Source organism: Prunus persica, chromosome G8, assembly GCF_000346465.2.
Source record: "Prunus persica cultivar Lovell chromosome G8, Prunus_persica_NCBIv2, whole genome shotgun sequence".
Taxonomy (NCBI): Eukaryota; Viridiplantae; Streptophyta; class Magnoliopsida; order Rosales; family Rosaceae; genus Prunus; species Prunus persica.
The window spans coordinates 5794114-5866202 of record NC_034016.1 but is presented as its reverse complement, the minus strand read 5'-3'; the positions used below and the strand labels follow the sequence as shown (position 1 = coordinate 5866202).

General features: G+C 37.0%; 5 protein-coding genes and 2 pseudogenes across 12 annotated transcripts; 1 reads left to right on the top strand and 6 right to left on the bottom strand.

Annotated features, from left to right (window-relative positions):
• Positions 2549 to 4081, bottom strand: LOC109950797. The gene has a single exon (XM_020570923.1). The coding sequence runs from the start codon at positions 4079 to 4081 to the stop codon at positions 2549 to 2551; it is 1533 nt and encodes a 510-aa protein (XP_020426512.1).
• Positions 7453 to 10553, bottom strand: LOC18767573 (annotated as a pseudogene).
• LOC18768426 (bifunctional riboflavin kinase/FMN phosphatase) lies at positions 9458 to 15642 on the top strand. 3 transcript variants are annotated; one of them, XM_020570640.1, is made up of 12 exons: positions 9459 to 9671; positions 9764 to 9900; positions 12129 to 12263; positions 12445 to 12631; positions 12988 to 13118; positions 13252 to 13321; positions 13444 to 13509; positions 14180 to 14334; positions 14430 to 14525; positions 14842 to 14993; positions 15068 to 15151; positions 15253 to 15642. In XM_020570640.1, exons 3-12 carry the CDS (start codon positions 12176 to 12178, stop codon positions 15379 to 15381), a joined length of 1158 nt encoding a protein of 385 aa, XP_020426229.1. In that variant the 5' UTR covers positions 9459 to 9671; positions 9764 to 9900; positions 12129 to 12175; the 3' UTR covers positions 15382 to 15642. The 3 variants fall into 3 exon arrangements, with proteins under 3 accessions (XP_007201087.1, XP_020426229.1, XP_020426228.1); XM_007201025.2 differs by having other exon boundaries at positions 9458 to 9933; XM_020570639.1 differs by having other exon boundaries at positions 9459 to 9900.
• LOC109946308 (BAHD acyltransferase At5g47980-like) lies at positions 32889 to 34560 on the bottom strand. The gene has a single exon (XM_020553831.1). It carries the CDS (start codon positions 34501 to 34503, stop codon positions 33136 to 33138), a length of 1368 nt encoding a protein of 455 aa, XP_020409420.1. The 5' UTR covers positions 34504 to 34560; the 3' UTR covers positions 32889 to 33135.
• LOC18766771 lies at positions 36095 to 40651 on the bottom strand (annotated as a pseudogene).
• LOC18768080 (sucrose transport protein) lies at positions 48033 to 51667 on the bottom strand. The gene is made up of 4 exons (XM_020569723.1): positions 50133 to 51667; positions 48699 to 48762; positions 48547 to 48590; positions 48033 to 48437 (listed from the first exon to the last, which is right to left on the bottom strand). The coding sequence occupies exons 1-4, from the start codon at positions 51372 to 51374 to the stop codon at positions 48252 to 48254; spliced, it is 1536 nt and encodes a 511-aa protein (XP_020425312.1). The 5' UTR covers positions 51375 to 51667; the 3' UTR covers positions 48033 to 48251.
• On the bottom strand, positions 59657 to 67771 carry LOC18766487. Of its 6 annotated transcripts, XM_020570444.1 has the most exons (14): positions 67360 to 67771; positions 67086 to 67148; positions 66774 to 66939; positions 65517 to 65839; positions 65279 to 65371; positions 65090 to 65180; positions 64636 to 64726; positions 64121 to 64218; positions 63878 to 63947; positions 63338 to 63438; positions 61310 to 61420; positions 61075 to 61151; positions 60724 to 60768; positions 59657 to 60646 (listed from the first exon to the last, which is right to left on the bottom strand). In XM_020570444.1, exons 3-14 carry the CDS (start codon positions 66936 to 66938, stop codon positions 60139 to 60141), a joined length of 1773 nt encoding a protein of 590 aa, XP_020426033.1. In that variant the 5' UTR covers position 66939; positions 67086 to 67148; positions 67360 to 67771; the 3' UTR covers positions 59657 to 60138. The 6 variants fall into 6 exon arrangements, with proteins under 6 accessions (XP_020426033.1, XP_020426034.1, XP_020426031.1 ...); XM_020570445.1 differs by lacking the exon at positions 67086 to 67148; XM_020570442.1 differs by having other exon boundaries at positions 66774 to 67148; positions 67360 to 67770.

Here is a 72089-nt window from a genome sequence, read left to right as displayed (position 1 = left end):
CTTTCTTGGCAGGTGCCGTTGGCATGGGGCCTACTAAGTCGATGGCCCATTGCATGAAAGGCCACGGACTGTTCTGCGGATGGTAGATTTCGGCAGGCAGACTAGGAACTGGTTTGTACCGTTGGCAGCGATCACATCTTTTGACATATTCAGTAGAGTCATGGCGCATAGTAGGCCAGAAATAGCCTACGTTTAGAGCCTTCTGGGCGAGTGACCTGCCCCCAGAGTGGTTGCCACACTCGCCGTCATGAATTTTGCAGAGGACCTCAAGTGTTTGAGGGTACTTTATGCAAGTGAGATGAGGGCCGGAGTATGATCTGCGAACGAGTTTGTCGCCTTGCATGTAATATCTCGCGGCTTTCTGTTGGACCTTCCTAGCTTCGGACTTATCCATTGGCAGATTTCCATTCACCAAGTAGTCGATGATGGGGTCTTGCCAGCTGGGGTCTTCATCGATCTGCATTGAGTCGATTGGCTTTATTTCATCGATGCTTGGTCGGTCAAGGTGTTCGACTGGGATGGAGCGTCTGAACTGGGTGTCCAGCGCTGATCCTAGGCTTGCCAACGCATCTGCATGAGTGTTCTCTGCCCGTGGAACTTGTTGGATGGTGAAAGCAGGAAATTCTTTCAAAAGTCCTTGGACTTTGTCGAGGTACTGAATCATTCTTGGATGTTTTGCCATGTACTCGCCTGAGGCTTGATTCGTGATCAGCTGGGAGTCTGAGTAGATGGCTAATCTCTTGATCGTCAGTTCTTTTGCTAGGCGCAGTCCTGCGAGCAATGCCTCATATTCTGCCTCGGTGTTTGACGCAGAAAAGCCTAGTGTGATGGCTTGTTCCAACAAGGTTCCGTCTGGGGTGATTATGACGACGCCTGCCCCTGATCCTTTATGATTTGATGCTCCGTCTACATGCAATTGCCACATGTCGTTAGGTAGGTTTGAATCGGCAGGGGAGGTGTCGTCTGCTTTTTCCTTGCTTTTCGTGACCATCTTCTCTTCTTCGGCTGTCGGAGTAAACTCTACAACAAAATCTGCTAAAGCTTGGGCTTTTATAGCAGTCTTCGGCCGGTAGAGGAGGTCGTATTGACTGAGTTCGATAGCCCATTTCATGAGTCGCTGAGAAGCGTCGGGGCTGTGGAGGATCGATCTCAAAGGAAATTCTGTTATGACAATTATCCGGTGTGCTTGGTAGTAGGGCCTTCATTTTCTCGCAGAAACTACAAGCGAAAAAATGAGCTTCTCCATTTTCGGATAGCGAGTCTCTGCATCAAGGAGAGCTTTTGAAGTGTAGAATACCGGATGTTGTGCCCCCAGCTCTTCTCGGATGAGAGCTGAGCTGACAGCTGAGTCGGACACCGCCAGGTAGATGTACAAGTCTTCGTCTAGTATCGGTTTTGAGAGTAAGGGAGGTGAAGTGAGGTAGGTTTTCAAGTTTTGAAAAGCTACTTCACACTCGTCATCCCACTTGTCCCTATGTCCTTTCTTCAAGGCTTTAAAAAATGGCCTACACTTGTCGGTAGATTTTGAGAGGAATCGGTTGAGGGTTGCCGCCCTACCCGTTAGACTTTGTATCTCCTTTGTTGTGGCAGGTGACTTCATGTTGAGTATAGCCTTGATTTGATTTGGATGTGCTTCAATTCCTCTTTGGGTGACTAAGTATCCCAGGAATCGGTCGGTCGAGACTCCAAACGTGCATTTGCTCGAGTTCAACTTCATGTTGTATTTTCGGAGTAGGCTGAATGCCTCGGTAAGGTTCTTGATGTGGTCTGCTCGCTCGGGAGCTTTGACTAGCATGTCGTCTACGTAGACCTCCATAGTCTTGCCGATTTGCTCCTTGAAAATTTTGTTCACCAGCCTTTGGTAGGTTGCTCCGGCGTTCTTCAGCCCAAAGGGCATGACTTTGTAGCAGTATGTACCTCTTTCGATGATGAAAGAGGTTTTAGCCTTGTCATCTTCATGCATCATGATTTGGTTGTAGCCGGAGTAGGCGTCCATGAAGCTTAGCAGTTGGTTGCCGGAAGTTGAATCGACGAGCTGATCAATTCTAGGCAGTGGAAAGTTGTCTTTAGGGCATGCCTTGTTGAGGTCGGTGTAGTCGACGCACACTCTCCACAGACCTTTATCTTTTTTTTTTGCCACTAGAACAATGTTCGCCAGCCATTCTGCGTAGGAGACTTCTTCGACGAAACCAGCAGCTAGAAACTTATCGATCTCGGTTTCAATGATGGCAACCCGCTCGGGGGCGAAGTTACGTCTCTTTTGCGCTACAGGTTTGATGGCTGGGTTGACGTGTAAGCAATGGCAGATGATCTGGGGATCGATGCCAGGCATGTCGGATGGCGACCATGCAAATACGTCTTTGTTGTTCCGGAGGAAGGCTGCAAGCTCTATCTTTTCCTCATGGCTTAGGCGCGAGCCGATCCGCGCTTTTCTCTCTGGCTTGTCAGGATCAAGGGGTACTAGCTCAACGTCCTCTTCGGGCTTCCATCCTTCTTCAGGAGAGACCTCCGGAAGGATTCCCTCAACTTGGTCCTGATTCTTTGATTGCTATTGGGGAGTAGCTATTCCCTTTCCTTTCTGGTCTGCTCGGCCGTCAGGAATGAGATCTGCTTTCTCCTCTGCTTGTTCTACTCCCTTTAGATCTGCCTGATTCACAGGGAGGAACTGTGTTTGCTTGCTTTTCTTCAGCCCTTGAGCTGAGCATTTTCTTGCCATTGCCTGATCACTGTTGATCTGGCCGATACCGCCCCCAGGGATTGGGTAGCGAATCTTCTGATGTGTGGCAGAGGTGATGGCGTTGATCTTGCCGATCCATGGTCTGCCTAGAATGCCATTGTAGGGTGAGATTTCATCAATGACCATGAACGTTTGCGAGCTGATTACAGGTGGAAAGTAGACGTCGAGATCTATCGTGCCAACGGTAACCGTCGTTGCGCCATTGAAACCAGTCAGGGACTTGGCTGATTTATTGATCTTTGCCTCTAAGCCCATCTGTTGGACGACTGCCAATTGTAGGATGTTGGCTGCACTGCCCTCATCTGCATGGACTCGGTCGACCATGGCCTGAGCGATTTGAATGCTGATGACAAGGGCGTCGTTGTGCGGTAGATCAAGGCCGATTAAGTCTTTCTTTTGAAAGCCGATCACGGGATCGTCTTCTGCCAGTGAGAAGCTAGTTGAGACTTGGGAGATCATAGTAGCCTGTTTGATCTTCCTCTTCTTTTCTTTGTTGGTCAGTCCGGACTTCTCAGAGTCGGCTAGGATTGTGTTAATCCTTATGACCTTCTGGGGTGGCTCCTTCGCGGTATCGTGGTCTTCTATCTGCTGGATGGCTTGCTTCGCGATGAACTCCGTGCAATGTCCTTCTCTTACGAGTTCTTCGAGATGCGCTTTCCAAGCAAAGCAATTATTCGTATTGTGCCCATGTGTCGCATGGAAGGCACAATATTTTCTGGTATCCCTCTTGTCCGGATCTCCTTTCAAGGGTGGCGGTCTTTTTACCCAAGGTTTGTTCTTCACTTGGGCTAGAATTTGATGTATGGGGATAGAGAACTTGGTGTAGTTCTCTTTCGTCGTGGCCTCTCTTTGTGGGCGTGACCTGCCTTTGTCTTTGTCCCTGTTGCCAAGCCTGTCGCCTCTTTGTTCTGCCCGTTTAGCCGGTCGATCTTCCTGCTCAGTGGACTTCTTCGCGGCGATTCGATCGTCATCCCAGAATGCGTAGCGTTCTGCGGTCGCAAAGACCTCTGCTAGAGTCTGGCTGGGAGTGATAGTCAGCTCGCGGTATAAGTCATGTTCTGCTGGAAGACCTTTCTTGAATGCAGAGGATGCGATTTGGTCATCGCACCCTACGATGTTGGCCTTTTCTGCTTTGAACCTCTTGATGTAATCTCGAAGGGATTCCTCGGGCTTCTTGCGCAGGTTAAACAGATGGTCAGGGTTCTTCTTGATCGTCCGATAAGAAGTGTATTCTTTAGTGAAGACGTAAGTAAGCTCCTTGAAGCTGTTGATCGACCCAGATGGCAGGGTATGGAACCAATCTTGAGCTGCTCCTCGCAAAGTCATTGCAAACACCTTGCACATTAGCGCGTCTTCGGCTTTGTAGAGGATCATAAGGCTCTTGAAATGCTTCAGATGACTTTCAGGGTCGGAATCGCCTTTGAAGCATGTGAAAGAGGGCGTTGAGAATCTTTTTGGGGGGGGGAGCCTGCTCGATTTTGGCGGTGAAAGGTGAGGAGTTTTCTTGGTCTACCTCAATGCGTAGTGCGTCTTCGAAATTTCCGCCAATCTTTAAGTCTCGAAGTCGGTTATTCACAAGCTTTTCAACGTCTTCTGCACGCATGGCTAGTCGGTCATGTTGATGACCTTCGCGATTTAGACGATGCTGATTGACTTCGTCATTGGCTTGCGAGGGTCGACCTTCTCGGTTGCGCTGTCTAGGCGGCGTGTTGGTGGACTGCGCTTGCGAAGGATTTCCAATAGCTTGGTGACGAGAGTTGGTTCTTCGAGAGCGAGTAGCGGAGCGCCTTTCTTCACGGTCCTCATTGTGATGATTGTCGAGTTGACCTCCCTGGGGGCCTATCCTTTCGTGAATATTTCTCTGTGAGTGAGCAGCAGAGCGCCTTTCTTCTCGATCCTCGTCTCGATGGCCGTCAAGTTGACCTCCCTGGGAGCCTAGCCTTTCATGAACGTCTTCATGCTGGCCTAGGCGAGCGTGGATGTCAGGTCTTGGGCCCAGCCTATCGCGCACGTTGGTCCTTAAATTCAATCTGGATGGGAAACTTCGTCTGCTCTGAGTGTGACTTGCGGATGCTTGCGACATGTCCGCGAGCTGATCTCGTTGTTGCGCATTTCCTTGTCTGCTTACTTCTGCTCGACCTACTTGGTTCCCACCGAACTGCCTATCGGCGCGTTCGTTTATCCTTCTCTCTTCGCCCTGTTGTCCAAGGCCAAGGTTTTGAGCCAAATTTATTTGATTGAGGAATTGCCTCATCAAATTGTTTTGGTCGTCCATTCTCTGAGTTAGCTGGTCAACTCTCAGATTAAGGTCTGCTTGACTTCGTGGATCGGGAGGAGAGAAATGTGTAGAGCCTAATTGCACACGGGCTAGGTTTTCGTTGGATGTATGCGTGGGAGCATGCGTCGAGCGTGGAGGCAATGGAGGGAATGGTTGAAGTTGCTCCAAGATTGGGCCAAAGTCGACGGTGGTAGTGAGCCCAACTGGATGTGAGGTTCCACCATGCTCAACGGTGGTGCTATGAAGGTGGCTAGGTCCGGCCATGGGGCCTTGAGACGGTACGACGGCGGCGGAGGCCGATACGGTGGTTCCAGTCACACGGGGTGGCTGTTGAGGGTTCATGGCGGCGAGAGGTGGTGGGGCCGCCATGTCGATCGAGGGATCGTGGGAGGAGTAGCTTTGGGCCGTCACAGATTGAGCCATAGCGGCGGTTTTGCTCCTCGTGCGCTTGCTTCCAACCATGGTTGTTTGGAAGGCTTCGGTGGATTGGAAAATAGGAGGAACGGATTCCTTGAGCACGCGTTGAGTATAACTCGCACTCTCAATGAAAGCACCAAATGTTTGTGCAAATAATCTCACGGGAGAATATTCGCTTCTAGATCCTTCAACCTTCGATCTTCCTTCTCTCTCTTTCTCGATTCCTGTAAAAAAGACTGGAGTAAATAGACCACACCCGGGGGGTGTTGGCCAAAGGCCCTCCGATGCCTAAGTTAGTTCGAGTGTTTGTAGGAAAACAATAGCTAAGCAAAGGGTACGGAGTTTTATGTAGGGTGTAAACCGGGTGGCCGGAGCCGTGTGTGGTGGCCGGAGCCGTGGGGAGAAAATATGGAGAGTGGAGAGGGAGAGAGAGCTTCGGGTATTTTTCTCTGGTATAAGGAGTAGGTTTAGATGTCCCTTGAATGATGAATGAGGTTGTCTATTTATAGGAGCCTCGGGGCTAGGGTTTCGTAGGAATCCAGTTGGGCCTGATAATATCTGAATTAAATATATATTATCTCTTAAGAAGATAATAGCTGAATTAAATGATATTATCTCTTAAAAAGATAATATCTGATTTAAATGATATTATCTTCTCTTTATTAGGATAATATCTTAATTAATGATATTATCTCTTTAAATAAAGATAATATCATATTAATTAAGATATTTATCCCAATTAATTAATTAGCCAGATAAACTGGTTTAATTAATTAATTAAAGAGATAATCTTCTTTTCCACGTGGCGTGCCCTGATTGGAGACGAAAATATATACTCCCACAACCTCTCCCACAGCTAGTATTGAACCGACCCATTAATGTTGAAGGGTAGTGGAGGAAATGGAAGACGTGGATGGATGCAGAAAGGGCTAGGATGGAGAGATGCAAACCCACCAATTGGTTATTTATGGTGGATATTTTTGGAGTGAGATTTTTTTTAATTAAAAAAAATTTGGATTTAATTACTGCCATTTTGTTTTGTTTTGATGGTGGAGTGTGTTGTGTGTTTTGGTGATTTGGTTGTTTTATCTTTCCCTTTTGAAATTAGTCGTTGTCTGCAGAGATAGAGGAGGTTGTTTTGATGGTTTCCACTGCTCATAATATCCATGAGCCAACATCGCCAACCGCCAACACCTCCCTCTTGTGCCACCACCAACGCATGCCTAAAAGTTACAGATTGTATCGTAAGGGTTGGGCCTCTAGGTGGGGTTCTCCATTTTTGTTTGTTATGTGTAATTTTGCTGCGATGGGATTGTTGCTAGGGTTGTATGGTCAGGGGTATGGTGGGTCGAGTTATGGTTTGGGTGTGACTGGGTGGGTTGTTGGTTATGTTCAATTGGAGCAAACGAGTGGGTAGACAGAAGAGGTTGAGAATAAGTTGAGGAAAGGGAGGGAGTGATGACCGATGATGGGTCGGCGTGGGGAATAGAGAAGGGGCTAGGTAGGTTTTTTTTCTTAATGCTTTTTTATTTTATATAAATTTTTTTTAGGAATTGGTTAGTGGGTGGGTCCCATATTGGTCTCTTTCTAACTATTGTTTGGTTATGAGGTGGGTGCCACGACTGCCGCGTCAGCATTTAACGTTTGACTTTGACAATCAATGTAACGGCAGGTGTAAATTGGTAATACTTTGAAATGTCGGTTATGAAATAGATTTAATTGAAACCTTACGGCCCATTTCGATATTGACACTAAACCTCCAGGAACTAAAGTGTAGTTTTTCTTACTTTAAAACCAAAAAAATCCCCCATTCCTCTCCTCCATCCTCATTATCTCTTCCCACTCCTCTCTCTTCCTCTCTCGCAGACCCAAAGGAAGCAAACACCAGTTGAAACCTAGGCAACTTGGAACCAAAACTAGTTGAATGATTAGCATAATGCACATATAATGTTATAAACATTACAAGATTAGCATGCTAATAATCAGGAATTAGAGAAAGATTGTTTTATCAATTGCTACAAAGCAGAAACATAAACTTCATTCCTTATTAAATTAAGCAATACTAAACTCAACAAACAAACAAACAACGACCCAAAAACATGATCTTTAATTAATTTTTTACACGTAAAAAAACTAAAACCCACCCACCCAAACACCGTCTTCCTTTTCCTCCCACACAACAAAGATTGTTTCATCACTTAGACCGATTAGCCAACCTCTCCACCTTCTCGTCCTTCAAATTCAACCCAACCATGGCCTCGCCCAACCCGCAAGTCACCTTACCTAGCACATCCGGGTCCCTGTAATGGGTCATAGCCTGCACAATTGCCCTCCCCCTCTTCACCAAGTCACCACTCTTGAACATGCCGAACTCGATAAACACCCCGTAGCAACCTAGCTACGTCGCCACGCTTCCCGCAGTGAAGTGCACCACATGCAGCCTCCTCAGTTGCTTCGTCTGCATCACCATATCGTACGGCGCAGCAATCTTCTTCGTGAAAGTAAACACCTCGTCGTCGTCCATGTTCCACAAAACCCTAATGTCCCATATCACGGACCACACATGCCTCACCGCTTCGATGATGTTCCCCGTGCCGGCATCGCCCTTGATCCAAATCATAGTTGCTCCTTCTCGGACTCGGCAGAGCGCCTCACCGAGATTCTGGCACCCACAGACGAACGACACCCGAAAATTGTGCTCGTTGATGTGGTGCTCTTAATTGGCGAGGGTTAGGACCCCGCTCTCATCGACTTAATCGACGCCGATGGCTTCAAGGATTTGGGCCTCAACGAAGTGGCCAATTCGGGCCTTGACCATGACGGGAATGGTCACGGCCTGCTTGACTTCTGTTGATGCTCTTTTTGGGAAGTCAACTTAGAAAAAAGGGTTTGTCTTCAGCAGTGGAGAAGGTGAGGACCTTCGGTAAGGAAAGAGTCTGCAGAAGACAAAGTAGGAGAAGTAATCGTTAAGCTTTGGACACCGGTGTGGTGCCAGCCGAAGGCTCTTCGATGCTTAAGTCAGCTAAGGGTGGTAAATTTAGCAGAGTAACAGTAAAAGTGAGAGAGAAGTTACCATTTTTACTTATGTACTGTTTCCTATTTATAGGGAGGTGAAAGTGGGAGGTCTGCACAAAGTTTCGATGTGGGACTTTGTGCAAGTCACTGTAGTGGTGACATGTGTCCTGGAGATTAGGTTCGGCAGTTTGGAGCTTCGGTAGTCGAGAGCTTCGGCATGTGTCTGGCACCTCGAAAGAGTGTCTTCCTTCGGCAGGGGAGAAGGCGTGTCTGCTTTGGTGCTAGTCGTTTTGAGGCTGGATATGCTCGGTTGATTATAGTGTAAACAACTTCTTTGATGAGTTGTGGGTTTTGGCTAGTGTTTGCTTCCTTTGCTCACCACTAACATCAGGGATGAGTGTTTTGGCCGTTTGGGCTTCATTCTTTCCAAAGTTTGGGATTTTTTTCTTTGTTTGGGTCGAGGTTGGAGAAGGGACTCTGGCTACTACGGAGACGACTGAGGGTTGGGGAATAGTGATGATGATTTGGGTTAGGAGGCTGTGGATTTGGGTTAGGAGGCTGTGGTTTTGGCTTAGGGAGGGGGCTGGATTTTGGGTCTGCAAGAGAGGAAGAGAGAGGAGTGGGAAGGGATTGGGGATTTTTTTGGTTTTAAAGTATTATTTATATTTATAATAATTAAATTAAGGTTTTTAAAAGACAATTTTTAGTTTTTAATTTTTTTTCTTCATACATGGCATTTAGTTTAGCAAAATAATGGGTCTAATTGGTGTCACGTCAGCATTTTTAACAGAATTTTTAATAGACTTAACGATGAGGGATAAATTAAAACATAAAATATCAATGAGAGGGTTAAAGTGAGTCGCTTTAACTCGGAGAAAGTTTAGTGGAATTGACCAAATGTTTCGGGGCGATTGTATCACTTAAGCCATAATAAATAAAAAACGAGCGGCAATCTGTTCGCCGACGACAGCGAAAAGGGTCCCTTTCAAATGAGGAAGGGACAACCTAAAGAAAAATTTCTGCTTTTCGCTTGGATTGGATTGTATCTATTGGGAATTAGATTCTTCGGAATACTTAAACCCGCATTCTATTTTCCTCCTCATTTCCTTTTCATATTTTCCTTTCTCAAAAACTCACACCCACTCTCGCTCACAGCCACTCTTCACAAAAATCAAACTCTTCATTTTGTCACAGAACGTTTCGGCTTCGTTCACCTCTGTCTGGGTAATCAAAGCAAGGGAAGGGACGTTGTTTTTGGATGGGTAATTGTCAAAAACGACTTGTGGAATCTGCATGCTTTTAATCAAATTTTTCAGACTGTCAATGGTCCACGGTCCACAGTTGACACCGAGAATGCCTCAGTCACTACTGCCATCACTCTCCATCTCTCAGTAGCTTGTTTCTTCATAAGACAAATCATTATCTCAAGCTCTTTTCAGGATTCTATCATCTGGTCAGTTGATTCAGTTCTCTTTTGAAAATTTAGGTGAAGTTTTAGACATAGTTGTTGCTCTAATTTTTCCTTTTGAATTATTGGTTAAAGTTTTTATCTTATTTATAATTTTGGAATCGATGAGATATCTAATCTGGGCTTTAGATTACCCTAATTTCTTTTTCTTTATTGTGATTGTGATTTTAGCTAAGGATTGGCTGATGGGTTTTTATTTTGGGTCATCTGATATGGTTTTGAGATTGGTTTCATATCTATGATTTTGGTTAGTCTTCAAGTGCAAGTCTGCCCCTATATATGTGTTTAACCGAAAAAGGATTGTAATGTATAAGTGGCATGTGTTGAATCTGTTTTGCTAAGTGTGGCATCTGTTGAATCTGTTTTGGTATTTATGCATCTCTTGGATCTGTTGAATCTGGTGTGGCATCTGTTGAACTGTTTTGGTATTTATGGCATCTCTTGAATCTGTTTTTGATGTTAGAGGTTTCATTTATTGTCTAAGTGGCAGATTCTTGCTCTATGCCCCACCTATTGCTTCAGGCTCATATTAGGGGTTTCATTTATTCTGTTGGCCTAATTTTGTACTTACTTATAGTGCTCCTGTATTCAGAAACATTTGACGGATTCTGTGTAGTTTTAGAGTATTTTAGTTCCATGGTCGATAATTTTCTACAATAAGTTCTGAAATAGATTAGCTGTAATGATTCTGCAGACGCTCAAATAAACAAGAATTGAACATTCTGTTTTTCATTGGATCATGGCCTAGTCCTGTTTTTCATTTTGAAACAAGCATATTCATATCATAATTATATCCATTAAATCTGTTTTTCAGGTTAGAGTAATACATAGGTACGTATTCATTTATAATCTGTTTTTTTTTATGTTAGAGTCACACATAGGATTGAATTTCAATTATATTGCTCCAATTATAGCCATTGAATCTGTTCCTGAATTCCAGTGAACACATAGGCTTCAACTTGGTGATTATAGAAGTTCGTTCACAAAGTCATACTATTAACACACCTCTCTCACCACTCCAAGTCCGAGTCCTACAAATGCACCACCAATTGTTGATGAGGGAGCAGCTGCAATCCCCACACTTCCTCCCTCTTCAGGAAAGAAACAACCAACTAGGGAAGCATAAGTGGTGTGGAAACATTTTGCTGGGGAAAAAGTTGAACTGGGGAGTGATTGCCCTAGGGCTTATTGAAACTGTTTGTCAAGCGGATTATGCATGTGATCCCATGAGAAATGGAACATCTGAGAGAAAAATGTACTGTGGGTTCTCCACTGAGAGAGGAAAACAAACAAAAACTCTTGTATTTGAGAAGAAGGGAGTCCTAGTTGCACATGCATATAACAAGAAGAGTAGACTAGCTTGTTTGGAAATGATAATACTTGACGAGCTTCCTTTTTGGCATGTGGAAGGGATAGGGTCTAGGTGGTTTATGAGAGAGGTCCAATCTAAATTTGATCCACCGTCTCGTAGGACCATTATATAGATGTGTGGAATTCCTTTCAAGATCAGAAGGCCAAAATCAAGACTGTTTTCTCTAAATTCGCAAAAAATGTCTCTTACTACTGACACTTGGACTTGGCATACTAGCCTCTTGGCATGCTCTTTCTAAGTGCTCAAGGCTTTTTCTATTGCTCATACATTTTGTTTTAACAATAAAAATTGAATTTTACAGGATTCAACTGTTTTGATTTTAAAATTGAAGCAGAAGTCATACAAATTATCTTATTTGTTATAACTGATGCTAAACACTCTTTAAATGGAAAGTTGCAGATTATGTGACTATGGAATATAAGATTCTGATCCCGTTCCATAAAATATGATTTGTATGACTTTTGCCTTAAGTTTAAAAACAAAAAAATTGAATCCTGTAAAATTCAATTTCTATTGTTAAAATAAAATGTATGTGCAATAGAAAAAGCCTTGAGCACGCAGAAAGGGCATGCCAAGAGGCTAGTATGAAGAATGGTATAAATGAATTTAGTTGGTACTTAATTTGATATCTTCAATAGTTACGAGCAGTAAGGTCTGTTTTAACATAGAGCATTGACAAATGGAGTTGTGTGTGTTTGGTTAAGATAAGGTGGGAAAAGGTCAAGTATTGTTATGAATAATTCATTGATCAATTTCTGTTTGACTTTGAGATTTTGGTAAATTGATTTGTAACAGTTATTAAATTTCATTCATTGGATTCATAAATCTGTCTTTGTTTCAGATACATTTTACCAGTGGGGGTGTAATTCTGAACTGTGAGATTTATGCATGATTAAGAAGATGTCAACTGCACAACCTTTGAAGAAAATAGTGTCCTGTGTTATCCTCGATTTGGATGGTACACTACTTAACACAGGTCTGATCTCTGAGTAGCATTTTCAATTTTGCTTTTAACTTCATGTTATTTGATTTGTGACAAGGGCTGATGCTTCCTTTTTTTTTTTCCAAAGTTGGATACAACTTTTATTCTTAGAAGTAGCTTTTGTTTTCTACTGGTGTTAGTGACTCCTTTTCTTCATTATTTTAATTAATTACAGATGGCATTGTAAATGATGTTTTAAGAGTTTATTTGGGCAAGTATGGAATGCAGTGGGATGGACGGGAAGTTCAAAAAATAGTTGGAAAAACACCACTTGAAGCTGCAAGTGCTGTTGTTGAAGCTTATGGGCTCTCTTGCACAACGAGTGAATTACTTTCAGAGATTACCCCCATGTTCTCTAATCAGTAATTAACTACTGTACTTGCTTGTGTCTGTTAAAAAATCATTTTGATACTAGTACCAAATGTTTGTTTTGGCTGTTTATTACTATTGGCTTTTAGGAGAGGAATATATAATGGATGTTAAGGTCAATATATAAAAGAATTTTGTTAAATGTGTCTCTTTTCTGCTTTTTCTAAATGTTAGTCATTTTGGATGTTGGATCGTTTTCTTTTTGGGCTAAATGGAGCTTGTTTTAGATCATATGTTTTTAAGCATGCTTCCATATGATAATGAGAACAAATCATTCACTCACTGTTATGTGTTCAGGCAGTACTTTAGTGGAAAACTGTTAATTGGCTATTGGCAATTGTCATTCTAGGTGGTGCAACATCAAAGCACTTCCAGGTGCCAATCGATTAATTAAACATTTGAGTGGTCATAGAGTGTCAATGGCAATGGCTTCAAACTCTCCAAGGGAAAACATAGAAACCAAAATTTCTTTTCATCAGGGTATACTTCTCCAGAAGCATATTTGCTTACATCGTACATGGAAAGTTATCTAGTATCGTGTGCATTCAGGATATTATGGGTCGTTCTTATCATACAAACAAGCACTTATTTGCTTATTGTATTTCATATGCAGGCTGGAAGGAATCCTTTTCTGTCATCATTGGTGGTGATGAAGCAAGATTGGGGAAGCCTTCTCCGGAAATGTGAGATGCGTAAACGTGTTTTTTGAGCTTCAATTTGAGTGTGTATTTTTATTTGAATTTTTTATATGAAGGATTAGATATATATGGTATTCTAAAACCTGAAATATGATTTTGCATTGTAGATTCCTTGAAGTTGCTAAAAGGCTTAATGTTGACCCTTCCAGCTGCCTTGTCATTGAAGATTCTCTGTAAGTATCTTACTCGGATTCTTTACAGGTTTGAATTTGTTCTTCTATTAAAGTAGCCAGAGCAAAAACTGTTGCAGGGAACATTCTCGTTTTAGTGTTATGGTTTTCGTTTATGTTCTCTTCAACTACCCTTGTTTACATTACATCTAAAACTTCTTCAATAAAAGAATGAACCTGATTGAAAACCTTGAGTTTTGCTACAGATACTATCCTCAAACAAGTTAGATTCAGACTAACTTTGATAAGGTTGGCACATGCTGTATTGGAATATAAGTCATATTACATTTTTGGCCAATAAAAAAAAAAGTCAGTTACGACTCTTTCACACTGAACAAGTTTGGTATTAAATTTAAAAACTAAAGTTAATAAATCAATTATACCTACTTAATACCCACTATTTTCTCTCCCACATTCTAAATTTTATTTCCTTAATGTACCTTCCATCACCAACACACATGCATTGCATGTGTGTGATGCTTCTAGTTACGATTAGTAATTTCATTTTAGATGGCAAATAGCTGCAAACGAATAATTGATGTGCCCTTCTTCACAAAAATTCTTCCTTCGATAATTTGATGCTGTGTTTCTTCCTTATGCTGTGTATATGGTCAAGTCATGTCACTTTTCTTTACATTTCTTCCTTGGAACATTTCTGTATTGGTTTTGTCAGACCAGGTGTTACAGCTGGAAAGGCTGCTGGTATGGAGGTGGTTGCTGTACCCTCCATCCCAAAGCAGTCCCATCTTTATACTTCAGCGGATGAGGTGATCAACTCACTACTTGATTTGCAACCTGAAAAGTGGGGCCTACCTCCTTTCCAAGATTGTATACCTCAGTACCTGTGTGTGTGTTACAACTACGCTTGAAGAGTTTCTTCTGCATAAGCCCTTTTCATTAGCACCATTGATTTGTTGTTGCAGGGATAAAAGATACTTTACCACTAGAACCTTGGCACATTGGTGGTCCTGTCGTTAAGGGATTCGGTCGGGGCTCAAAAGTACTTGGGATCCCTACAGGTGTGTTGCTGTCGGCCTATCCAGTTAGTCTTCATTCAACTGTACATGTCTTTGGATGAAACAATAATTGACTGCTGTTCTTAGTTTAGATAATATATATACAGGTTAGTTTTATCTCATATGTAGGCGATTTTTTGAATGCACCTGATATTGGCAATATACAAGTTACGTTCCTTAGGTCCGACTTTGCTTGACTGAGCTTGAAATTATTGGTTTGTTGCTGGTGATTTGTTGTTTCTCTCCCTGTCATGCTCAATTAATTTGTTTCATTTCCTCATTTCTTTGTACTTATAAGTGCACTACATCTTTTCTACAGCTAATTTATCCACAGAAGGATATGGATCTCTTCTTTCAGAACATCCCTCGGGAGTATATTTTGGTTGGGCTGGATTATCTAAACGAGGTGTCTTTAAAATGGTCATGAGTGTTGGTTGGAATCCTTATTTCAACAACACTGAAAAGACTATAGTGAGTTTTTCAAGACACATTAGGTGGCATTTGCAAGTATTTTTCTTCTCTGTTGAATTTAATTTGTAATGCAGGAGCCATGGTTGCTTCATGACTTTGATGAGGATTTCTATGGGGAGGAACTGCGTCTTATTATAGTCGGCTACATACGGCCAGAGGTATTAGTCAAAAGTAATCAATCTCTTCTGGAAAATACCAATTGCTCCTCCTCCCTGTCCTTCTATCTATGTTTCCTAATGTTCGTTTATGAAATAAACAGGCCAATTTCTCATCCCTCCAGAGCTTGATAGAGAAGATTCATCATGACAGAAAAGTTGCAGAGGAAGCTCTTGATCTTCCATTGTTCTCCAAATACAAGGACGACCCATATATTAAAAGTTCTACATAAGGGTGGCCCAGCAATTTCTTGGAGGCTAGTTGTCATCGGCTAAAACAATAAATCAAATTGTACACAATTTTGATGTTCATTCATTTTGAAGTGACTCTATGTCACTCTCATGAATGTAACGGATATAAAGTGCCTTAAATCACAAATCAAATTTACCGTTTCCTAAATTATCATGATGAAGTTGTGGTTAAAGGTAGACATCAGTTACAATTTATAAATCAGAAAAAAATGAGCAGAGAAAATCTCCAGGCCTTAGCACTAGTACAGTTGTGCAAGCTCTTGTTTGCAGATGGTTTGTTTTAGATTGCATGTTATTGGGGAAAACCGCTCCTCACAACCATGTTGATTTGCCTACGCCACAAATAAGCACTTACAACCCAAACCCCGTCAGTCGAATTTGAAAGCCGATAAGGGAGGGAGGTGGGGAAGCACTCCAAATCCGACAATCTTAGGCAGAATGACCGATGGAAGAACATCTGCAACAAAGTTTGCTTTCCTTAGAACATGATGAAACCTGGCTTCTTCAAAGAAATCAGCAAAAATGAATGTCTCAAATGATAGACCGAATCTGAAGTATCATGCAGCAGACAACCAATATCAATAACGAGAGCACCCCTCAGCCAAAATTTTGGTCCATAAGATTGAAGCTTCATGATAATCATAACTACTTCCTTCACATTCATAATACAACACAGAAAATTTGAACCCAAAAAAAAAAAAAAAAAAACACAGAATGTAGAGTTTTCATTCAAAAAATAACCAAGGAGTTCCATACATGTTAGAAAGATATATTCGTTGTCAAATTACACTTATCCAAATGGAAATAGAACATTGGTATATGTAGAGTATAATTACAATTATCCAACTGGAAATAGGATATTTTCTATGAAACTTCAGCACCTGAAAAGATCCAAGAACAAAAGCCACTACAATGTCAATGAAATTGCACGCTCAAAAGCATATTATAGCATGTTAATATCAATGAGTCTGGTTACAGTTCCTAGTGCTTGCCAGGTTACTAAGGGAATTAAATTTCATGTAAAATTCAGTGACTAAAAGGGTATTTAACCCAGTCACTCAACCCCACAAAATATCATGTAATTCGACTTACACATCATAGTGAAGTTCAAAATTCAAGTCAATACTTTATGGATAAAAAAAAAAAAACTTTCAGCAAAAAGATTATTATATCAGAATACCAAGTTTAATAGAGAATTCTAGACTTATAATACAAATGGTATAATATCAAAGGGGAAAATGAAAGTTAGCCAAGTCAGAGATAGAATGATAAAGGATGCAAGTTTCATGTAATTATTTGCAACCTTTTGCAACATTGACGCTTTAGCCTGTACCATATGACTAAGTTTGTAATGTTTGGAAGTAATTAAATGTAATTCTTTATTTATGTCGAAGTCTCTTCTAGGAATTTAAAAGGTCTGCTTCCGGCACAGAGTTTCAGTCACGATTTCTTTTAGTGATCACATTTTTTATTATATAAAGTACCATCAGCTAGTGAGTTTTTGGCTAATAATCTAAATGTATAGAGAGAGATAGAGAGCCACCCCTAACCACAGGGGAGGGGGTACTATTAGCATTAGACACCACCGACTGTATGGATGGTTTCCGAGTAAGAAGTTGGCTAGAATCAAATGTCATGTGATCCGTGTCACCTGATTCAATAATTCACGTGTGCTTTTGAGATGAGGTATTGAAAGCATAACTTTTAGTAGTGGCTATAGAAGCACGAGCCAATGTAGCCTGTTCAGCATGACTGACCGCATGCTTCTTGGGTCTTCAAGGAGGGAGAGAATCACAGTGGGGCCTAACATCGCAGTGGAAGTATAATTTGATCTGAGTTTGTGGGGTAGGAATTGTGGGAAAGGGTTTCGAGTCAGGGATTTTATAAAAGGTTTTGATTTGAGAATTTAGGATTTTGATTTTAGGAATTTGATTTAGGAATTTGATTTAGGGTTTGTATTTGAATTTAAGGATATGATTTAAGGGCTTCGAGATGATCTAGGATCGACTGCTTTGATACCATACTAAAATATGAATATGGTTTGAATACTTTAGGTTAACTGTATCTTCTCCATAAGGAGGTATATATAGGAGTTTACAAGTATGTTTTACAAGGAAATATACACAGTAATTAATTAGGAGAATATCTCATAATTATACAATGATTGTCAACTATATGAAACAAGGAAGTAAATCAACTAATTAACTTAGGAAATAAATCTCCTTGATTTGTTAGGTTAACTCACGTCAACAATCTTCACATGTTGTTATGGCTTCATTATGCTTCTAACATGTTGTTTATATTGTGTAGCTCTTCTTCTCATAAGCTATTACAGTATGAGTTGTCATTATCTTCTGCTTCAATTTGTTTTGCTATCTTGGTTATAGATTTCATAATGATTTCATAGAAAACTTGTGCCCCTATTTTGCTTATCCTCAATTCATATGTGTTATCTGGTCTCCTGGATGTAGTCTCAAAATAGATCTTGATAAAGTTGGATTGGTAAAGGAGGTTCAGATGATCATTAACAAATGTTGCTTAGCTATTGCTGCTCCTTTATATTTTTGAATATCTTGCTCGGTAGAGATTTCTGTATTTACTAATTCTGACAGACTAAGCAGTTCTGAAATTCCCTAGAATGGCCAACTAATCTGTTTCTTAATACTTAAACACCACGACAGGATTGAAATACTGTAACAATCCTGTAAGCAGAATCCCACAGAATATGCAGCAGCAATAAACTCAAGCCAAAACATAGACAATCGCATAAGGGACACAAGATATGTTGACGCAATAAAAAACCTCAATATGAGGAAAACAACTGCAAGCACTATGTCAGAAAATAAATCACTGTGAGAAAGAATACAAAAAGGTCTTACAAGTCTCAACTCACAAGACTAACGCTCACAAGGCAGACTTGCCTATTCGCCTTTGCTACTCAACCCAATCAGCGATCTTGTCTTCCTTGGTTAACAAGAGATGACACAACTCTATCCTCGGCTGCTCACACCTCAAGGCATGATTGCTGATCACCAACATGCATAATGCTCATGAACTCACACACATATGAAAAGATGATGATTTAATCACTCATGGAGGCTCACAAGGAATAGCCACATGAGTTTTCAATATAAACTCTCAAAAAACTCTCTATAAGAATATTTGTCGTTCATTTCTTTTCAACGTTGCAGCAAACAAAACGATTAAGTTCCTTTCTTATTTTACACGCTTAAAACTAGTCAGAGACCAAAAAAGGCTTTTAGCAAAAATGAGCTTTTTAACAAATAAATGATTTCTTTAAAACAAATAAGGCCACTTAACTAAAAACCCAGCTAAAAAGACAAAAGAACCCTTTTGCTTAAATAAACACCAAACTTAAGAGTATAAAACCATCATTAAAAACTCACTGATGTCTGGCACTAGATTATGTAAGACTAAAACCATATATCAGTCCTACACATCTGACAACTACTTTTGATGAACTTGCAAATATGCAAATATGAATGCATGGATGCAAAACATACCTTGGCATTGAAAGTGAAAGTGAAAGTCAAGCTACAGAAATTGAGAGTGACAGTGATTATGGGGATCTTGATTTTGTGGATGAAGGCTTTATTCAAGATGAGAAAGAACATAATTTGATCAATAACGATTATGCATTTTTTGATGGGTGTGTTGACCCAACCAAGGTTGATGGTGGCCCCAATGAAGGAGAAAAAGTTGAACATGAAGATTACAATACAAACTCACCAAGAATAAATGGGTCTCTTAATGCTTCCAGTGAAGAGGATGAAGAGGGGAGATCAAGCAAAAAGAGAAAGTGGCCTGAGTTTGATGATTTATCCATGACATTGATATGAAGAATCCACATTTCAGACTTGGTTTGAGGTTTGCAACTGCTGCCATGTTTAGAGAAGCTGTAAGGGTGTATTCTATCAATATTGCTAGGGAGCTGACATTTAAGAAGAATGATAGGGATGCTATAAGAGTTGTTTGTGAGAAGCCTTATCCCTTTGTGATATATGCTTCATCAATCAACAAAAGCAATAACCTCCAAGTCAAAACCTTGAATGGGGAACACACTTGTGGAAGCATGCCAAAACAAAACAAAAAAACAAAAAAAACAAAAAAAAAGGGACATGTCAATGCCAATTATTTGGCCAAGCATTTTACAACTAAGCTGACTAAGGCGAATTGGGATGCCATTTCATTTGCAGAGGAGGTTAATGAAGCTATTGGCTTACTCCTAGTAGGACAAAGGTATATAGGGCAAGAAAGAAGGCAATGCAAATGTTAGAGGGGAGTCATGTACAACAATATGCAGCTTTGTGGGATTATGATGAGGAATTGAATAGGGTGAATCCTGAAAGCACAGTTGTTATTAAATCAGATTTGGATGGTGATAGGCCAAGATTCCAGAGAATGTACACTTTCTTGGCAACTTGTAAACAAGGGTGGTTGGAAGGTTGTAGGCCTCTCATAAGGTTATATAGGTGCCATATTAAGGGCCCTCACCCTGGAAATTTTTAATTGTTGTTGCTGTAGATGCAACAATGGGATGTCTCATGTGGCCTATGCAATTGTTGAGGTGGACAATAACAACACTTGGAGATGATTTCTAGAATTTTTTAGTATTGATTTGAAGATTGAAAATAGCAATGGCTATATTTTTATGACTGATAAAGAAAAAGGTTTGATTGATGCTATGCATTAGCTTTTTCCATATGCCGAGCATAGATATTGTTTGAAGCACCTCATTGCCAATTTCATGACAGAGCACAAAGGTTTGACTCTTAGGTTATAAATGGAGTCCATTGGAAGAGCTACTACAAGGCCTTGGTTTGAAGATGAGATAAGAAGGATGTTGGATTTAGATATAAAAGCTCACGCATGGCTCACGCAGAGGGATGCAAGTCAATGGTGTAGATCACATTTCAATCCTCATTGTAAATGCGACATGCTGCTAAACAATATACGTGAGGTATTCAACATAAGCATTTTACTTGCGAGAATTAAGTCAGTCTTGGCAATGCTTGAGAGGATCAGAATGTACTGAGGAGAATGAGACAATTGGAAAAGGAGGCTGGACTTATGCGAGCAAGAAAGAGGAAGCTATGGGTTGCTTTGTTTATGTCATGGGTTGTACTAATTTTTGTAAAGTTTGGCAATTTGATGAAAAAAATAGATAAGGCAATGTTACTTAAAAAAAGGTTTAGGCAAAGTAGTGAAGTTGGTGTTTTTGGGCTATAAAATCAACTATGCAACGATATGTTTATTTCATGGCACTTTTGAGAATGACATTTGCTACTTCAAATCATTCATACCTAACATTACCTCACTTTGAACCTTATAATCAAATCTTAAACAAGTTGTTGTGATAATCAACAAATAAACTGTTGAGAATGACTTTGGCAATGATAATTAAGAAACTAGACAAAGCATTAATAATCAACAAATAAACTGTTGTTCAACAAACTGGCCAAAACATTGAGAACTTCATACATAATTAACAGACTGGCCTCAAGTTCAAAATACATCTTTTAGAGCAAAACAACATCAATACTAATAACATTTTGATATTACCAAAAGCCAATTGAATCCCAATGGCAATTCCGCACAATGCCAATTCTAATTAACCATTAACAAAAGCCATTTAACCCCAAATGAAGTTCAAAAGACATGTTCAAACTGTCATTGTCCAAAATACTAAGTCAACAAAATATTCGAAATCCTAACTTCCTTATAATCCCAATTATCTCAGAATATCCAAACTTAATACCGGTCCAACATTTTCCTCTTTTCCAAAAAAGATTTCCTTTTTGCTAGTGACTTGAACCTCCTTTGAGGCTCAGCTAGTGGTTGTGGTTGTGATTGAGAGCCTTGTTGAGACATAAGATGAGATTGAGAGCCTTGTTGAGACATAGATTGTGAGTGAGAAGCTTGCTGAGACATAGTCTGAGACTGAGGAGCTTGCTAAGAGTGAGATGCTTGCTGAGACATGGCTGAGACTGAGAGCCTTGTTGAGACATAGGCTGTGAGTGAGAAGCTTGATGAGACTAAGATGCTTGCTGAGACATAGGCTGAGACTGAGTTGTCTTCTTTTGGGTGTTTCCTTTGACCTGAAACAAGTATTGAAATAGGAAAGATTAGAAACCATGCATAAAGGAATTGAAATTGCAGACTTCAAATATGCTGACAGGTTCTTCCCCCTTGGTTGTCTAATAATCCTTTGAGTAGAAGTACTTAGCTGTGTCTTGTTTTTTTTTTTTTGGTAGATACGTAATAAACATATACATTGCACTCCATGAATCACACTTAATTTACATAAATAAAGTCAAAATCAATAAACAAGCATAGGTGAGATATACCTAACTGCTTGAGCTTCCTTGTCATGCCTTAGGACATTTCCTCTTATTATGTCCAGGTTGATTGCATATTGAACATTTAATTTCCAGATTATACCTTGGCAGTTTTCTTCCACTAGGATGAGAGGTTGAGGGTGGTATAGCTGCTAACCTTGTCCTGTTTTTCTTTGGCCTCCATGGTTAGGTGTGGTACTTAGGTGGCAGCAAAGGTGCCATGTTACACTTAGGCTACAAATCTTGGCTTGCCATGGGATCTACAATTTCTACATAAGCTCTTACAAAGACCTCCTTCTTGTAACAATCATTCACATACGCAAGATGATCTTCATTCAATTGGCCAATTGCAGCACAAGCATGCTTGTATGGGATCCGAGTGATATCTCATTGTATGCATGAACATGTGCATTTCTTCTCAAATCAACCACTACTTCAGTTCCACCAAATTTTTTGACTTCATATGTCTGATCCCCGGAAAGCTTTGGAATGCACTAGGTTGATTCCTTCTTATGCGTCTCAACTATAATGAAAATCCTTAGTCCTACATCATGGTGCCATTTCTCAAAAGCTGCCCTTCTACTTGCCATTAATAACATGATATAATACCTTACCCTCTCAAGACATGTCAAAATGAGCTTGTCTCTTGCATCAGTGATTGCACTGTTGAAGGCCTCACACATGTTGTTAAGAAAAATATCACATTTTGATGTAGTTCTAAAGTGAGATCTACACCATGATTGTGGATCTAATTTATCAAGTCAATCAAATGCAGCACCTGACACATCTTGGAGCTTTTGAATTTAGGTTGATACCAAGAAATTGTTGTGCTTCTTGCAATAGCCTCCATGTGATGTTTGAGCACAAGTCCTCTATGCCTAGCAAGTAAGAAGTTTGCATGAAGGTGTTTAAGATGGTGCCTATGCTCAGAATTTGGAAACATATCGGCTACTGCATTAATCAGCCCCTTCTGCCTATCAGTAATGAAAACATAGAAGTTGTTATTTTGAATACACAAATCTTCTGCCTATAGCTCCATAAACCACCTCCATGTTGCATAGTTTTCGATCTCCACCACAGCATATGCAATGTCGTATATCCCATTGTTTGGATCAACACTAACTGCACTGAGTAATTGGCCAGGGTGCCCTTTTATGTGACATGCATCTAACCCTATCAATGGTCTACAACCCTGGGGAAACCCCTTGTTTGTAGCTGCCAGACAAATGTACATTCTTTCAAATCTTGGTTTTTCACCCTTCAAACCAAACTTTATAATAATTGTGCTTCCTTCATTTGTCCTCTCTCAACTTATTAGCATAATCCCAAAGTGACTCAAACTGTGTTATATAGGTACCATCATTTATGGAAGTTGCCTTTTGTCTTGCTCTATAAATTTGTGACTTAGAAGCAATCACATAGAGGTATTCATTTACTTGGTCTTTAAAAGATCCCACATCCCAATTGTGGATTTTTGACAACTGCGTACCATAACTTTATGCTAACTATGATGAGTTAGCTGCACATTCCTCTCAATAGTCCCACACCCATGGGCAATGGCCTTTTTCCACCCTTTTACAAACTGCCCTCACTTTATTTACATCATTCTTGGCGAATCTAATCTTCTTCTTGTTAATGATTGAATAGTTCCTCACAGCTTTTTTACATATTGGAATAGTTGGAAACCTTAATCCAACCTTAAATATTGGGTTTCTCAAGTCTGTCTCGGGCCTAATGTCTTCAAACTTTGGTAATTCCTCATCCTTCTTTTCATAGGACCTCAACCTCCTCACCATCACTACTGTCCAAGTTGTTCACATCACTTATAGCTACATCAATTGACCTATTTGCTTCATATTCAAGGGCATTTAGGTCAATGTCACAATGTCAGTAGCATTGTGATGAACATAGTTGTCAAAAACTTTATCAACCTTCTCCAACAACCTTTCATCTACATCACTTTGCTCATAAGCACTGTCTATAAACTCAGAGTCAGATACTTCTTCCTCATCACTTTTCTCAACACTTTCCTCAACAGGTTCCTCAAAAGTTCCTCATCACTTGAGTCTTCAACATTTACTTCCTCATATGAAGTTTCTCCCTCCTCACATTGCTCATTTGCACTTGCCCCTTCCTCATTAAATTCCTTGGCAATGTTTCTTACACATGACTGCCAATGGAGTTATATTAGATTGTTCCAAGTACAACACCACCACTCTTGCATAACAGAGTGGCACCGAAGCACACCATTTTAATAGCTTATCATCTGTGTTTTATATCAATTACTTCACCATTCTTTATCCCAAACCAATAGACTGTGTCATTATATCCAAGCAATTCAGCCATCCCCCACATCTCTAACCTAGACATGTATTCCTCTACACACCAATCCAAGTATCCAACAAACCCCTCCCCCTCCCCCACATAATTCCACTTCTTTTGTTCAAACAATACTAGTGATTCTCCATGATGCACTCAAATGTGACAACCTCTTTATCATCTGCACAACCCAAGATAATAAAAACACTTTATTCATTTCTCACTTTTCAAATAGTACGCTTACCAACTTATTTAATTTCACCAATGGCAGCTCAACCTTACACAACAAAACAGAAAGACAAACCTACCAATTTTAATTCCAAACACATGCTCAACCTGACATAACAAAGCATAAAGATAAGATTTGCACCTAAATAAAGACAAGCTCCTCCTAAAGGAATCATCGATGGAAAAAGAAAAAAAGAGGGGCCACACTTATTGTAAAGGTATTGAACATCACCTGGTTCTCTAAGGGCTCTCATTGTCCCCTACACCTTTGCAAGATCCGTACGTTCTGACAAGCGTTCTGTGCTCAGTCTTCTACTCTGCAACCAAATGCCTCTTATGTGGATTGAATGTGGAAAACCTTAAATCCCCAGCTTTTATGATTTCTCTTTATATTTAGTTTTTCATGCGTTTTTTATTTATTTCAAATTGACGCGAAAGTGGGTTGGGCGAATAGGTTAGGGCTGGGCGGGGTCCACTATGCCACATTAGCTGACAATCTAATGGAAAAAGGTCTCACGTGGCATAAATTACCAAAAATCCCATGCCACGTCAGCGAATTTAACAGATTTTTGAACGAACTTAACGGCATGGAGCAAAGTGAGTCACGAAACCTCAGTCAATGGATGAAAATGGGCCATTTTGAGTTTGGGGGGTAAAGTGGGATATGACCAAAGTTCAAGGGGGCATTGGTATAATTAAGCCTTCTTATATTTGATTAGAACATGTAGTCCTATATCACACAATCTAATTGGAACCCGAAGTTCTTCAATTATCATATCTATGTAATTGCTATCAAATTGAGTTGGAAAGATCTTTGATTCATAATTTTGAACATATTGTTCTTAAAATCAATACTTTTATGTGATCTTTTTGAACATGATGTTCAAGATCAAATTCAGTCTATAGTCAGAAGTTTTATTTATATGACTCGCTAGAACCCGAAGTTCCATACTTTAAAACCTGAAGTTTGAAACTTTTTAAAGTTTCAGTTTATAATAGAAATTTACATATATCTTCATACTAGAACTTGTAGTTCTATAAATTAAATTTATCTTAGAACTTTTTTTTTTTTTGATCAAATAGAAAATTTTCATTCGTCACTTGCACCAAACAAACAATAAAGGTTTACAGACAAACGGAAGGCGTTAATGTGGCCTCATTAAAACCTTGCCATCAAAAATCCCCAATGGAAGAAAATCCAGTCAAGGAAAAAGAGTACCACCGCACCTCAAAAATGCAAACAAAAATCTACGCCATAGTTCTATCCTTATCTAACAAAATGCTTAGTCATGTGGGAGCACGATTTGTCCAGAAAAGTCGAGATCTCGCTCTCAATTCGTGCTGGGCTAGGCCATGTGCCACCCCATTGCCTTTTCAATGTTGATAAAACACTCCAGCCTCCTCTCAATCAACCATTAACCGACGAACATCCTCCACCACATTGCCAATATTACTTTACAATCCAAACCATCTTTGAGAATAGAAACAGCTCCCTGAGAATCAAGACCAATGGTAAATCGAGTAAAACCCATGTATCCCATCATCAATAAACCTTCTAGGACAGCTGCCAACTCAGTGACCAAAACATCCAGACCAGGTGGACCGCCAGAAGCAAACCCACATATAAAATTTCCGTCATGATCACGACAGCAGCCCCCTAGACCTCGACCACTTTGCTCACGACCCACAGCCCCATCAGAGTTAAGAATAAAAGTATTTACCCCTGGTTTCAACCAATGGACCTGTTGAGGTACAAAGGGGAGCTTGGACCGCTCCTCACAAGATTTGAACACCGCAGCATCTCCATCGTGTTTTCCACCATATTATCTAGCCGTGTAATCTGTTTCCCATGCAAAGAGTCGTTACGTTGTTTCCACACACTCCACACACAACAAGCAAAGCACTCTAAGTCAGCTTTCGACAACATTAAAGCCACAGCCTCAAAAATATAAGCAAAAGTGCCAACCGCCATAATAATTCGCCAGATAAAATAGGTACATTTGACTCATTTTACAAGACCACAGAGCATGGTAGGCATCTTCAGGATATTTCCCACACCTTGAGCACACTTGAGATGTAAGCACCCGTCTCTTAAATAAATTGACTGTCGTTGGTAGAATTTCAGAACTTGCCCTCCAAATTAGCATTTTAATTTTGTTGGGGGCTGCAAGCTTCCAAAACTTGATGTTCTATATATTCAATTTGTCATATAACCTTCTATTTTATATTTTATATTCTTGTCATTTTTATTTAGTTATTAGAACACAACACTATTATTATTATTGTAATTTTTTTTCTTTTTTTTTAAATTAGTACTACTATATTTTCTTTGTGAGTTATTTATTTATTATCTTATTTAGATCAGAAGTTCCATGTTAAGAAATTAGTTGAAACTAGACGCTTCATTATACATATTTGAAATACATAATTTAATTCGAGATTAAAAAAATATGAAATATTTACAATGATATACTTAATTCAAAACCTGAAGTTTTGATTAGACATTTTAATCAAAACATGAAGTTTTGGATATTTAATTTGTAATCCAACCCATAAGTTATGGATTATTTTTTTTTTAAGTATAATAAAAATGTTATAACTTTCTTCTATGAACCAGAAGTTCAATGAATATAAATTTCATGGATCCAAAAGTTCACAGGGATTTTAATGTCATTGCCTTATATATACAATTAAGAAAGAGAATAGAGATCCAAGTAAGATCGTAATATGGAAGAGCATAATGGGAATAAATTTATCGTTTCAAGTTTCAGGTGCTCCACCAGTAGCAATATGGAAAAAAAATATGTATTTCAATTGTTGGTAAATAAATTTTTTTTACTCGCGTTCACAAATTTCATATAATTGGATCCAAATTATTTCCTGAAAAAATATAAGCATTACATAATTCCCTGAAGTGAATGTAAGCTCCATATCATTTCTTGAAACAAATGTCACTTACATAGTATCACCATACATGAAATGTTTTTGAAGTTAAATAGTATAAAGGGAGGGTCTTGTATGATAAGGCCTTTAAGAATTATGATATTTATTGTTAGAGAAACAACGAACACAACTATTTGATGAGTTGAAAATTATTTTGGAGTTTAATTACCATTTATTTTGGTAAATCTCCTATTATGTTCTACAAACCTAACCAAAAGCTATTAATAGGTCAAATTATATAGTTACAATGTTTAATATTACTTTGTTCCAGAAGAAACTCACATAGCTTCATACATATACGCAATGAAGTTAATGTTGAAACTTTGAATAAACATGACTAATACTTATGGTCTTGTGCCACAAGCATATTAATCATAATTTACTTCATATATGAACCCCTTTTCCGATAAGAACCAGAAGTTCTTTGATCTGTAATAATTTATGACATCAAAATTTTATTTTTGATTGAATAGTTTTGGAGACCATGATATTTATGTTACATTATCTATATATTGAGCGAACCTGAAGATTTTGCTCCACTTTATCAATTTTTTTTTTCTTATTTACATTTGGTCCTGAAGGACAACACTTACCACTTTAACCAAAGGTTTATTTTGATGAGACCAATTTCCCATCGTTAGGGGAGAAAAGATTGTTCTTGAAGAATGATGTGAATTATTATGAAATGTATTCATTATTGTTTCATTAAAGTTTTGTGCCATATGTGAAAATAAGGTTAAAAAGAAATCGCAATCTAGAAGATTGCAAGTCAAATGCTAGAAGCAATTAAAAACACAGTTGAAGTAGCAAATCACATCAAAATGTTGATGCCCTAATTAGACAATCTAAGGTGGTGACAAATGATTTATCTAGTTGTGTGCCTAAGTCATCCACAATGTTGAAGTCGAGACTATATTAAAAGGTCACACATGTAATGTCCAGATTTCCTATATAATTAATTTTGGAAGAGATACCGTCTTATAAGAAGACATAAGTCCATTAGAAAACAATGAAAGTCCTTGAAGAGGCATGGGTACCCAGTGACTATGAAAATGTCTATATCTTATGCATACATAAAGAGAAATGTGGGTGTACAAATTGACGATTATCAATTATGTTGTTTATAGTACGTACTAAAGTTATCAAGGGCTATGATGATATTTATCCATGTTTTATTATGATTTTCGTCAATATAAACAAAGATTGGCCAAATTGGAAGAGGAAGTCGTAAAATTGAATATTTTTGGAGAATTGGTACAAACAAAAACAAAATGAACCAAAAAAAAAAAATGATTGAGACCAAATCAAAGACTATTGCAAAAAATAAAAAATAAATAAATAACATGCATGCAGGGAGAAACAAACCACTAAAAAACAAACCAGTTTTTTTTATATATTTAAAATAAGTTCTTTTTAAATTTTTATTTTATTTTATCCATTTCAGGCAAGGCAAACAGAACTTATCTCTTCAACAAGTTGTCTTCTTATTTTAACTCTAGCAGAAAGATTGCCAATGATGAGATCACTAGGATGATTCTTACTCACCCAAGGAGTAGGAATAGGTTCCACAGGTTCTGTGTGAACAACCTCATGAGTGATAAGCTCAATAGATTTAGGTGGAGGTGGTTCAGTGACAATTGACACAAGGTTTTCCTTTCCCACATCATACAGGATGATACCATTATCTTAGCCGAGACATCAGACCACCAAACAAAGAAGCTGTCCGAGCATTGACAGTTGGGTGCATCTTCCCAGAAGTTTTGGCTATATCTACCAGGCTAATCTTGGGGGTCTGAAGGAGCTCTCCAAATTCAAACCAGTGTAGAGATACTCTGGTATCACCTGTTGACAACCCAACTGCCTCCCACATAAACATATTGATGATATATACTGCCACCATAGGGCAAGTCTTTTAGGAGCAGGCATGCAAATGCCTTAGCAACAAACTCTTCCTTGGCTCTGCCTGCTTGGGGAGGTGTCTCACAAATCAGCATATCCCTAAACCAACGATACCTCCTCTGAACACTAGCCAACCATTGACTCTCTGTCCTCTGAGTACTGTGCCTAAAGACAGGCAAGCAAAAGGCTGTAGTTGGCTCAAAGAGTGCACTCTCAATCAAGGTTTGCTTAGGCACCACTTCATCCTTAAATCCAGGCATCCTCAATTCTGGGAAATACCACTGCAGTCACATCTGGACCATCCAAATTGGTCCATTGATGTTCATATTGACAAGGTCCACTGTCACATCAAGCAGACATCTGTAGATGGAGGCTAACACCCACTGATCGGTGGCCACATCCGAGTAGGTATGCAATGCCTCTACCAGATGTCACCACTCCACTTGAACATAGTTGGAGGCACTTGGGAAAATGAACCTATTAATCCAATACAATAAGAACGTCATGTGTTCTTATTCTATTTCCTTACTGTACTTAGCCCCGAAGTGCTCTCTGAGAAGGCTAAGTGGTCAGTTATTTCTTTGTTTGAAGTTGAACATTCCATCTTCAACTTCCCTCCTTGGCTAGGACTCCTCTGGTAGTCACCAATACAGTCAGGGACTCTTCCATGAGGTCTAAAGCCAAAAATGGCTGCCATATATAGCAGAGTTGGCGTCATGGGACCAACTCCAAAATCAAAGGTGTTGGAAGAGCTATTCCAGAACATCAGTGTAGAGGCTAGAAGGGACGACTCTAGTTTCAAGTCCTGAAGGCTAAATTATGAGGATACAACCACCTAAGGTTGGCATCCCAGTTCTCCCAGCATGGAGTATAAGGGCGCCTAAACAGGATATCGACTCTACCCTGGCTGAGTCGGCAGAAGAAATGGCAACTGGTTTACTAGTTACATACCTAAGCCCTAACACCATATTTCTATCAAGGAGGGATACAAAGTTCCAACATATTACCTCTCTTTGTTTGGTCTCAGCCAGGGCCTCCAACCGTGCTTTGTTTTGCTGTTATTCGAGAAGAGCCCCATCTCCAGTAAGAAAGGTGGCTGCTTGAATAATTTTTTCTTCCTCAATTTCCTTCCTCTTCATCATCTTCCTTGGTGCCATTTTTGTCCGATGAGTGTGGAAACTTGAGCAAAAAATGTCTGAATTTCTTTGTGAATCGAGGGTCTGTCTGAAAAACGTAGAATTAGAAGCGTTCGAAGAAAATGGGGCTATTGATGAATTTAGGTTTCGATTTTGCTTTTTCTACTAAGTGTAGAAGGTAGGAGAAGAAGAACAGTGTTCAGCCATTTTTGAAAGAAAAAGAATCAATTAAAAATTCAAAGGCATGGCGCGTACATTAAATACCCAAAGATTTATCACGCAAGTAACTACCAACACGTGGCCAGTTACGAAGCGTCACTTGAAAGGACATGGTTGTTAATTTTAATTGGTTTCATTCAAACTGATTAAAATTAGGGGGCAAATGTTCGGATCAAAATTAACACAGGTTAATTCCTACAGTTAAAAAGCCAGTCTTATGGTTAACAAAATGGGGCCCAAACCACCAAGAGTTTATTCAGCATATGTGAAGGCCCAATTAATGACTAACGCAGGCCAAAATCCCTTTGGACAAAAGTCAGCCTCAAACATTTCCCAGTACATGGTGAACCAACGCTTTGGACACAAGTGTCTGAAGCTACAGTCCCACTTCGGACACTTGTGTCCAAAGCTACAGTTCCACTTCGGACAAAGGAGATGTCCGATGCTACAGTTCCATTAAGGACAGAAAACGTATGAGGTTACAGTAAAAGGCAATTAAAGTGTATTAACAACCAATCTCAATGGTTTTTAATTACAGTTCATTTAAACAATCAATATGAGCTAATTGGATAGCAGTTTGCGCTTTGGGTCGAAAACAATTCAAACTTCTATGCTTGTACAGGTGGTACGCACTGATCTTCCCAGCGAAATAGTAAAGAAATCTACCTTGACAAAGAATATTCAGTCCCTGACAGCCTGACAGGTAAAGAATGGTAAAAAACCCAGAGTTGGCCAATTGCGGCACCCCCTGCAGAGTAGTCCCAAAGTTCAAAACTGGAAAGCACCTCCACTAATTAACTTGAAAGGCATGTGTGCGTTATCTTGTGAATTCTTTATGGCTTGAAGCAGCAACGCCCACCAATAGCCATCCTTTTTTCTGAAAATCTTGAAGCCTATAAATAGAGGAAGAAAGCTCAGTATAAGGATCCAACAACGAATCAATCAAACCTATTTTGAACAGCCTTCAAAATACACTTACTCTCGACAACCTCGAAGTAACCCAGACTCAAACTCTTGCAAAGCGTCTCATTGCAGACCAAAGCCAAGTCTTGAATCGAATCCTCTCCCTTTTCTTTGAGTTCCTAGTTGACAACTCCTGATTGGAATTTTATTCTTTTTCCAAACACGTACTCTGTCCAGTTCCCAGTTGACAACTCCTGATTGGAATTGCATTGCTATTGTTTGTAATCTATATGCTATGCCAACATCGATGGGTATGATTTGATAGTTGGTCTTGATTTCCAGCTCATTTAAATCAAAACTCCTATCTATAGTTTGGAGAAGTACTGACTACAAATACACCTGACAAACTCTTATAGGACATACCTTTTGCATTGTCTCAAGTAGATTGGAGTTTCTGTCTGATAGAATTTGTTTTTGTCCAATAAGGCTTTTAAATTTTTGTTGGACCTAACTTTACTTTTATTTGCATTCATCGTTAAGTCTCTATTGGGTACATAATTACTTTATGGTAATATGCTATCCATCGGACACTTCTCCGGCAAGGCTCATTATTGTACTCCCTGTCCAATAACAGTCTAAAATCATCATCCATCTTGCGTTTTATTCCATAACAAGTGAAATATTGAAGTCCTCTTCATTGAGGCATAAAAAACCTATCTAAAGCCATATTCCCCTCTTTAGAGCACAATGGCTTTGATTAGAAGATAAGAATACAAGGGTGCAATACTTTAACAAGCTTAATCTTCATCTCACCACTAGAAGAGTATCACTGGTAGTGGCATGCCTATTGCAATTCACCAGAGAGCAATTTTCTAGCCCACTTCAGGGTCCGAATCTCTCTCACTTCACTTACTTCACCAACAAGCCACCGCTAGCTACCAATGTACAGCCTGCTAGCGACCAGGGGCATCGCAATGTTCAAAACCTGATGAACAAAATCATATCAAAAGGACATGAAACTATAAATCGTTTTCAGCCTTGGAACATTCATCGAGAATATTTTAAGCAGTGGTGGTGTGGCATTGCGGTGGTGTGAGATTAGTGGGATGTGTCATTTGACACATCATTTGATATTCAAATTTAATGCTCCTAACATTAGTGTTTACCAATTATATTGTTACTAATAATTTATCATGAGTGCTGAAACCGCTTTCACACGTGTAGGAATTGGGAACAACTGAACTGGCTACATTAGATTGTAGAGTAGAAATTTGATCTTCTGTTTAGTTGGTGGACTAAAAAAATTTGAGCAAAAGTTGGGCGACCATTTCGGTCAAAAACCCTACTTTATTTATATTTTAGTTCATATGGATGGTTTTACCTTAATCAATAAATTGACACACTTTGGAGGTATGACCAATTTGATACTAAATGGAGAGTTGAAGGACTATTGAAATGAAAATTTTAGTTGATGGACCAAAATGAAACTCGAGCAAACATTGGGGGACCATTTCCGTTAAAAACCCATAATTACTTAGTACAATCACAGATCTCACAATACATTCCATCAATGGTAATACATAATTATTAATTCAAACATGTTAAATTCGGACATTTACCTTATTCCATGTTTCCAACAGTACAATATTAAGCTAGAAGATAAGCTAGCTATCAAAAGCTACCCTACCATTTTATTGATAACACAAGATGAAAGCTCTCTTATCCGTACTCAGTAGGGAACCCTAGGATTCAGAGAAGCATATGCAAGCAGTTCCTCGTTGCTTTCAAATAAGGCCATCTTTTCTGGGCTCAGATTCACCCACGCTTCTATTCCATTGCCATCTCTTGTGTCCATGAGAACAGTTATATTGTTAACTGCAACAGAAACGTAGGTCACCCATGATGGCTTTCCCCAACCAAAATCGGCTTCATAAAATGGAAACCGACACCAGCTTGAGCAGACATACTTGTCTATGTTATCATTTTTCATCAGGTTGATGCACTCTTTCTGTTTTTCCCATGCTTTGCTGGAATCGAATATCACTTCTGTAGCACAACGCTCTTTTACTTCTACAAGCGCTCCCCTGATTTTTGCAACCACGTCCTTCAAATCTATCACACTAGTACTCTGTCCAGAGTGAGGGTAGCGTGCTGTTGAAACATCCACTAGATTCCCAACCAAGTTTTCTGGCAAGGGCGGCACAGCGAGTTTACGCATGTTCATAGCGTGAGAGAAGAATGATGGCCTTAGTAGACTAGTCCGGGTCCCCAACATGTTTGATGATGATGATTTAGATGATGCTTCATTTTGGCATTTCCAAATGACTGCGGAAATTGCTTCTACTCTTGTTGGTTTGGGCACAACTGAACTTGCAACTTTCGACTGGAGAGCAGCAATCTTTGAGGCATCAAACACAAACCTCCTTGTCATCCATTTTTCTTTAGTGGCTTCCGTGGGTTGGAATGGCGGTGGCTCTGGGTGAGGCAAATATAGTTCTGAAAACAGAGACGCTGCACCAAATTTGGGAAACATTAACTTATTTGACTGATCATGGATAGTTGCAGTCCAACAATTGATGAATGTGCTCAGTGTGTCGGTATCAGCAAACTTATGCGAAATGCTAACCCCAATTGCCATTCCTCCACACTCGAACGAGTTGACTTGAACAAGAAGCAATGGGCCTGTGACCGATTCTCTGGACTCGGATTCAATAGGAAGGAATCGTCTTAACATCTTGGTATCTGGGTGTTCCAAAATCTCCGATAAGGAGCACTTGACTCGGGCTTTCACAAGTTCAGCTCCATCATCGTTACATTCGATCACGGCGTGACCTTTAATCCTTCCTGCTAAAGGGTAGAAGTGAGTGAGAGTTTTAGTTAAGGATTGCATTAGATGCTGATATCTTTCATTGGTGGCCATGACATTGTTAGTAGTAGCATCAGCAGGAGCATTGGAATAGAAGAGGAGGAGTGGGATGTAGATTTGAAGAGCCGTCTGATCAAAATGAGAGAGCTTGTAATTTCTAAGGTGATGAGGAGTTGGGGAGGATGGTTTAACTGTTTGCCTCTCGATAATTTCAACCTTGATTTGTGCCATTTTGCTCAAGTGATGCAAGTAGAAATGTGAGTTGGATCGATGGGGCTTGATTCTGAACTGAATGGAATATAACTAGTACTATTTATAGGCACAAGCCCTAATGCTGGCCGCCTCTCAAACATTTCAACCTTGATGAATTTGTTGCTTAGTGGCTCAAACAGTAATCAAAAGTGGAAATCACGTTCAGTGATTTTTATTATTATCGTGATTACTGGCTCGTCTTTTCATGGTAAGTGGGCTTCTATCAGAACTGTTGTTTTGTTTCTTTTATCTGTGGTACGTTGTGTAACATGTGGAAAACAATATCATGCATGGCCATCCTTGAACAACCACGTTTTGAATGAGAAAGATAATGAAATGTCAATTTCACCAGCTCTTCTTCTTATCACAATAAATTATGCAGGGTGCGCTTTTACTTTAGAAGGAAAGATAATGAAATATTAATTTCGCCAGCTCTTCTTCCAGTCAAAATAAATACGGGGCCCGTCTACTCTTCTTCCAGTCAAAATAAATACGGGGCCCGTCTGGTATCTTTTCTTCATAGAAACACAATAATATTGTGTAATTTGGTGAAAGCTAACATCTTGGCATCTGAAAAGCATGAAAATTGTGATGATGTTTGACCGACAAATCTAGAAGCCCTGTAAAGTTCAAACTGCTGAATCTAAGACATCACAGTCCAAACCTATAACAGTCTACAGCTGTTTCATTGGAAACCCTATTATGCAAATGTGGTTTCAAGTGGCTGTGAAAATCATTTCAGAATTGTAGCCCATCCAGCTTCAATAGGATATGAGTTCTCAAATCATGCAACACCCTCAAGGCCACTCTGCCACTTACAAAGGGAGCTGGTCCTGACAAAGGAACTGTGCTTATTCACTGAAAAGGTAAATAACAAGGATGACTCCCTTTCAAAGGGTTAAGTCATTAACATATTTTGGTAAGTGAACTCCAGAACTTTCATATGTTTGTACTTTTTATGCTATACAGCTTGCATTTTTCTCATACTATACACGTGTTTGCAAACTCAGGTCACGTTATATTTGTTGGTGGAAGGTCTTGGCTATTTATATTGTTTCTGACTTATGGTGTGTGTTAATTGGTCATGTGAAAACTAGTGTTATGCCACCTATCTAACTAGTTAAATGTGGTTTGGAAGAAAAACTTAGTTGCAACAGGGATAACACTAGTTTGCTATAATTAACCAATAATGTAATACCACGTGGAAGTATTTTTATCACACATATTATAATATTTTTGACCGAAAATAGCAAAATAATATTATTTGCGTTTCATGAAACCCTCTCTCCTTTCTCCTGTCTTGGGACAAGAGATAGTTATCTAATTGAACGACCTGTATATTGGATGACATTCTTATTAGTGACAAGAGTGATATGCCATGATTCTCGCTTCCGTTATGAGCATTTGAGTTGAAGATAACCTTGTTGGGCTTATCGTCTTCTTTTTCTACTTTAGGGCTTTTTAAGGCGTATAGGCCCCAATCACATGGTTGACGTACTCAAACTAATAAATGATATACCAGCTAACAAAATCAGATAAATTTATACAGGAGGTAGCTTTACCTGATTTATCATACTGCCAATTTTGGGTCCACTGTTCCTGCTGCATTGCCTTCTCCTGTAAGAATTTGGTCTGGATCCTGGAAAAGAGATTTACCTGCTGGTTAAATTGAAAAGCATAAGGGGGGTAAAATTAGGCAAGTATGATAATCACCTCCATTCCCCATTTGATGTAATCCGGGGACTCACAGGCCTTATATTCCTCAACCAAACTCTCAAGTATCTCTCTTGATTCGTCAAATTCTGAAAGGTCATTCTCCTGTCCAAGTTTTATGTCATACTCATATGAGACACAGAAATTCCAAAAATCCCATAAAGTTGGAACTTGGAACACTCGAAAAGGTTCCATCACCAATGACGCTAACTGATTAAAATGAAAGAAGGGAAAAACAAAAGGCAAAAAGGAAGTCATGCTTCTTCGCTCCCTAATTAGTTAACTATATGGAATATGCATATGACATATATATATATGGAAGCATATCAATTTGAACTCATTAAGTCAAAAAATTCTTGCTCAGCATTTTAATTGAGAAATAATACTAACAGTTATAGGAATGGTTAACTTACAGCAAACATTGGGAACTTCCGATAGTTGTCAAGAAAGGCTTGCTTCTTTCTTAACATCAAATACTGGCTCAAACACTTACTGAAAAGGTGGCGAATACTCGTATGGCTTGCCAGCATAAGACCACTGACCTAAAAAGAAGCAACATACACAGAATCATTATTATAAAATAGGGCGTTATTTTAAATAAAAATATCAATACGAAATTTTGCTCAAATTAACTTTGAAGTGCAAGTATAAAAACGAAAGAGAGTTTCTACACTTGATTATTATAGAAATCTGACAAAAGAGAGAATCTCAAATGAGAATTAGATACCTACCCTATGGGCTGTTTGCACATATGGAGACTTTCTAGACAAAGCAACCTACACAGAAAAGCAGAAAATAAAATATAAAATATCCCGATAGTGTGGGGAAAAAAAAAATTAGATTGATCTCAAATTTACTTTTTTTTACTGTGTTAAAACACCTGAATGCTTGCAGGGCCCCACTCAATAAAGTTCACAAGCTTTCTTTCACGTATCCTCTGCAAACTTTCATGAACCTGATTACATAGAAAAAGGCACAATAAACCACTGTAAAAAGATACATAGTTGAAGGGGAACTGAGGTGCTTAACATTCTACAACAACCAAGAAATTCTGGGTCACAATTCCACAAATATTCAAGGCGTTACTAAGATAATAAGAGAATCTGGCCAACACAGCTATATATGATAATTGACACAATTTCATTTCAAGTTTCTAAGGGTAAAATATGATCATGAAATGAATAATGAACATGTTCATCAATATAGATTTTACTGGTTTGCAAAAACCGTAGGATTGCAATGCAAGTTACAATACTATTATTGTTACAACCTGTGTAGGGTCAACTTCTCCTTGAATGATGTTTAATATTGATATGTATTTCGCTTGACTAGCTTCTTTTGTTCGAGCATATGAGGAAACCATTATATTTTTTGTCTGCAAAATGAGAATAGTGTTAGGGAATCATTTAATTCTGCTTTGTCGAAGATAAAAAAAAAAGGTAATCAAAGCTTCTTACCTGCAGAAGTCTTCTCATAACATCAAGTACAGTGGTTTTGCGAATCACATTAGCCTGCCAAGAGGATATACACATGCATCAGAAAGCTAAAATTATAGTTTAGAAGCATAAACAAGCATTTAATGTTTGCAACAATATGAGATGCCAAATCAATTCCCCTCTATTTAGACACTTTCTCAAGTATATGCCTTCACACACATAAGTACATGGATGTATCCATAAAGACACAAATAGACATATATACTGTTATAAACTGACATGCATAAGTGAATCATACCTGGAGCTCAACTGTGAGTGGTGTATACCCTGTCATTAGAAAATGGCATCTTGGTGTTGGAATTAAAGATGCAAGAAGACCAACCAAGTCATTGTTCATGTATCCTGGATATCTCAGAGTGGTTGTGCTGGCAGACATTACAGTAGAAACCAAAGAATTTGTTTGAGCAAAGGTTGGATTTGTTAAATGAAGCCGCTCAACAGCAATTCTATTCAATGCAGTGTTATCAAGGACCACAACACAATCAGCATTAAGCGTTAGACGTTTAAGCGTCAACAGTGAGTTATAGGGCTGGACCACCACATCACTCGTTTCCATCTGGTTAGGAAATACACTGTATGTCTGAACCAGTTTTTTGCTGTATCGATCATTCAAAGTCTCCAATAGATAGGAACCCATGCCTGCATCATATGTTATGAATACACTCAAAATTTATTCAAGCAATAAAGTCCTTAAAGTAATTAAGAAGTCATAAAGAAGGACACTTGTGTTATACTACAAAGCACACCACAGCCATTGAAGGTAGATTTTGCCCAAATTTTGCCATTGAAGTACACCACATCATATGTAGTAGCTAAATCCCTATGTGAATGGTCACACTTCCAAATGAAGGTGGCTTTATATAGCACCGGCATAAATGATACGTTATCTAAAAATAAAAATACTGAAATGTTATATTTTACTTGTTTGACCCAGCATTGTAGTCAATAGGAAGTACTTTGACCAATCCAACCAAAAAAAAATAAAATTTGGACCAAATGCGTTATTTAAATCATGATTGAAAAAAATAAAAAGATAAACACTAAACAGAAGAAAAGAAACCTGAGCCTGTTCCTCCAGCAATTGAATGGCACAGAACAAATCCTTCAAGACTATCACTCCCATCAGCTTCTCTATCAATCATGTCCATTATAGCCTCTTCAACACCCTTTCCCTGAAGAGAATTTACAACAACCTCATTCCACTTACATGGAAGCTAAGCATAAAGCTTTTATATCATAAAATTACTATGGAAGGAACTGGAAACTATTTACAGAGATTGTCTCTAAACATTTGACTACATTACAAACCTGATCATATCCACTGGCCCAATTATTTCCTGCACCACCTCCATGATCTGAAACAAAGATGTTTTCATGATTGTAGAGATTTCGATATTCACTGTTTTGAATACCATTAATTACTCTTGGCTCCAGGTCAATCAGCAAAGCTCGCGGTATGTAGTGCTGATCATCAGCTTGATAGAAAAACACATCTTTCCGGTCTCCACCCTGCAGCATTTCAGTCATAAGATAATTACACATCTATATCAAGAGCGGGACTGAAGAATACATATTTTCAGATACAGTGCACTGCTCCTGATTGCTTTTCTTGTTGGCACATTTGATTACTTTAGCCAGTTGTTCAATTCTTAGTCTACCCTTGTACTAAGATGGAAATCAACACAACATAGTCCCGACATGTATCATTCATCTATCTTGATACTCCACTCTCAAACATAGGCATTCACCTCAAAGAGCTCAATAAGGAGAACCATTCGAAGAAAGGAAATGCTTTATCTATCAGTCGGCCATCAAGAGAAAAATCTCAATTGAACTTAAACTTTTTACTTGTAATTAGGGGTGGGCACGGTTCGGTTTGGACCGGTTTTTGTCTCAAATTAGAACCGATCCCGTACTATTCATCCGGTTTGGTTCGGTTCGGTTTTAATAAAAAAATTTCAAAAACTGCCTGGTTCGGTTTGAACCGATTTCGGTCCGATTCCGGTTCCGGTTCGGTTTTGAACCGGAGTATAAAAATTATTTTTTTAAATTATTTTTTAATACAATTCTCAACTGAAATATTATTTTTTTACTTGAAAATTAATAAATTATTCAATTTCATATAAAAAATAAATATTAAAGTGAGAAAAGAGAGATATTTTGACATTGAACTTGGATAAATATTAGGTTTTTTTTAATGAAATTAAAAATATAGCATTAAATATAAATATATATTGTAACTATATATTTTTTTAGTTTTACCGGTTCGGTTCGGCCCGGTTCGGTTTTTGAAGACATGGAACCGGATCCGGAACCGGTCCAAACCGGTCCGGTTCGGTTTTTGACCGATTTTTGACTTTTTGGTCAACTCGGTTTTTTTCCAGTTTGGTTCGGTGTGGTTCGGCTTGGATTTTCGGTTCGCCGGTTTGAGTGCCCACCCCTACTTGTAATTGTTTATTATACTGACTGAGAAAACAAATATATTCCTCAACTGAGCCTCAAATGACGACTCATATAAGTTTAGAAAATTATAAATTCGATTTCCTTTCACACCTCAAACGCTTTCATTCACAAACACAGAATTTGGGCTGACTTTAAATTCACTAATTCATCAAGTCATAAAAGAAAGAAAAAAAGAAAAAAAATCAGACTTCTAGCACGCTACTCGGCTCCATTTCCCCAACTTCGAATTCCATTTCCTTTTCCCAAGAAGAATTTTCCCAGCAACCAAACAGAGAGTAGTAGCTGTGTAAGATTATATATATAGTAAGAAGTGAGTGAAGAAGCACCTGAGTGGCAAAGTCCTCGAGAATTCCTTCTTTGCTGATTCCATGCTCGAGGCAGAGCTGCTTCCAGAACTCCATACCGATCTGGTTCCCGCATTGCCCGACCTACAATGTGATGATCTCTCTCGGCATTTTCCCTCACTTTCTCACTAATTGACGGCAAAAGAAAATCCAATGCTTCTTTCTGAAACTAAGAAGAGTTCAAAGCCTCACCTGGATAACAGTTCGCAAGAATCGTTTGGGAAATATAATGGAAATTAAGATGAGAAGAAAAGAGCGTGGAGGGAGAGAAGAAGAAGAAGAAGAAGAAGAAGAAAAGCGCGAACCAGAGAGAGGCTGTGGGGTTTACCAATTCTGGGCTTCATATGAAATGAGATACCAGTTCAACTTGGGGATTCGTTTTAGCCCATTCAAGTCAGGGCCGCTCAACTAAATCCTCAAGGCCCAAAATTTATGGACATCGAACAGAGCTAACGCTAAGTTTATGGACATCGCTAAATTTTTCCCGATAAATTAATAACAAGTTTAGTATTTTGTTAAGTGAACTCTAAGAACTAAGGGCTCGTTTGGTACACAGGACTGTCTTGGCATGGACTATGCTTAGGGACTGGCTTGGCTTGGCTTGGCTTGGTCTAAGTTGGATAACACTTATCCTGCGTTTGGTGTATGCTTGGACCAGGACTATAATTTTTTTATTTTTTCAAAAATATCTATATATATGTATATATGTATTTTATAATATATATAATATATATGTATATACATGTATATAAGTATATTATAATAATATTATATATTTTAAATAATATAAACGTACATACATATATATAAGTGTATATAGGTGTATATATGCATATTATAATATACATGGGTATAATACATATACATATATTTATATATATGTATGTATATTATAATATATAATATATATGGGTCGTATGTTATAATAATAATAATAATAATATACATATATATACGTGTATATATGTATATTATATATGTATGTATATATACATATATTATATATATTATAAAATACATATGTATATATAATATATGTATAATATATGTGTATATATTATATATTATAATATACATATATATATACGTATATACATGTATATAATATATGTGTATATAGGTGTATCTATATATTATAATATATACATGGGTATAATACATATACATATACATATGTATATTATAATAGATAATATATATGGGTATGTTATAATAATAATATACATGTATATACGTGTATATATGTATATTATAATATATATATATACATATAGTATAAATATATAATGTATATGTCTATATACGTGTGTATATGTATATTATAATACATACATGGGTATAATATATACACATATATGTATATATACTTACATATATGTATATATACTTATATACATGTATTATAATAATATATATTACATATATACGTGTATATACGTAATATATATGTATTTATATATTATATATGTATATATGTGTTTATATATATACATGTATATACATGTATATATGTACATTAATATATAATATAATATATATTACATGTATACATGTATACATGTATGCGATTATTATAATATTAATATGTATGTGTATATGAGTATGTTATAATAATAATATATGTGTATATATCTATATGTATTTATACTATATTATATATGTATATATGTGTATATATATATATACTTGTATATGTGTATATACATGTATATATGTACATTATAGTATATGTGTATGTAATAATAATAATAATAGTAATATATGTTATTAGTATTACAATATAATATATGCATCTCATACATTGGTAAATATAGGACTAGCTAATCCTCCCTTTCTACATGGGATTAGTAGTCCCCTTCTAAGGAGGTGTTTTTGGTGGGCCCGGTATTAGCAATCCCATCTAAGACTAGAATTAAATGAAACAAACATGGTACTAAATTTAGTCTAAGCCAGTCCAAGCCAAGCCTGTGTACCAAACGACCCAAAGGTTTCTTTTCACCCAAAAAAAAAAGGTGAACTCTATCTAATCATACTTTTCTACACCCATCTATCTCACTAATAAGCCTTAGAGTTTCATATTCCCCAGCCTATTATATTATTCAACTACTAATTTTTATTATCTCTTTTTTTTTTCTTTTTTTTATAATTTTATGTTATTGTCGCTTATACATTTCCTTATCTTATATTCTACATGTATGTGTGTGGGATAAAGTTTTTTTTACAAACTATATGAAATGTCTTTCGTGACTTGAAATGAAAGATAAAACAATTAAATTTTATGGACATTGGTGTGGTGTAAGCGAAAGAACTTTCGATGTTTTAGTTAGAGTTAGACATTGAAAAATAGGGGAACTTATAAATAAACTCAAAATGGATGTAGTATTTATAAAGAAGGACAAAATTAAAGTGTTTGGACAATAATGTCCTTACTCATTTTTATATTGCCTAAGGAGTCTTTCTATTTCTTCTTTTTAGAGGATGCCGTATGAAGCCAAAGAGTTTGGATTTTCTTGCTTTGGACTGATGCTGCATCTTTCTGCTAAGATGATCTCTTCACGTGAGATGATGATGCTTCTGGCTTCACATGGAGTTTATGCTTCCAATATGTTATCTATATTGTGTAGCTCTTCTTCTCCTAAGCTATTCTAGTATGAGTTGTCGTTGTCTTCTGCTTCAATTTGTGCTGCTATCTGGCTATTGATTTCATCAAAAACTTTTGCTCTTGTTGTACTTATCCTGAATTCATATGTGTTATCTAGTCTCCTGGATATAGACTCTGAATAAATCTTGATAAAATTAGATTGGTGAAGAAGGTTCAGACGATCATCTTTGAACAATTGTTGCTCAACTATTATTGCTCCTCTATATTTTTGAATGTCCTGCTTGGTACGGATCTCTGTCTTTGCTAATTATACCGAACTAAGTAGTTTATTATAAGAAATAATAATACTATGTTGTGCTCTATCTGGGTAAATACTATCCTCAAACCGTATGCTAATGAAATCTAATTTTATGCTCTTCCAAAGAGGAATATAGAAACTTATGACTTCTCTTAATTTTGAGGAAAATGAATCTAAATGATCACTATTTTCGATATAAAGTTTACCTGTTGTTGGTGATCTAAATGAATCTAATTTTATGCTCTTCCAAAAATCCTCACATGTAGGTCTAGTCTCTTCACATGTTGTTGGTGGTTTTTGGTGGAAGAAAGAGCTTTAGGACTTGCATGTCTTTTTTTCGGCATTTTGAAAAAAATTTGGGGTGTTTTTGAGAGTTTGTTATTTCTTTTGGGTTTTTCACTAAATTCCTATGAAAAATAAGGATTGAACTTACTTCACGTTACATGGCGTGTATCAATTAGTTGATTTGATTTCTGCTATGCCGCCTATCTAGCTGGTTAAACATTTTCCTTGGGATCGATGATTGTTATCTGATTGAAAGACCAGTATTTATCGGGTCACTAATTCTTAGTGGTGAAAGTGATCATGTCATGATTTTTGCTTTTCGTTATGAGAATATGAGTTGATGATAACCTTGTTGCGCTTATCATATATATATATATATATATTTTTTTCCTTCTACTTTTGGAGTTTGCAATGCCTGTAGCCCCAATCGCATTGATGTATTTTTATTTCCAGTAGATGTGTGCTCTTCTACTTGTGATCAATTGATGTTGCGCGCCTCTAATCAATACATGGTTAGATTTGTTCTTGTTCCATTGCATCAATTTTGTATCAGAGCTTAGTTAGCATATCCTGGAGCACATCAGTTGTGTTTTCCATTTTCGCCAATTAATTATTCATATACGGTAGAAATGGTAAGTGTTGATTGTTCATTTTGGTCATTTACTAAATCTAGATCTTCCTCATTATTTACTTCATGTTTAGGTGGTTCTTGAAAAAATGTCGTGCTATGTCTTTTGGGGTTGAGAATTGTTTCGCCAAGGATTTTGACATAAAACTGAAATTTATGGAGTGCATTGAAGAAGCTACAGAAACTTTTGTCACCCCTCTTGTTCCAATTGTCAATAATCCCCATGCTTTATTCAATTCCCATGACCAAATTAGTACTTTGGCAGTTAATGAATATATTGATTTCACCGGGGTTGACAATTTCAATTTTCGTATTGCAAAGATTTTGATTGATGCTATAAATCAAATGACAAGGAGAATGTTGAGAGATTGGTTAAGAAGAATTTTTACAATCGGAGGATTTTCAAATATTTAAAATATTTATTTCTTTGGAATAGGAGATTTCTTGAAGATCAACAATCGATCATGTTTTTATATGAGGAATTATCTTTCGGAGATTTTAACCCAAGAACTTTTAAATTCGAGGGCTCGTTTTCTCCAACATGGAGAGAATGATTCAGGTTCATTGGCTTCGACATTCATGGAACTCTGGGAGAAAAAGCATTCAATGTGTTAAGTCTACATTACATGGATCAGTCTACATTCATGGGTTTTTTTACACATGTGCTTCATTTGAGTTATTAATGATGGTTCTTTGAACTTAAGCATTATTTATGATGGTTCTTTGAAATTAGATGTATTAGGTTTATTATTAGGGGATTTCTCTACCTATAATTAATTGTAAAATGTGGAGTTGCAAAACAGATTATGAGTTGTAAGATTTGATTATTAAATGAAGTTGAGATTTTCTCTCATCTTTCTTACTCTTTATCTACATATTCTTAGGATTCAACATATTAGAGTTTAGTTCTATCCTTTATTTCTAATTCCGGGTATTCTTAGAATTAACAAAATTAAGATTGTTCAAAGTTATTCTTTTGTTCTCGTTCTGCTGAATCTAGTCATGTCCAGTCCAATTAGGCATACCAAATGCCTCCTATATGTGATTCTTTATTGATGTGGAAGTCTCTTCTATGTAAGTATGCTTCCTACACAGAGTTTTAGCCACAATTTCTTTGAATAACCACACCTTTTACATAAAATACCATAAACTGGTGAGTTCTTTTTACTAATGATCTATAGAGAAAAAAACCACAGTTTACTGAAAGGGGCTTAATTATGTAGAATATGTAGGAAAAATGTTAAAAATTATATTAATTGTTGATGTGGTAAAATTGGATTCCAGTTTTAACATGATGTAGCATCCACATAGACTAAAAAATAATAAAAATTTCTTCTTTTTAAAATGAATGAATTTTTAAAATTAAAAAACATTATAAAAAAAAGACAAATAAAAATAAAAACTAAACTCATATTTCTCCCTAATCTTCTTCCCCGCCAACAACCAAATTCATTCCATCCCATCCCATCCCCACCCCACAACAAGGGTGACCTCCCTCAATCCTCGTGACTTCGTCTTCTCGATTTGATGATCCAGATCTGTTACCTACAAAATACAAAGGCTTACATGCTGATTTACATACACACATTTTAGAGCTTATTGATTATGCTAATGTGAATCTTGGAAAAGCATATGATGATTACATCTCTACTTCAGGTTTTTTTTTCAAGATGGTATGAGCAGTTGTTGCTTGGAAGAGTGCTAAACAAACTGGTGTTTCGTGTTCAACTATGTTTTCAGAATACATAGCTTGCTATGAAGCCAATTCTCATGCAATATGACTACGGATTTTTATCAAATAAATTAAGGTGGTGTTCTTAATTTCAAGACCAGTGCAGATATACAATGACAACATAGCGGTTGCTTTTCACTGCATGAACAACAAGATGTCGTATGGACTTCAGCAAATTGACAAAACGTATTTAATAGTAAGAGAGAAGGTAGCAGACAAACTAGTCATGTTTGATCATACCAGAACTCAAGTATGATTACAGATCCGTTTACAAAGTTTCTGCCATCAAAAGCTTTCCTGAGACATGTTGAGAGCATGTGATTATTTCGTAGCTTTGATGTTGCAATCTAGTCGGAGTCTTTTTTTCATTCTAATATATTACTAGTATGTTTATTTTGTTGTTTTCTGGATTGAGGGATTTGCATTTCAGAATGTTAATTTGATTGACTATTCTTATTACTAAATAATTTTCTACCATTTTGACTATTTAGCTTTTTAAACTTATGATGCATTTTGTTTTATGTATGTAAGTTTATAGTCTCTATTGAGATACTATTGTTTTAATAACATGTGGATTGACTCTTGCTAAGTCGTAAAGAGGTATATGTACTAAAAAAAGATTCACATTACGGATCAGTACATGTTAAGGTTCATGTTTGTAGGTGGTTCATGTGATTTGATATTGCATTATGTGATTATAAATGACATATTTTGATAAAGTAGAGGAGTGCTTGTCTACAGTTGATTTTGTCTAATCGCTTTTCACTATAGCTTGAAGGGAAGGACTTAACTATTTTAAACTCATGGCCAATAAAGATTATCAAACTTTTGCAATACATAAGCTTAGTGTTTTAGTGCTTGACCTAGTGGGAGAATGTTATATTCCTATTCAGATCGGTGCACTAGATACTAAAGTTATATTTTGATGAGTCATTGACTTATTAAGGTTTGATAAGAATTTAAATTTGGTTATATATTTGAGGCCCAAAACCTTGTGAATTAAGAAAAGTTTTGAAGCCAATTAAAGGGGTCTTATTTATTTCCTTTTACATGAACTGTTGCTTGATGGGCTTATAGTGTTAGTCCAGTTAGCTCTTGGTGATGAGTAGAGACGACTTGACCTAGCCCTACATAAGCTTAAGACCATGTTCTCATCAGACACATTTTCTAACCCTAATCTCATCATAAAGAGAGAGTTGAAACAGTTTTTGAGAGATAGTAGAAGCCTTAAACCGTTCGTGCCTTTGCTCGTGTTGCTACTGCATTGAATGAGTTCAGAGGTCTTGTACTCAAGGAAGATGACTTCATGTATATCTTCTATGTATTTCAGTTTGTCTGGAAGATCATGGAGACACATATAGAATCTAACATGTTGTGTTTGCTGACCCTTATTTAAACACCTGGGCAGAGTTTAAAAGTTGTTTAATTTTATAGGAAAGCGTACTACTTCATCCATCCTCTTTAAGTTTTCATAGCTTAGTTCCAATTTACAAATTATGTACTAATAAATGAAATTTCCATAAAGTTATATCACATATTGTGCTTTATGACATATTTCTAACACTCTTCAAAGCCATTGTACATGTACAACCGAATAACAACATACAATAGTTTGTAGTAAAAACCATTCCCGAAAATAACATGAAAATACCAACTCAATCCCTCTATGACCTAAACAAAGAAGGGGGCAGTACTTATGACCATGGAAGTTGAAACCACGAACAAGAATACTATATATCCCACCTTCCCCTCCTCCACTTTCTTCTTCTCACACTTGGCATAGAACACAATTGAAGGCAAGCCCACTCCGAAAAATCATCTTAATTACTTTCATTTCTGCTGGCACCCAGTTCGGTGGAAAGTAAGTTTGAGGTGAAATTTATTGTCTCACACTGGAAGATTAGAAAACGTTTATAGTCTTGAATAAAAAGAGAGAAAACAAAAAAAGAAGAAGAACGAAGAACAAACTGCAACTATATATGATGCTTACGCATGGATACAGTAATTGCTATGCCATTAAAGGCTGGCAATATAGTTAAACATCATTCGATTCCTATTATACAAAACCTGTTAAGGTTAAGGGAAAAAAAAAAAACAAACAAACAAACAAAAAAAGAGTTGATCAACTCCACATTATATAACTAGCTGTAGCTGGGCCAAAGAAAATCAATGAAACCCAGCAGCTATAGGTCTTGCATTTTTATTAGACGGCAGATCAGCAGGCGGAGATGGAAGCATAAAGAGAGCCAATACTCCACTTGCTACAGCTGCTATGGCTCCCGCAATAAAGGCTGGTAAATTCCCACCTCCGAATAAATCATCCCAAGGTCCACTTGTTACTGACACGAACATCTGCAAATTCAATAATTAAGTTTAGGGTTTATGGTTTAGGGTTCGGACATAAATACGCTAGTTTTTGCTACCAAGCTTAATCATAAGTGATCATGAAAGCATGCATTACCTGTGGTATGACGATTGCAAGGTTTAAGACTCCCAAAGAAAGCCCTGTGAATAAATTCAAATACCCAAATGTTAATAGATGATTCAGAAGAAAATATATTCTACTCAAGAATCTGCATAATTAATTAGTCAATTAGGGAGAAGCTGCTTTACCTTGGCCAGCACCAGAAGTGCTAGAAAATATGGATGCCAGAGCGAAGGGAATACTGAAGGTCACCTGTAAAGTAAGATAATAATGGAAGTCATTAAACAAAACCATGAATTCATAGGTAATTCCTATTTTAATATATTATCAAACAATATTCAAATATAAATCAATATACCTGAAATTAATTTCTAAATATGTACATAATCTATATATATAAAACAAAAGATAGAGAATAGTGAAACATTCAAATTCAAACATTAAGAATTAAAATTGTTAATTAAATGAGGATAATATGGTAAATTCACATTTTTTTATATTAAAAAATTAAAATTAAAAACAAATTAGATAATAGATTCTACTTTTATGGAACATCTACCCATTGTCTTTTTTAATTTAAAATTTCTTAAAAAAAATTTCTCGCAAGTGCGAAAACACGTGCAGAAAAGCTACTATATAGTATGGATGAATACATTTAATCTGTGTAATGCCATCTGGCAATGTTTAATTTAAGAAAATATAGTGATAAAAGGATAGAATAACATGGGGTGTGGAACCCCCAAAAAAAATTAATATAAGAAGAAAAAGAGCAAAGCAAGTGCTGGTCCGGAATTAAATTAGCTGAACCAAGCAGCAGAGGTAATCAGGGGAAAATTGGGGGTTAAATCTGTGATGCACCAAATTATAAAATTAATACATTAATTTTTTTGTTGAAACCGAATATTAGATGCCTTCAATTTTGGTCCAGGACAAACGGACTTCATGCAATTAAATGGCACTGATAACTCTCTCTCATCCTAGTAAATGTTCCTAGTAAATGTGTCTGGTAAGATGTGTCTATTGTGAGTAAAACCTTATCTGCATGCACTAAATGACCATGGGATAAAACAAAACGAACACACACATGGATATAATGGATAAGCTTGACTCCCCCCATATGGTGCGGAGTTAAAAGTGTAAAGTTGGGCCGAAGTAGAAAATATAAGTATATAAAATATTTAAGTATTTAATAATTATATGTTTAGAGTTAAATATTTTTAATTGAGTCATGTCTAATTTATTTTAGAGAAAATTTTAACTTAAATTCTAAATTGTTTATTATAAACTCTATATATTATATATAATATAATAGAGGAATGATAAAAATATGGGGGGCTAGGGCCACTCCAGGTCTAGGAGTGGCTCCGCCATACTCCTCCTAAGAGGATTTTCGAGAAAGATATCAAATGTAAAACGTTAAATTTAGTAGAAAAATCTTTAAAATTTGTAAATCAATTTTCTAACAAGTTAATAATTTTGTACCAAATTTAGAACAAAAATTTATGCACACGGTATCTGATACATAATCCACTAAATATCGATCAAAATATTTGGTAATAAATATCTAATATTGCGATAAACTTACCAAAATTAGATTTATAGAGTAATTAACAGTTACTTACCGCCTGAGGAATACCCAGCACCGCAAACAGCGTCAGTGCACCGGCCTTGACACCGGCAGTTGGCGGCGGGGGCTCAGCTCCGCCATGCCCGGCAGCGATAGCAGCGTGCCGACTCGACTGGGCCAATTTAGTGATCAAAACAGTCATTGCCAAACAGATAGCCAGCAGGAAGTTGACAATGCCCCACAATCGCTTGACCCCACCAACCCACCGGCCCAGAGGCTCAATGGCAAGCGACATGAACCCCAAAACGACGGCGTTTAGCATCAGCCCAAGGGCACCAGCCCTCACCCCCAAATCGTACAACCGCCCCTTCCCAACTTGGCCTCCGTACACCTCCCGCCCCATCCAATCAGTGTCGAATAGCAAGAACGGGAACCATGCAACCCAATTGAGACACGTCACCAGAAGCAACACCAGCATTGGCCTCCGCAGCTCCCTGAACGCCGCAATCATTTGACCGAAAAACGGCACGGACTTAGCTGTCGTTGACTGGGGCTCGATCTCCCCCTCCGCGACGACGCCGTCATTCGGCGTCGTTTCCTTCACCGACGTCAAGGCCACGATGGTGAGGACGAGGAGGAGAGTGATGGAAAGGAAGAAGCAGCTCTTGAGGTTGGCGCAGTAGACGTCGCATGCTTTGGTTATGGTGAAGGGGAACATCTTGTGGAGGTGGGAGTAGGCCCCGGCCGCGTACCCCAAGACGTTGCCGACCGCCATGAAGAACGCAAACAGGGAGTTGGCGGTCCGCATTCTCTTCGGGTCGTCACCGGAGATGTCTGCGAGGAGAGCACGGCACGGGCCCTGCAGCATGTTGTTGGCGACGTCGAGGATCCAGAACCCGACGACGAAGACGGCGACGGCTCGGGGCTTGGTCGACTTCTCGAGGGAGTCACCGCTGAGGTGGCCGATGTCGGCGGCGTAGCCGATGAGGAAGACGGCGACGGCGACGAGGCCAGAGCCAGCGGCGATGAAGGGGCGGCGGCGGCCGAAGCGGGAGGTGCAGCGGTCGCTGTGGTAGCCGACGATGGGCTGGACGATCATCCCGGAGATGGGCCCACAAAGCCAGACGAAGGCGGACCAGGTGTGGGGGACGCCGAGGAGCTGGATGTAGGGCGTGAGGAGGGAGAGCTGTAGGGCCCACCCGAACTGGACTCCGGCGGCAATTGAGGCTACTAATATGATTTTCGGCAGCGGGGCTGCTGCCTTCTGCGACGGCGACTTCGCGGTTTCAATTTCCATGACTACAATCACTTTCTCTCTCTATGTCGCTCTGCCGGGGAAGAGGGGGAAATTTCTCGAGTGGGAGAAGATATGGAAAGTGAAGAGAGTGTGTTGTGGTTTGTTTATGTTGGTTGCATGCAAATTTATTGACGGAGGCGACTGAGGTTCGGTCTTATCCGTTTTGAAGTTGATGAATGGATTCAGAGGGTGAGTCGTGGAATACATTGAATTATTGTTGCCAAGTGTAGAAAACAGCCATGAATACCTCTTCTTTCCTTTCCGGCTTAATTACGGTCTAATCCTTTTCTTTCGTCCTTGTCATTTCCATGACAAAGCTTTTAGAAAGATACTTTCTCTTTATGGCATGATTGTTTGTTTTGTTCCCATATATGTTTGAAAAAGCATATAAATATTTTTATATAAACATTTATTCATAATTATTATTTATTCGCCTAACCATTATTCATCTTGATAAGGAAAAGAATATTTGGAGTCACATGCCAATTTTTATAAGAAAAAGAAAACCAAAAGCGAAATGCCTGGACATTTATCCCATTCTTTGTAGTTGTAGATTCGCAAACTGTAAATCACCCACTCATATGACAACCTTTCATTGTTATATGAATTCTCTACAATTCATCCCCTTTCTCAAAAGTTTTGGGTAAGGTTTTTTTAGGGTTTAGGTTGTTACATTTAAGCCAATAAATGGGGTCTAAAATATGAAGGGAAAAAAAACCCTATATATTCCTCAAATTCAGGGGCAATAATATTTAATTGATAAGAGGAATAGAAACAAAATATAAAGCTACTATGGTGCCAAACATGATTAAATCTTCGCGATTAACCATATCCAACAACAAGTTGAATTCATATGGAGTGAATCATGCAGAACCCATAAACTAATTAAAATATCTTATTCAACAATAATCAAAACCAAGCATACATATATAAACTTACAATACAAATCGGTTGAGCAAATGACAATAACGGCACATTCATATTGAAAACCTAAAACTAAAAAGAAATCAAACTAACAAACGACAGTAAACTCTTAAAGAGTTCGTTAAAATTAATAGACAAATAAACTAAGAAGCAAGACCACTGCTCCACATCCTCCTGAGCAACTTGAAAAGAGCAATAGAGCCATACCATCTAAGCCGATAGTGCCGTAGCGGCTAAACAAGAACCCAATGCAACCCGACATCTTCCTGTCATTGCAACACCAAAGGCATATTGAATCTTGACAACTAGAGCCAAATTCTTGTGAATGTAGGCCCAAAGCAACGACTATCACGACGACGAGAAAGTTTCACAATGGCTGCTTCCACACCAACAAAGCGAAAATAAAGAAGAAAATTGAGGGAATAAGAGGGGAGGAGATAAGAGAAAAAGGGGAAGGGAGGAAGGCCGAGCTAAAGTTTCTTTTCTTAGGGTTTTCTCATAGAGATTTTCTTTTAGAACCACTAATGTTTTTATGTTTCGTTCCCACCTAAAGGAAACATATATCTCTGATGCAACTATATACTCAGCTTCAGTCATGGAGTCCGTACTAGTGCTCAGCTTGCAACATCTCCAACTAATTGTTAATTATGGTTTCTTTAATTAATTATAATTAAATTTATGTGGGACATGGCCTTACTCTATTTAAAATAGGACGGGCCCGACCCAGCCTATTTCAAATTCTTAGGGTTGAAAAAACCCATGATGAGTAGAGCCTGAGCTAAACCCTCTTAGGGTCGGTCTGGCCTTGCTCGATCCATTTTATAGGCATAATTAAAGGATGTCAATATAGTTAAACAACATTTGATTTCTATTACAAAACCTTATAAGATCAAGTGAAATAAAAATCAAAATAAAAGGGAGAAAAAAATACTTGATGAACTCCACATTATATAGCTAGCTAGCTAGGGCAAAGAAAATCAATGAAACCCAACAACTACAAGTCTAAAAATTTTATTAGTTGGAAGATCAGCTGGTGGAGATGGAAGCAATAACTCCACTTGCTACAACAACAATGGCTTCTATAGTCAAATGTTGGTAAATTTCTCCTCCAAACAAATCATCTCAAGGTCCATTTGTTACTGACACAATCATCTGCAAGTTGAATGATTACGTTTAGGGTTCACGGTTCGTGAGTAATAAAATATATAATTGAAAACCCTTCTTGAATTGTTCCATAAGGAATCTTTCGAGCACCTTATTTACATACAGGGATTGAGATAATGTAATCAGTTTTCTCAATCTATTTATATAGATCTTGATAACCAATATGTAAGATGCATTAGCCAGATCCTTCACTAAGAAGGTCTTTGATAAGCATAGTTTTACCGTTTCTAAACATTAATATGTCATCTACATATAGTATGAGGAATAAGACAGCACTCCCACTAGCCTTCTTGTATAAACAAGGTTCATCTCCATTTTGATTAAAACCAAAAGCCTTGACTGCTTCACCAAAACGAATATTCCAACTCTTCAAAGCCTGCTTCAGTCCATAGATTGACCTTTGAAACTTGCATACTTTCCCTTCTTCATTGCCAAGTGTAGAAAACAACCATGAATACCTCATCTTCCTTTCTGGCTTAATTATGGTCTAATCCTTTTCTTTCGTCCTCGTCATTTCCATGACAAAGCTTTTAGAAAGATACTTTCTCTTTATGGCATGATTGTTTGTTTTGTTCCCATTTATGTTTGAAAAGGCATATAAATATTTTTATATAAACATTTATTCATAATTATTATTTATTCGCCTAACAATTATTCATCTTGATAAGAAAAAGAATATTTAGAGTCACATGCCAATTTCTATAAGAAAAAGAAAACCAAAAGCCAAATGCTGGACATTTATCCCATTCTTTGTAGTTGCGAATCACCAACTCATATGACAACCTTTCATTGTTATATGAATTCTCTACAACTCATCCCCTTTCTCAAAAGTTTTGGGTAAGGTTTTTATTTAGGGTTTAGGGTGTTACATTTAAGCCAATAAATGGGTCTAAAATATGAAGAAAAAAACCCTATATTATTCAAATTCTAGGAGAAAACCCAATTAACTTTTCAATGGACCCGAATATACCAATCAAGCCTTGAAAAGTTTGAAAATTACAACACTACCTAAGGCCTTTTTTCTACAAACCATATCTCAAGGATAGTAATGATATTATTCCACATATTTTTTGAATTAAAAAAATAAAAATAATATTCATACCACAATTGATTACAACATCTTTAATAATGATGGACTCCACAACAATTAATTTTAAATAAAAAATAATTTTAAACACAATTTTAGCTTAAAATATATGTTTCAAAGGTGGCTTTCTTTCTTGTTAAAAGATTGCAATATTTTTTTTTTTTTGGGGATAAGGAGCAATAATATTTAATTGATAAGAGGAATAGAAATAAATATAAAGCTACTATGGTGCCAAATATGATTAAATCTTCGCGATTAACCATACTCAACAAGAAGTTGAATTCATATGGAGATAATCACACATAACCCACAAACTAATTAAAATATCTTATTCAACAACCAAAACCAAGCATACATGTATAAACTTACAAAACAAATCAGTTGAGCAAATGACAATAACGGCACATCCATATTGAAAACCTAAAACTAAAAAGAAATCAAACTAACAAATGACAACAAACTCTTAAAGAGTTCGTCAAAATTAATAGACAAATAAACTAAGAAGCAAGATCGCTGCTCCACATCCTCCCGAGCAACCCGAAAAGAGCCATAGGGCCATACCATTTAAGCCGATAGTGCCGTAGCGGCTAAACCAGAACCTAATGCAACCCGACATCTTCCCGCCATTGCAACACCAAACGCATGTTGAATCCTGACAACTATAGTCAAATCCTTGTGAACGTAGGCCCAAAGTAACGACTATCACGACGACGAGAACGTTTCACAACGGCTGCTTCTACACCAACAAAGTGAAATAAAGAATAAAATTGAGGGAATAAGAGGGGAGGAGAGAAGAGAAAAGAGGGAAGGGAGGAAGGCAGAGCTAAAGTTTCTTTTCTTAGGATTTTCTAATAGAGGTTTTCATTTAGAACCACTAATGTTTTTATGTTTTGTTCCTTCCTAAAGGAAACATATATCTCTGATGCAACTATATACTCAGCTTCAGTCGTGGAGTTCGTAGTAGTGCTCTGCTTACAACATCTCCAACCAATTGTTAATTATGATTTCTTTAATTAATTATGATTACATTTATGTGGGACATGGCCGTACTCTATTTAAAATAGGACGGGTTCGACCCGGCCTATGTCAAACCTTAGGGCTGAAAAAACCCATGATGAGTAGAGCCTGAGCTAAACCCTCTTAGGGTCGGTCTGGCCTTGCTCGATCCATTTTATAGGCATTATTAAAGATGTCGATATAGTTAAACAACATTTGATTTCTATTGCAGACCTTATAAGATCAAGTGAAATAAAAATCAAAATAAAAGGGAGAAAAAAAATACTTGATGAACTCCACATTATATAGCTAGCTAGCTAGGGCAAAGAAAATCAATGAAACCCAACAACTACAAGTCTAACATTTTTATTAGTTGGAAGATCAGCTGGTGGAGATGGAAGCATTAACTCCACTTGCGACAGCAGCAATCGCTCCTACAATCAAATATTGGTAAATTTCTCCCTCCAAACAAATCATTCCAAGGTCCACTTGTTACTAACACAATTATCTGCAAGTTTGATTATGTTTAGGGTTCATGATTCGTGAGTAATAAAATATATGATTGAAAACCCTTCTTGAATTGTTCCATAAGGAATCTTTCGAGCACCTTATCTACATACAGAGATTGAGATAATGTAATCAGTTTTTCCAATCTATCTATCCCAATTATTTTTATTTATATATTTCTTCAAAGACAAAATTAAGGTTAAAACATTCACATAACCTTTAACCACAATTTTTCTCTTACTGTTTTTTCCAAATAACATATTTAACCATAAAGACTAAATTATACACACCTCGAAGTTTATTCATAGTTTCACATAATGTCGTCGGGTTTTATAGTAATTTCATATAACTCTTAATAACTAAAAAAGGGCATCATGACAATATAATCATACATCAATATTTATTAAATTTAGTAATACATTTTTTTCCCTGAAACATCACACTCATAAAAAATGAAGCTTTTACCAATGGGGGTGTTAGTTAGATTGATCTAGACTTTTGGTGTGCTCTCAAGTGGTCTTCAATTGAAGTCCCTATAGTACATGTGCGTGTGTTGTGAGTTTCCCCCCTCCCAAGTGGTCTTGGGATAAAAGTCAACGTTTTTTTTTCCTTCAAATTTTCACTCACTTTCCTCAACAACGAAACATTGACAACCTACAACCACATTTTACCCTCCGAAAGAAACTTTGTAAAAGTTAATCTTGTTTTTCTTCAAAGATTAGCAATATTAAAAAAGAATTCAAAAATACGACCGTTTATTAGTATCTAGTATGGTGATGTGATTTTAACTAAATAATAATATTTTTTAGTACAAGTGATTGAGAGAGGGAGTTTGTACAAATATGATTGGGTGCCTAGAGGTTTCGAACCTCTCCTCACATGAGTAGAGATGAAAGCATGTGAAAACCTCTCAAGGTCATAATGTAATTTTTGAAATCTCAAGTGGTTATCTGAAAACACGATAAACTGGAGGGGGTGTCCATATACTTAAACCTAAGAGTATATTTGTCATTTGGAGAGTCTTAATGTTGATGTTAAGGAGAGTCTTAATGTTGATGTTAACAATTTTAAGATGACATTTTGATGGAAGGGGTAATATGGAACGATTTAAAACGTTAGGGAATTTTAAGAAAACATGAAAAGTCTCAAAATGTGTGAGTATATCAAACCAAAATTTAGGTTTTTTTTTAGCCAACAAGCCAACAAGGTCTAACTGAATTGAAAGGGCCTTGACTTGTTGGCTAGTGGTCTCAAGTAACAAACCCTCGTGATACTTTGACAATGATTCTAAATTCTTTATACAAGCAATATTGGAGGAGGAGCCTTTTCTCACACAAATACTGTTAAGGTGTCATGATGATTCAAACTTGAAACCAGTAGTTTGTAATTCAAGATCTTTTTATACTGGGCTAGACCCTTCGTTGTGCTTAAGTTGAACTTTTTCTATCTTCGGCAGCTGAAATTTTTTATATCAATTTTGAATTTAGATTAAAATGGGAAACTAAACAATAAATTGAAGAGAAAAAATCTATTTCAATGCAACTGAAATTATGAATACATGACGTAATACACACATATTATGACTTGGAAAGACCACATGCTTCAAAGCATGACTGCATATCAATCATCATACACTAGAGTCGTGATGTGTTTGTTTGAAATCGATCATGCAGCTTCATCTTTTTGTCACATGCATGATAATTCTAGCAATTGTTTTTAAGTTATATATGCTGATTTTCCAAAACGACAAAGACCAATAATGCAAGATGCTGCTGACCATTGTGGTCAATGCCGAAGAGGTGCAGTTGCTTGACGTTATCCTTTTTGAGCTTCCGATCCCAAGAAACTGCAAAAGCAATTAAAACTGCAAAGATTTCTATATTGACTCTGGACAGCTATACAACGTAAGAAATGAGAGCAACCACTTGCTGTGTTGCCCTCATTGGGTCATCATTCTTCATTCAATTAAACATTTCTAGATTACTACTTTGGGAAATGGGCTTCTACTTCCTTCGAGTTGTGATGTCTATTCCTTCCAAGATATTTTTCTTGTCAAGAAAGAAAAGAAATTTCGTAGAAATTTCTTATTTTGGCTAAAACGCTAAGGTATTTATAAAAATATTTTCATCATGGGGTAAAGCATGTTGTAAAGCTATACCACTATAATGGTGCTAATTACGTGTAAGTTTCAAACTCATTATAAATATAAATAGTTATTGCATTTATGAATTTAATATTTACTCTAAAGGACTACTAGATTATAGGCCATTTCAATTATTTTCAAGCCTTCTGCATTCTTAGAATTAACATTATGAATATGTGTAGCAAGAGGTTTATAGCTTAAGTGGTTAAGAACATTTATCCTTGTATATGAGGTATTCGGCAAAATTATCGCTTTTTTGGAGGAGCGATATTCTAGCATGTTTCCATTCAAATGGCAGCTGTAAATAGTCAACATATCGTGATATTATCGATAATATCGCGATATGCATTTCAAAAATGAAATATTTCGCTTGAACTCACGCACACAGAGGGGTTCGAACTCCTCCCCACCTCCAAGTTTTGAGCCACTTAACCACCACACTAGTCATCACTTTGTGATTAGTACTTATGTAATATGGTATTTATAACTCTTCCAAGCTGTTTCTCAAAGTAAAAAATAATTACTTATTTCTATATTGTTGATCAAATATTTAATTACTTAATATAATTTCTTTCTTTCCTATTAAATACATTTAATGTTATTGCTTATTTTATTATTCATTGTAAGTACTTACATTACTAAATTCCCTTTCAAGTTGTTGCTTAATAAATTAAATCTCTATAATTATTTTCTTTATTTTCTATTTAATTAATCCTTGGATAACTTTATTTATGTTCTTAGTTAATTTTCAATCTTCACTATTAATTTTTAAACATGGTAAAGTGCTTAATTTTCATGACAAATCAAGTTGGTTTACATCTTTAATTATTTTTTAATTTTTGATAAATAATAAATATAAGAACGTGTACCATGTCATGATGTCCAGTGAATAACGTGAAATAAAGTTACTCATGTATCTTATCATGCAATTTATAAAGTGTAAAATATTGTAGTAAAAATGATAAATAAATTACTAGAGGGTGTATAATTTTCTTTCATTAATTACTCTAGATTTTCTAAGTCACAGAGTTTGTCAGCTCGCAATATAATCAACTTAAATAACTCAAACCTACTATGCAATGCATTTCCTTCCAATCTTTTGTGTTAAAATAATAGATGATTGACTAAATAAACTTTTTACAAAGTTTCATTAAAAATTTCCATGTATTTATCACAATTTCCGTGGTTTTTATCATATTTTTATCGATATCAATATTTTCCCGATATTTCCATCGATATTTCCGTGTTTTTGAACCACCGATATTTCCAAAACCCTCGATATTTAAGACCTTGGTCTCAAGTTCCTAGGTTTAACTCTCGCTTTCTCCAATATTGCTTGTATAAAAAAACCATGACTTTTGAAAAGTTTAGGAACTATTTGTGATTAAAACCCTAAATGAAATGATTTTTATCACAAATGGTTCTTAAACTTACAAAAAAGTATTCAATTTGATTCCAAACTCTCAAATCAATAAATATGGTCCATCTTTTGATTTTCATATCAATTTGGTCCATACTATCACATTTCGACCAAACTTTTGTTAACTAAATAATGCCGAGTTTTCACTATATCTTAAGAACAACTTTGGTAAATAATATACACGGGTATTAATTCCAAGTCCCGTCTTCTACTTTGCTAACTATGAATGAACATATAAATATCCCAGCATTACAAAATGGGAATATATGGAGTCTGCACGTGTATTTTCCTACACGTATTATGTACATAAAGTGAATGTACTAATATTTTCCTACAAGGGTAAATTATTACCCTTGATTCCACATTTACAAAAGTAATTTGTGTTACTCAGCATCTGCTTCAAATTCACATAGCATCATCTCCCTTGGCGCAAACTTAGAGCACCCATCAAGGCAAAGGCAAAAGATGATACTATTACGCAAACATGGAGGCTTCTTTTCAAGCTCATGTTGATTTGCAATCACTAATTAGAACCTTTGATTGTGTCAACTCCATCAATGACATCCAAGAGTTTGATCCGATCGTTATCAAAGTCTATCGGCCTAGATAGCAGACTCCATACGGGAAATGGATCTTTCCTGGTTTTACTTGATAGGAAGTCTCGGCTGCTCTTACTCAGCCTATGTTGTTTGCTTAACATGGCGTTTCTTGAGGCATAATTCTGACTCCTACTCATCCTGAGCCTCAAGTTGCTCTTACTCACATCTTGAAGCATCTCTTTATCTTCATCTGTCAAAACGGGGGATGAACCGTTGGGTGTGTGTCTAGATAACAGATTTGTCTTCTGGTTTAGGGTTTTAACAGGAGTTGACGGCATTCCATTGTCACTAGCCCCCGACTGGCTGATCAGATGCTGTAGCCAAACTACTAGTTTAAAGATACAAGCTTCAGTTTCTGCCTTATCTGCATGGTGTAGTGTCTCAATCCTCAGAATGCCAGTCTGGCCACCATGTTTCCAGCGTTCCCCAAACCTACAAAGTTAAATTAGAAAACCTTAAAAGATACATGAAGGGAAGAAATGCAAACAGAAGTTTAAGTGATAACTCACTCTGAATTTGCCCACTCTCCAACCCAGCCAAAGCTATGAAGAGCTCTAAATTAACCAAATTAGAACACTCAAATGATCAGTAAAGTAAATAAAAGATAAGTTTCAAACAAAATCCTCGCCGAAATACAACAGGAGCATAAATAGCCTCTGGTAACCAACTTTAGAAATCAACATGATTCCCAAACAGTGTCCACAACATGGGAAGGGTACTTCAGTACCATGTACAAGGAAAAAAAGATTCCCAACTTTCCCACTGCAGAGGGAATCGAGTTTATTTTCCGAAAGGGTTACCAGATATAATGAAGCCCAATTAAAAAAATGATTTATAGATCTAAGGACTAGAAGCTTTACTTGGTTGTGTTACTGGCAATGGGAACAAGCCACTCCAATGTTTTCTTCATTTCAGTTTTGATTTGAGGGATAGTGAGCTGCAAAAACACCATTTACACATCTTCAAGAGAAATTTCTAGAAGGAAATAATTTTTGGAATAGCAGAAAAACAAATAATATAGAAATAAAGATAAACGACACTTCGTGTTGGTATAAATTTTCTAATTATATATAATAAAGAAAACATATAACTAACCTCAACTAACTGTAATTTTGAGCGCAAAGCTGACTTTACACTGGATGGCAGCCCTTGATACAAAGTATCCCTCATATGTTGAGGCACTGAACTCGATCGTGACAGAGACACCTGGTTACATTCAGATATTAGCACAAGACCAATGACCTACAAGATTCGAGATTGAGCATACCCTGATCTGTTCTACTTTTCACACTGGATAGACAAATGAAATCTGGATTGAAAAAATAAAAAAATAATTTTCACCAGTACTTTGAAAATCTTCTAAGATCACAGATATAATACTAATGAGAAATCTAGACCTTGAACTCTTGTAAAAAGTAATGTAAAATAAAGAAATCTAATATACCTACATTGCACATGTGCCAAGTCTAGATTTCTTGTTGAATAATATTGGTCAACAAGAACCATTACCAACCTCATCCAACAATCAATTTAATGTTTGAGTTTTAATCTCAGCCATTCAATGAATTTAATCTAATGGACAAAACTGTGTGTCATAATGTGTGTAAAAATGTGTCCCCCGATAAACATAAAAGCAAGCTTAGGTGTGAGATGTCGCATTGGAAGATCCCATGCCATTTGAATGTCCTGTTATTCCCATGCCATTTGAATGTCCTGTTATTTCTTTTTAAGTTTAATTTTCAAGTAGGACATGGTTTTACTACTTTTAGGTGTAGAGAAGGGTTTATGGTTCAAGGTTTAAAGGTTTGTATCAAAATGTTGTTGGACCTCTTGTTGACCGAATATTTGTATCATGTTTCATGATGATTATTATTTATGAAACTTGTTTCTCATGAAATAAAAGGGCTTAAGGTTCATTGTTGAATGTGGCGACAAGAAAAACAAACCTGCAGTTTGAATGTCATGGGATCCTGCAGTGCAGAATCCCATTTACGAAGCACTTTGCTCGCATGTGTGTATGTATATCTCATAAGCACAAAAAGATGTCTAGGTTTATCATTGTCCCAAGGCTACAAGGTAATTCTATGAAATTTCTGGATAACTTTATAAATAATACTTCAGGCATTATAAGTAGACTGACAGTATAGGCTGTAAAGAAACTGAACTAGCGTGTAAGACCAGATTCTCAGCCTGGTCAAGTATAAAACTTGATAAAGAAGCAAGAAACAGAGATGCAAAATCCTAGAAAGATGATATTTGCTGACTGTCAGAAAAGAATGGACCTCGTACCGATGCAGAAATAGCAAGATCAGTACCTAATAGGAAAATTAGCTTCGGGTACCTGTTGGTTGTTGGAAACTTGGTGACTTGGGGTAAGAAACAGGGATGTGGCCAGGTCTAGTTTGAGCAGAATTTTGAGCTACGAAACCTGGTATTTGTGAGCTCCTTTCACTACAATCCTTGTTAAGTAGTTAAAATGAAATTTGATTGTCCTACAAGATTATGTTTGACAAATTGAGAGCAAAGCAACAATTAATATTGGTCATAACCCTTGCAGCATGACAGAACCAAGCACATTCAGGTGCACTGACACTTCACTGAAGAGAGGCTGGATTTCGGCTTCTGCACTCCTTTGGTAAACATTGAAAAATGACTACCAGATGCTTTAACTGACAGAGTGGTCTGTGTTTCATAATATCCTAAGCAAGTTGTGATATATATTCACCAGCTTGAAGGGGAGTCAGTGTTATTAGGTTGTAGTCCATTACTTCCTTTTGTTTTTTTCTTGTTGTTACTACCTTGAATTCTATCCACTAGATTCTCAAGTTTCAACGTGCTTAGGTTCCAGCCCATCCCAGATAGTTTTATTGTCTTATTCCTAGTGCCTTTAATTCATTGGGTACTGGCTAAGGTTGTGTTCTACTTACAAAGGTAAAGAACGATAAATCTGCCTATCTAGGTAAAAAATTTCTGAAAGTTATTCTGATTTGAATTCCAACTCTTTAGGTGAACTAATAGCATAATATATTGTACAAATGATATAAGTTATAAAACATGAGCAGTGAAAATCATCATAACAAGGTTAAGGAAACTGGAAACACTTAAGTAGTGAATGAAACTTACTAGTGTGTTAATTTGTGTAATAATACTCGCATAATGTAATGAAATACCAGAAGGCCCCAACTTCTTATGGTTCCTCCGAGAACTCTCCACAGGTTCATCATCTGCAGGGGAGATGGGGAGACATAAAAAACTTTATTAAACTCGTGAGCAACTTGTGCTTAAAAACTTTATATTTAAAGCCAGAAAAAGAGGTAGGAGAGATGAATAATCAGAATTGTAAATCAAATTGGAAATGGAAAATAGGAGATGCTAATCAATCATTTTCTTTCAGAAGAAAAACAGTATGTTATCAAATGGAAATGAAAAATAGAAGACGCTAATCAATAATTTTCTTTCAGAAGAAAGACAGTTTGTTATCCTATGAAATGAAATGCTTCAAGATGATCAATGGTGGACAGAATGTCATATTAACCTCTTTTCTTTTTTTTTGGTTTCACCAAGCCATTATAACAACGACAGCAATAAAGAGATGAAGGATAAACGAGGGTGGGCTGCCAGTGGCCATTAATAGAAATTTCATCAAATATTTCGAATGCATACCAGCACTGCCAAAAGCTTCATGGATTTCCAAATGTAGAAAGTGTACAATATCTACAAGCTTCTGGACAACCTGTAAACACAGGATTTTAGATAGGGTTTCTGGAATAATACTTCACACAATACTGCTTCTGTAGACAACAAAGCCATTAAGGTTGATCATCAATACTCCTACGCATTAAATTGTACATAATTCCTTCCTGTATGCACCTAAAAAGAGCTAAATACAGCAAACTGACTTGCTACCTCTTCAAAAGTCTTTGACCAGAGTGATTTTTTCTTTAAACTGCTTACAAACTTCTCTTGCATCTTTACATCTGCTCTTAAAATTGCAAGGCTGTCTCCTACATGTCAAGAAGTTATTTAGACAATATTATGCAAAGTTCTGATTGTCCTTAGAGCAACAAAGATAAAAAAAAGCGACCCCCGTGAATATGGATGCATAATTCAAGGAGGTTGCTCTTAAAATTACGAAAGCCCATGTTCTGAACTCAAACAAAAACAGAAATTAGAGGATAAATGGTGCCTTACTTTCCAGGTCCAGCCAGAAAGAAAGATACAAACGGAATAAACAAGTAAAATTATAGCAAAAAAATAATGCCAGCTCAAAACTTAAAAATCTATTGCGGGACCTTGAAGTTCTCTGAAGCTATCCATCACAAATTAAAAACAAATTTTTTTTTTTTTTTTTTTTTTTTAAAACTACAAGGCCATAATATGAGAATCAAATGAAATTTGTCAAAGTCCAAGCTGTAGATTACCTCTTCTAGCAGCATTTGAACCATCTCCTTTAAGCCTATGCTGATAATCTTGTTCCAGTCTGTCCAACATATGCAACTCATAACATAATTCCTGAAACCAGGAAACAAATTTTCCTTCTCTTCAGTAAACTTCAGAAGGACAATACATGTCAGTCATTAATTCAGGGAAAGCTGTGAAGTGTGAAAAGGAGATAATGAATGTGTTCTACATCCAATTTCTCGCAAAAGAAGTACAACGTTAAGTAGAAAATTCATGTAACCAAAGAAAATATGTACTGTGCATACATATAGATCTTCGGCAGGGTGAGAAAAGAAATTTGTGTTTTGATATTGTTACTGATACAACAGTAAATTGATAAACAGATACAGAATTTTCACAGCTAAACCATTAACAGATTCTGCTGTAACTAAGAAATCAGCATTTTCTACACAACAGTAACGTGTAAATACTCACTGCTGTTGACTGGACTAAAGTCATCAATTGTTCCATATCTTCCTGTGCTTGCCTTTTGAAATGCTTCTGTTGTGTAACTTTTGAACCAATCCTAATATAATAAAAAATTGCAGATGGAACACATGAGAATCTCAATTTAAATGTTGTAAATGACCAAGAAAATAGAGTCACAAGATTCATTAGTATTACTTCTTAAAATAAAGGTCCAAATTGTGCCACATCAGATCTTTAGAATAATTTCCAAAACGCACAACGTCACTGGAAAATGTTTTCAGTTCTTCTCTGCCAATGTCGAACAGCATAACATTCTTTCATTAATGTAACAAACATATGAAAAAATAACCAGAAATTATATGGTGATAATAAACAACAAGAAATACTCTCACTCCGAAAACAGATAAAACATAAATGATATCTGATTAACCACCTCTTGTCAGCAGCAGCAATTCGCAGGAGCTCATCCATATCTCTAGATATTAAAGTTTGCACCCCTTTTGATGGTAGCACCACCTCCTTTAAATGTCTGACATTATCCTCTGAAAGGGATTGCATCAGGTTGGCACCCTTGACAATTGTGTTTGCAACTTCAAAAGCCAAAATTGAAATTGTATTCTCTTTCCTTGACATTCCTGAGGTACCAACAATGGAGGTCAAATTTGTCATGCTGCTACCAAGACTGTCCAAAAATTGTATAGCCTTCCCGAACCCAGTGATGCCAGCTTTGCCCAAAAGTGAGCTCACTTCTGAAACCTATAACACAAGAGCCACTTATTAGTCTACTCAACAACTTATCTGTAACATTTGGAGCATTTATATCAGAACCAAAGATTGCATTCTATATTATTATGCAGTAAGGACATTTTGCATTTCTAAGAAAAGACAGTGATAACAGTATGACATTGTAGTTGGTCAGTCAAATTCAAACCGTTTGGCAATGTTTTATACAATAAGGAGGTGGGGGAGGCTTGAACATGCAGTTTCAGACGTTCACAAATCCCCACGTACATTTGCTTTGATTTCCTAACTATAGTTTAGAGGCAAATATTAATCGTCATTTTCACAAACAACAAATACCAGATGTTTTCTGAGAAATTGAGTTGGTTTTTTCTTTTAGAGGAAACGTATTTTATTCAAAGCAAAAGCTATGAACAAAAACATGGATGAGACATAAACAAGCCATAAAACAGGGATGAACTAACCCTTTGATCTGCTTTTATAAATTAAATAGAGTAAAGAGAAACTTAATAGGCCTCTTGTCATTCATTACTGAGCCCTCTTCATCTTGAAATTTCAAGTTTGTTTTCAGTAGGAAGGTAATAAAGCACTCTGAATCTGTATACTCAAAACCTAGCACTGTGCTGGTTTCTAATGATAAATGGTAAGACCTTGATTTCTGATTGGACTTTGCATCACCAAATTCCTTCCACAGATGAAAGATTACAGAGCTCTCCAAGGGCAAGGGTCACAAGCATAATGGATAAGGAGGCTTATTCATGGTTCTAAATTTCAGGCACTGGGGTTGTCCTAGTACAACGGCCCATGGTTCTAAATTCGGAAGAAAACAAACACAACCACAAGAAAAGTGCATTCATTTTACTTCTTGACACATTATTTAGATATATAAGAGAGTAACAATTAATTCCAACACACCATAAATGAAAAAAGGTTCAAGGTTTGAGTTTACCTTTGCAGCCTGCTTAGGAATGGCCGGGCATGTAGTTGTACTACTAATTGCTCTTGGGGACAGTCCATCAAACTCATTGCTATCTCGAGGGTAATCTATAATGACATATTTTACCTTGGGCCCCGTTTTCAATGCCGGTTTCACTGTGGTGCGAATTCCACCCATTCTGTATTGTATGTATGTCAATCACCCCAAAAACTGTGTTTGACTCCTTATTCACAATTTTCACACAAAAGCCAGGCACTTGAAATATTAACAATGCTATTGAATCATTAGTTCATATGATTACAGTCTTAATCCATAACATATTACCAAAGTACTATCAATTCTGATCAAGACCTAAGCTGTAATCCATAGTAACTCGACCAGTTTAAGCTGTGAATCATGAAAGTAGCCGAAACCCATGAATCAGAAACATCCAATCAAACATAACATAAAATTTAAAATTAAACCCAGTTCCAGCATACTGGGAAGACTTAAACATTGAATGTGTGTGTGTGGAGAGAGAGAGAGAGGGAGAGAGATAGAGAGAGAGTAAATGATGATCAATAGAAAGCCAAACGGCCAAACTAGTTAAGAAGCTTACCAGAGACGACTAATCAGTTATGGGCATGGACGGAGCACAAGAGACGACTGAGACGACTTTTGTGGATATTTGTTTTAGCGCGTTTTCTTAACGCAGGGGAATTTCACATGTTTCTAGATTAAATTGTTCCCGCAGCATTCTTCTAGGCAAGTTCATTTAACAAAAGTTTGTTCAACGCAACCATTGAGGCGAAAGAGGGCCGGCCAATGACAAAGACTTCGTTACATGAAAAAATAAAGGAGTTTTTATAAAAAAAAAAAAAAATAGCCAAAATTTACCCTCCACTTAAAAAATGTCAGTTTTTATAAAATCTTTCAAATATAGCCAAAAAGTCACCTAATTAGATACAAATGCCCTTAAAAATTAAAACTCACATAAACCTAAAAAGCAAAACCCTACTACATAAAGTTTGGAATTGCACACACGTCTGTAGCCTTGGTCGAACCACTGGTGAGTGATGTTCTTTTTCTTTCTGCATATTTTGTGCTTATTCGTGCGATTGCTTCTTTCTTGGGAGACTTTGGAAAAGCCCAAAGGATAGAGAAAAATTTTAAAAGAAGCCAAAATGGACAAAATTGCCCTTATTTATTTTTTGATTTCCTAAGGAATCCTTTACATTTGCATGTCTTTGGTTTGAAAGTTGAGAGGTTTTTCTGTCTTTTTTGCAAAAGCTTTGGCTTTTTCCAAAAGTGAAAGTTTTTTTATGGGTAAAACCTAAATTTACTTTCTTTTCTTTTATCTGTTTCTTCAGTTCTTTGGCTTGGTAGGAACAAGAAATTGAAATATGCATTAGTTTAGGTGTGTTTTGATGGTGTAGCGTGAGTTTTGGGTTTCCTGCAGAGGGCGTGGAGGCAATTCCAAAACTTCCTAATTCAACTTATCGATCTGTAATCCCAGGTTTGCTTTTCTTTCTCTCTCTCCTTCCATCTTCGTTTTAATTCTAGGTTTTTCTGTTTGCCGAATTGTGTTTTGGGGAGTGGCCAAATTGTGTTTATATTTGCTATTCTGACAAATTTTGTTATTTGCCTATTCTTTGCAACTTCGCCACTTAACTTCATTATTCGACATCTCAAAATCTCATCTCATCTTTCATTCCATGTGTCAAACATCACACAAGTTGCCCTTCACTCTTGTTTTGGCCTCATCAGCCTTTTTGTTAAGGCTTTTGTTATATATTTGAACATTTTGCTTCTTGGCAACCATGTTCAAAGAGATTTTATAGAAAATATGTTATTAGGCAATTTTATTTCATGTAAAGAAATTAATGGAAACGGGGCAATTTCATTGTTATCAATGAAGGAAATATATTTTTATCAAACATGTTATAATGTCTAACTACTTTCTACTTTCTACTCTCTGGGCAAATAGTTTTTATATTTGGTATTCTGAATTAAAAAAATTATACAAATTATATATATATTTGCTATTCTGAATAAAAAATTGGCATATTTATGTACATGCCCGTTGTGCTTTCAAACTTGTCTCAGATTACCACATGTGCTTGGAAACGTCTCAAAATATCCCACACACTTTTAAAAACGTCTCACGTTACCTTTTCCGTCAATATTATAGACATTTCGTCACGTGCTTTGGGCCCTATTTCGTTTCAATCTTTAACCTTTGGGAATAAAGGTTTTTCAGTTTTAAGAAAGGGCTCAACCTTTGTCGCCTCTACAGCTCTGTAAATTACCAAGTTGGTAGCTTTGCGAGGCAAAACCAAAAAGAAAGCAGTACCCAAAAATGTTCAGGTAAATAACAACATTTCTGAAACACTCTACGGAGAAAACAGGGCAAAGGGTCTCATACACCATGCCCTAAATTGAAATGAATTAGACACCATTTTGTTTGGCCTCCCTTTGTTATTTATTTGTGTATTTGATCTTTGAAAATAGATAGTCTTATTGGTTTTTCAAGAGTCAAATCGAAGTTCATGGCAGGATGGTCGTCTTTAAAACCTGGGTCTGTTTTAGATTGTGTCGAAACTCATGATGCATATCAGAAAAATGGTAGTTGCATTGGTAGTGACATTGATGTAAGAGATGATGTTGAATGTGATGAGGATGATGATGAGGTTAGGCTAAGATGTATCCTAAACCATTTCTCCAGCTCATTCAAATACTTGAAGTAAATCAATTTCACAGAAGCCGTTGCCCCACCATCCAAACCCAACTCTTTGACCACAAAAGACCACAAACTGTTCTTCCAAACCCAATCATACCCACCTCTATCTCTCACCAAACAGAACAATTTGAACAAATCCACAGGCTGCCTATCATCAATCACGGCAGGGATGGGCCTAACAACACCTCTATCACAAATTTCCTTAACAAATACATATAGAACTTGATAAAATGTAGGAGAAAGAAGAAATCTGAAGAAGAAATTAGGGGGGGCCCAAATACCCCATTTCTTAAAACTGAAAAACCCTTATTCCCAAAGGTTAAAGATTGAAACGAAGTGGGGCCAAAGCACGTGATGGAATGTCTATAAAATTGACGGAACGGGTAATGTGAGTCCGTTTTTAAAAGTGTGGGGGGTATTTTGAGACGTTTCCAAGCACAGGTGATAATTTAAGACAAGTTTGAAAGTACATAGGCATGTACATAAATAAGCCTAAAAAATTATACAAATTATATATATATATATATCTATATATATAAAGCAAAAGGCAGAGAATGGTGAAACATTCAAAATACCAGAAAATGCCCTTGGTTAATGCAAACATTAAGAATTCAAATTATTAATAAAATGAGGATAATATGGTAAATTCACAATTTTTCATATTAAAAAAATTAAAATTAAAAGAAAATTCAGATAATATATCATATTTTTATGGAACACAACTATCCATTATCTTTTTTAATTCTAAAATAAATTTAAATTTTCTTTAAAAAAAGCCTCTCGCAAGCGCGGAAGCGCGTGCAGAGAGGCTAGTTTGCTATTATGACAAAAAAAACAGAGGCTTATTTATGTACATGCCCCTTGTGCTTTCAAACTTGTCTCAGATTACCACATGTATTTGCAAACGTCTCAAAATACCCCCCAACCTTTTAAAAACGGTCTCACGTTACCCGTTTCGTCAGTTTTATAGATGTTCCGTTATGTGCGTTGGGCCCCACTTTTTTTTAATCTTTAACCTCTTCGAATAAGGGTTTTTCAGTTCTAAGAAAGGGGGAAATTGGGTAAGAGGGGAAGAAATATGAGGTTGGCTTCAATTTTGGGAGAATCTGGAGAAGAAATCTTGGCCAACTACCATGTGCACATGCTTGTGCTGCATGTAGGCATCGACAAATTTCGTGTTACCCAATGTGTTCACAATATTATACTACAAACTCATTGATCATTGCATATGCAGAACCTATTTGGCTAGTTGGGGATCAAACAGATTACATGGTACCTACAATTATCCTACCACCAATTACACGAAAAAGGTATGGCAGGCGCAAGAAAAAGAGAATCCCATCATGCGGAGAAGAACCATCAACTCGTAAGTGTTCAAGATGTGGTTCAATTGGCCATTATCAACAAGCTTGCAAGAATCTGATTGCACTTCATCCTACCTCATAGATAGGATGTAATATTTTACTATTTAAATTTATGAATTAGAATGAACCATGGATGAATATTTAATTTTGTAATTTTTTAAAATTTTCTGATGTAAACTTTTGAAGATGAGGAAAGTAAAATAGCGGCCATGGCTTTCTCATAGTCGATTCCCATTTGTTGAAAGTAAAATAGCTAGTCTTCACCAATTTTGGAGGTACTGGCTTCATGTTCAATACGAGTTGAGAGATTCTTCACCTGTTAAACACATGAGAAGAATTCATTAAGGAATTTTTTTTTTTTATAAAAAAAAAATCCATGACAGTTTCACTTTCTATGGGCACTAACCGGATGAAAACCAACAACTTTGGACAGGAATTTAGTAATTGAGATGAAACCAATGCAAAAACAGCCAATTGGCCAACATGGGACTAGACTCAACGAGAGAGGATGGAACTTTTTAAGTTTATGTGGGTTTTAATTTTTAAGGTCATTTGTGTCTATTTAGGTAGTTTTTGGCTATATTTGAAAGATTTTATAAAAACTGACATTTTTGAAAATGGGGGGTAAATTTTTGCTATTTTTGATAAAGAGAAGGATAGTTCATCACTTCATTGTGAATATTTTTGTGATAAAATCAACATCAAAACGAATATTTTGGTGATTAAAAAATATGTATCTCTTTGATTTAATATTATATATGTGTGGAAAAACAAGGGATTACATGTAAGAGATATTTCAAACCCGATATTTAATTACGTAAAGAAAAAGATATCTTATATCAAAGTTCTTTATCTTCCATATAATATGATTTCGTCAAGTACCATCTTCGTGTAGACAGTTACAAAAGGTCTTCTCTAATTCGACCTCAAAATTTGTATTTGATCCCAAAAAAGCAAGCCTCTAGAAAGTTCACAAGTGGACGTACAACAAAAATACAACTTAACTTCATGGACTGAAGTTACATGGGAAAAAATTTCCATTGACTAGGAATAGGTTTTTTTGTTTTTGTTTTTAATCAAGATAAACTTCATTAGATAAACTAACATGCTAAAAACAAAACTAAAACTCACAAAAATTGCACGAAAACTATTAGCTCAGATCACCACGATTAAGCATAAACTCAAACAAAACCCACAAACCCAAAATAACCAACACCCTAGAGCAACCCAAGAACCTAAGTGAAC

Coding starts and splice junctions, on each gene's coding strand:
- LOC109950797 (XM_020570923.1), bottom strand. CDS start 4,081: ATGTGCAAGGTGTTTGCAATGACTTTGCGAGGAGCAGCTCAAGATTGG.
- LOC18768426 (XM_007201025.2), top strand. CDS start 12,176: ATGATTAAGAAGATGTCAACTGCACAACCTTTGAAGAAAATAGTGTCC. Junction 14,994..15,067: donor ACAACACTGAAAAGACTATA/GTGAGTTTTTCA, acceptor TTTGTAATGCAG/GAGCCATGGTTGCTTCATGA. Junction 15,152..15,252: donor TCGGCTACATACGGCCAGAG/GTATTAGTCAAA, acceptor TGAAATAAACAG/GCCAATTTCTCATCCCTCCA.
- LOC109946308 (XM_020553831.1), bottom strand. CDS start 34,503: ATGGCACAAATCAAGGTTGAAATTATCGAGAGGCAAACAGTTAAACCA.
- LOC18768080 (XM_020569723.1), bottom strand. CDS start 51,374: ATGGAAATTGAAACCGCGAAGTCGCCGTCGCAGAAGGCAGCAGCCCCG. Junction 48,763..50,132: donor TGCTGGGTATTCCTCAGGCG/GTAAGTAACTGT, acceptor CTTACTTTACAG/GTGACCTTCAGTATTCCCTT. Junction 48,438..48,546: donor TTGCAATCGTCATACCACAG/GTAATGCATGCT, acceptor TTGAATTTGCAG/ATGTTCGTGTCAGTAACAAG.
- LOC18766487 (XM_020570444.1), bottom strand. CDS start 66,938: ATGGGTGGAATTCGCACCACAGTGAAACCGGCATTGAAAACGGGGCCC. Junction 65,840..66,773: donor TTCCTAAGCAGGCTGCAAAG/GTAAACTCAAAC, acceptor CTTGTGTTATAG/GTTTCAGAAGTGAGCTCACT. Junction 65,181..65,278: donor TTGGACCTTTATTTTAAGAA/GTAATACTAATG, acceptor TTATTATATTAG/GATTGGTTCAAAAGTTACAC.